Genomic DNA, 71,188 nt, shown 5'->3' on the forward strand with positions numbered 1-71,188 from the left:
AAGCAAGGCTAAAAATGATATACATGAGTCCTTAAGAGAGATAAGATAAAGAATGTTTTAAAGGCTATAGACAAAACAAAACACTCAATCGAGTGGTCGAGAATTTCACACTTAAACCCATAGAGGAACTGAGATGAGCGTCCTCTGAGCAGCTGTGGTCAGTTTAGATAAGGGGAAACTACACATACAGACACACTTAACTCTGCAAAGCCATGCTGACATTTCGCTGGTTTCCAGCAAGCCTGTGTTTAGTTATGGGTATGTTTCAGTACGGCTGCTGCTGATGATGTCAAGAGCAGCTGTGTGTTTCTGTCTGTAAAACATTCACGCTGGACCGGAGCCCACTGGGAGTCGAAGCCACCCACTCCAACTTCTGGATCAGATCACAGACTTCAGCAAATTCTCCCACATTAAAGGAAAATTCCAACCGTTCATCTGCTCATCACGCACATATTTTGTGAGAAAGGGTTTATAATTTATTAGACTTCCTCATCCTGCATTCACTTCTACTTGTAATTCATTCCCTCTTTCTTTTATTTTTTTTGCAGAATGCCTTTTGACAACCCCCCAGCTGAGAATTTTGTGCATTCATCTTTGGGTTTTCAGTGTAGGTGAAGGAAGCCGTAGAGGAAGCCGTGGAGGAAGCCGTGGAGACGGCGACAAGCAAAGCAAAAGCAAAAAAAGAGAGTGAGAGTGTTTCAGTTTCATCTGAGAAAAGTGAAACATGTCTTTAGGCTGTTCTGTATTCCTATCTGTTAAGACTAATGGGGATGGAGAGACCGAGCTGTTTCTCCCTGTGTAAGTCTTGAATGTCTCTGCAAATGTCTTGAAATAAACCCTTTGTCTTCAACTCTGAGGGACTGAAGGTCACAGTTCTAGATCTCTGACGTTGTTTGTCTCCTTGAAAACTGAAGCAACAGCAGAATTATCGTGGTGTTTTGTCTTCAGGTCTGTATGTTGAACAGGAGCGAGCAAAGAAATAACCAAAACAAAACAAAAAGAAAAAAGAAATGGATGAATAGTGCAGTCTTAATGTATACTAGCATTAAAAAGGACTTTACCACTTTACATGGCATCTGAATACACTCAGTGGCCACTTTATTAGGTACACTTGTACAATCTATTGCAATTAAATACAACTGTTCTGCCATAAAGTGTACTTTTAGCTCTGGATTAAACACCTCTAAACACAATGTAGTCTAGTAGCAAATCCACCTATATATGACCTCAGTGATACATGCATATACACACATACATACATAATGTGATTTACCAATTTCCGACAGTGTCACCAAAAACTGAACACCATAAAATTCGTAAGGATAGGTGTTGATGGCAGCGCTGTTGTTTTGGAGTTTAAGTAGTTTGTACATGTGAGCCTATAGAGTCCAGATTTCAATAGAAGTTAGAAACCGACAAAATTAGGCAACATAAACGTCTGTCTCTCACTTGAAACAACCACAAACCACTTTTTTTTTTTAAAAAAAGGTAGATCAATGTCCCAATTGTGCAATTAATTCAATTACAAGATCCCATACACATACTGAATCTGGGGCTTTACCTGCGGCTGGGGTTGGGGTTACAGGCCACGAGCTGCAACTATTTTTATTATAGGTTAATATTATAGAGCATTCACTTGATCAATAAACCACTTATTCAATTTACAAAGTGCCAACTGCTCCTTTGCAGAGAAATGAAGTTGTATGACAAAAAAAAGTAGCATGAAAAGACAAAGGAAGTATTAACTCTTGCCCTGCATGGCATCTTTGAAATAACCATCACATTTAAAAGAGCTCTTAGTTAACTTTACTAAGTCGATTACTCGACCGCCAAACCTGCAGTCGGTTCACTTGCATGCATTGTGTGCAACAGCGCAGTGCTGTGGGAAACGATGGCGATCATGAGAAGAAGAAGAAGAAGAATGTCCCACGTCAGGCCTGTTTCATCCCACAGACACAGACGGAGAGCTGGAGAGAGTCAAACACTGTGAAACAGCGCGGGCAGGCAGACAGACAGACAGAGAGTGAATGTAAACGTGTCAACATCTGCAACTCATCAATGTGATCCGCTGCTTTTTCTGAAATCGCAGCCGCACACACACACGCGCGCGCGCGCACACACATACACACACACACACACACACACACACACACACACACACACACACACACACACACACACACACACACACACACACACACACACACACACACACACACAGGCGTCCGGGCTGGCTGCACACCCACGCGCAGCTTTCTAATCATGAATATAGCATCGGAATCGTTCGAAAACACTGAGAGACGGCGAGCCTGTGCGGTCACCGACAAACAGCTCGGCTATGTATGAAGCGACGTCAGGGGAGGTGAGGCAGGGAGGAGAGGAGAGGAGAGGAGAGGGGGAGGAAGGAGAGAGGCTGAACCCAGCGCGCATCTGGACCGGGCGTTTATTCCTGCCCATCCAGATGCGCAAAGGCGCTGGAGGCTATTTTAGGACATGCTGCAAAGAAGGAGCAAAATAAGCGTCGCGTCTCACCCATTTATGTCTCCCGATGTGCTATTAGTGCTCCTGCAGGCTGGTTGGTAACGAGGGGAAAGGTGGTTGCCTCAGGTATATAGAGGGGGTTTGTACCGGACCGAGCTCCAGCCTCCTGCTCGTACTACAGATCCGCTACAGCAGCGCTGAAACGGGAGGAGCGTCAAATGAAACCATATTCCTTCCTCTTTTTTTTTTTGTCTCCGGTGACACGACAGAGGAGGCAGAGCGAGTGGCCAGAAAACGGAAAAAGCTCTGATGAACAAATCTCTCTCTCTCTCTCTCTCTCTCTCTCTCTCTCTCTCTCTCTGCTGCTGCCTTCAGGTGCACTGCGTAAAGTCAGACTTCCCAAATCGCATTTTCATCAGATGCAGATAGGGGAATGATGTGACGCAATTTGTTGCACCATGCATGATGCACAGATGGTGGTGACACAATTACTCTGTGTTAAGGGACAGCAGGGTTTAATACTGAAGATGAGCACTTTTATAATGGATAAATGTTATTTCTCCAAACAAATATTCTTTTTTATTTATCATTTTATTTAATTATTCAATGTAAAATTATTTCCAAGAAATTCATATTCAATTTTAATACTATAAAAACATGTTCTTCTCAAATAAAAAACATCTTTTTTTTCTTTTTTCACAATATTCTGTCAAATAAACTCCAGCACATTTTGCATTTTATGAACTTTACCACTGACTGCAAAACTTCACAACCTAATTCACTTTTGAGCCTTCTTCAGTGGTGCAGTGTTTTATTTTAGTGGGTGTACTGCAGGTTTATTACCTGTATTAACAGTGGGTGCTGCAGTCAGTGCAGGGTCTCATCTCCAGTTAGTGGACTTTCTGTTACTAATAGAGTTTATCATAACTTTGTATGAACCCAGGTAATGTTGTTGTTTTTTTTCATCACAGTGACCAACTAACTGCTGTACATTTCGACCCACTCTCTGTCGCTTTTAGCGGTTTTCACTCATTTCAACTCAACAGTTGTTTACATGCTATTCACCTAAGCTAGTCGCTAGCTTAACAGTTAGCGCTAGCTTCTCCCTCTCTCTCTCTTCAGCTCGGTGTGTCTTGGATCAACAGGTGAACTCATTCATTAGAGGGCGGTGTTGTTGTAACTTCAGTGTAGAGGATATGTTGATATTTATTAAAACTTCAGCAATGTCTGCCGTCTTACCTTCGACATATGGCTATGCTCTTACTGCTGTCTGTGACGCTCTGTGTAAACAGCACGCTTCCGCCTTGATAGGCTACTACTCGTGACGTGTAACCAATCAGATAGTGCTGTGGGACGGGACACCGCAATGCATGTTTGTTGAGTTTACTGTCAGACCTCCCGTCCCGTTTTTTTTACATAAAAAAAACTGAGGAATTGCAAGTTCTGTCACAAAACTATGTTGTTACGTATCAATTTGCATTTTTAAATGATTATAGAAAATTCTGGAGCTTTCTTAGTGGGTATACAGCGTATACCTGTGTATCGCGTAGACTACACCACTGGCCTATATAAAAAAGAAATAATGTGATTGTGATTATTTGCATGTCCAATCTCCGTTTTTGTCTTGGTTCCACTGGTTGTTATGAGAAATGATAGTGCCTGGTTATGTGCTACACACTGTGCTGCAAGTCTTCAGTACAAACTGTGTATTAGCCAAATATTACTAACTAACTTATGTAATGAATTCATATCAAAGTTGTGTGATTTTTTTTTGTATACATTGTTTCTTTTGGTCTCTGCCGTTAAGTAAATACGAAAATCTAGTATCACCAACTTCTGTCACTTTTTTCAGGTTTGTTCATGCTCGATTCATCAAGAATATCAAGATTTCCAACAGCCTCTGAAGGCAGCATGTGCCTGAGCTCAAAACCCTCGCACCTGTGCTGCCCAAATCTCGCGATAGCTAATTTTAATAAATGCAGGAGAATTACAGAAGCTTATATTGACATGATGTGAATTTGACTACCTGATATGTTTTACCTTGTTATCAGTGCCATTTGATGGTTTAATCGTTTAAATACTAAAGATTTAGATGTACAGAATTCATATATAAACACAAACAGAGACACACACACTCTCTCTGTCTCTCTCTCTCTCTCACACACACACACACACACACACACACACACACACACACACACACCATGCTAAGCCCTGCAGTGTTGCTGTCCCCTCTGGATAAAACCACATGCAGACGAGAATGTGCTGGTGGCAGCAGAAAGAGGACGATGAAATGATGCAGCGACAGGGCGGAGAAAGAGATGAGGAATTTAGATTTGTTTTCACAATCAGCTGTCACTTGGGTGGAGTACAGTGTCAGAACAAGCTCCTGTACAGGAAATAAAGAGGATATCTGATATGACACATTAGAGTACAAATGCAGCATTCACATGACCACAATGTCTATATTTTTAGACACTTATCAGGTATCTGTGAACTGAATGTGGAAATGATTTTCTGATTAGCACTTTGCAAGTCAATATCTCCATATCGTATGAATAAATGATTAATTAGTGTTTTTCATTGTTTAATAATATATTTCTTGCTTAAAAATTGTCAGTATTATGAAAAAAAAGCTCTCATCTGTGTGTGAAAGTGTGTAGAAAGCCTCAAATTACCCCTCAAATTCACTGTCAGCAGGGTGAAGTAACAACATCTCCTATCTCTCCCATCACCTATAACTATTATTGGTTGTGTTCCCAAAATCAAATTAAGTATGTAAATGTTTCAACCCCAAAAAATATTAGTAACAGCATTAACAGGGTGAGATCAGATAAGACAAGATAGATCTGCACTTCACACTTCCTGCATCTTTACGGTTTAACACATTTGAGTCTTGGGGCTCATATCGGGGAATAGTGTACCATGGCTTATTGAAACTGTTAGCAATACAGTAAAAGCCTGTCATGGGGGAAAACACTTCAAAAAAGAAAAAGCCTCTATTTATTGATTTGAGTCACTTTAACTTTGAGTGAATTAACAGAAATAAAAAAAATCGAACTTGGATTAACTCAAAGAATTTAAGCCTAACTCAAAAGAAGAAAGTTGAAATGAGGAAGTTCACACAAACTCACACTAAGTGTAAACTATAATGTAAAAAAAAAAAAGAAGAAAGAAGAAAAAGTGATATTATGGTGACTGATCACACATCTTCTCTTACATACCAAGTACCATCTGTGCTGCTGCCTGTGCGGTTTGCTTTAAGCGAGACAAATTGTTTTCTCATCCAGAGATGGAGGTTAATTCTCTCCTGAGATGAGAAGTAATTTTAACACAAAGCACTAAGGTGACACCGTCTGGGACAGTGTTGCTATTACAGGGTATGCTGAGTCTCTATTAAATCTCGCCATCTACTGTACATGTGGGAACACACCACAAACACACACACACACACACACACACACACACACAAAGTGAGGAGTCTCAATGGAGCAGATTCTATTTCCAGCACCTTCATCCCGCTCTTGCTCGCATTGGTTGCTTGATGGCATCTGCAATACTGCGTTCAAGTCAAGCTAAATTCATTTGCAGGTGTGTCTAGAAATTATTGCAGTGCAGCTGCAGCTTAAGATGCTCAAACAATAGTTTTTATTTGTTTAACTCAATAAGCAGATTTGATGCATTGAAAATTTAATTATATGTTTCAGGTGTCAAATGTAACGAGATAAGTACAACTTTGAATTTAGTTTTGAAATGTAAAGTGGTATAAAGTGGAAATAGTCAAGTAGAAATACCTCAGTATGAATTTTTTAGGTGGGGGGGTCAGTAATGTTCGTCTCGGGCCCTTAAATGACAAAGTCCGTCCATGCACGGGCACGTGACTGATTATGACATCACGGATAGGCGGATGTGCTTCAACCGTAAATGAAAAGAGCACACTAAATAACTGTGCACCAGACAGAGACCGGCTCTGCAAGAAAGGTGAGTAAACCGTCATTTACCACGCAGTTATTAATTTAAATCTTAGAATTATCAGCTTGTTGTTTCTCTTATTTGCCCTTCACGTTAGTTTTCCTTCCGGTCACAGCAGAGCAGACATGAAGGAGAAACGCTTTGTCCACTAGCTTAACCACTGATGATGCAGCTAACCAGCCGTATTCTGCTTCCCTGTAAGTTACAGGCTGTAACATGCACGTCCGCCTTTTTTCCGCTTATAAAAACCACATTATACTTAATTTAAAGACAGAATATTGGACTGTTTGTTCCAATGTGAAATTGCTGTTTATGCTTCGTCAGGTTTGGGTGAGCATGGAGGTTTATTCGCACCCAAAAATACGAAATTCTCAAGTAAAATTCAAAAGTAAAATCTGGTCAGAGAGGTAAAAGCTCTGTAAATGTCACTGGAGAAAGTCTCTTACCTGTGTTGTCATGCGGAGTTAGAACATTATGCAATGTCACGGAGGCCAACCACTCCCTAACGGTTTCCCTATTTATTTATATTTTAATTTAAACATTTGTAAGTGATGCTCATAAATAAATGATAGGTATTAAATAGGTCTACAGAGGTCTATAAATGTTATTTATTTGTTTTTCTAATGAATAATATGACTGGCCCACATGATAAATAATAAGATTAGTAACACAGCTTGACTGGTAAAGTTTTTTTTTTTTTAATGTAAGCTTAAAATAAATATTTTAATGAAGATTCCTTTTATGTGCTTAATAAAGAGCCGTGTCTGTTAACATGATTAGCTAATTTATCACTTAGTCTACTAGCAGCTATTGTGATAATCAAATAAATGTTTAAGATATTATTCTTTGCAAAATGCCAGAAGTTCACAGGTACCAGCTTCTCAAATGTGAATATTTGATAGTTTTTATAATGGTGAATTTTGGGTTTTTGACTGAGTAATTTGTTTATGCTATATTCAGCTATAGGAAATAGTGATAGGCATTTTTCAATATTTCCTAACATTTTATTTTAAAAATAAATTAATAAATATTTCGATCAATTGTTCAGCCCTAGTCGCATCCCTAAATTAGTCTAATAATTAACAGTTTAAGTCATTTCTTTAAATCACAGTCTCCAAACAGCCCCTGGTTTCAGCTTCTGAAATGTGAAAATATCGCCCCATAAATGAAATTTCTTGTTACTTGTAGACCAGGCACATCTGTCTGGCTGTAATTAGCAAAAACACGACAAGAGAGTTTTTGTATCCTGTGCAGCAAGACAAAAAACTCAAGAAAGGCATAGCATGACTGAGCTTTTCAGCCATGCTCAGTCAGAGCTGAGTTTCTTGTTCCAGAAATGGAGATCTCTTTTACTGAGACAACAGTCTCTGTAATTATCTTGAAATATTACACAGTCATCCTCAGCTCAGCATAAAATCTATACTCTGCCCGTCTTCATAACACTGCGACTCTGTGGAGATTCGGTGTCAGGTTCCCCTGCACGGAAACATTTACTATATTACTCACTGTAGATGAAGCTTTAGACATGTGAGACACAGATCTATGAATAATAATTTCTTATGTTGTGATTGGTCGAACTGATGGAACATACATGTCAGTTATCGTCTCGTATCCAAGATTATGTGGATATTTCTGAGTGGGGATGATTGTAGTGCAGCTGAAGAGACTTTTAAAAGGGTCGCACTGCTCGAATACTGGGTAGTTCCTCCCTTTACTGTCAAAACAGCCTCATTTCCTTGTGTCATAGATTCCACAAGATGTTTGAAACTTCCCTTTGAGCTCTTTGTTGACATAATTGCATCACATCGTCTCTACACATTTGTCAGCTGCACATTCATGCTGTCAGTCTCCTATTCTACTTCATCCCAAAGGTGTTCAACTGGATCCAGATCTGGTGACTGTGGAGGCCATTAAAGTACACGGAAACCAGTCTGAGCTCGGTGAGTGTTAAAATGTACTACTTGCTGAACTATAACATGATAAATAATATATAAAATATGCTGTTGAGGAAGATTTTTAAATGTAAAATAGACGTCTGAAAGTTCACTCAGTGTCGCACTGCAGGTTACAATCATGTCTATAAATAATTTTAATCTTGTGTTAACGAATCGGCTCTTTTCTCCAGTCCGACTCGAGTTCTTGTCACTGCAGCTGATGGTTTTTAAAGATAAATGTGTATTGTCGCATATTTTAAGCTCCACAGGATTAAAATGTGTAGGCTCTGCTCTTTATTTACCCGTTGCCATGGTGCAATCATAGTATCCGAGCTCCAGTTTCACGTCTCAGGTTTCGGGGCTTAAGTTCAGAGTTTGTTAAACCTGCTTTCTGGAACCCCCTGGTGTAATACTGCGAGTTTTGTTTTTGAATCACTGTTATCAGTTATAAGGGCAGAAACTGTCTGAAACTGAACCTCATGAGCTACAGTCAACACAGGACAAAAAAAACCCAAAAAACGTGCAATTTTCAGGATATTTTCATTAATAAATTATTGCATGAAATCTGAACACTCTGAATATTTATATTATCTCTTAGGGAAAGAGGAATCAATAGCTGTTTCCTGCTGATTGTCAGGAAAAAGGATGTGTTCTGATTAACGAGAAGGCTTAGTGTGCAGCTACATCAGTCACGTTAAGCACAAGGAAGAAGACGTACTGTACGATAGAGGAATGTAGGTTTTCAGTCGAAGCACACTTCCTCCTCAAGCTCTGAGGAGGAGTTTGCATTTGTGTTTATGAATTAAACAAAGTATTATCGGCAGGTGACAACAACACCTCAGGGTCATGTTTTCCAGGTTAACAAGGTGTGTTTCATCTTTAAATACTCACGGGCACAACTTAGTGATGATTCACTGTCGTTTATTGATTATTTAACCATACAAGCCTAAAAACAATATAGCCAGAATACAAAGCTTCCTGTTCTTCAACTCTTTTTGAAAGATACAGATGCACCAACATGGTAGAAGCTGTTGCAGGTACTGTATATGTGGCTCTGGCAAGGGTCCCCCCCCCTTCCCCCGGATATTACTCAGGGGTCAAGTCACTCAGATTATGACACATCTTATCCTTTTGATTGACTTAGTTGTCAAGAGATGCCCTTAACATATGTATGCTGAGTGCTGTTGGAAATACCCTGAACGTTGATGTGTGATTCCATTACACTCGCTTGCAAAAATATATTTAAATAGTTTCTTCTAGATGTTACACATAATACAACACAATAACACAATCTACTATGTATATGTCAAAAAAATTTATTTTTATTGTGACCGATTTTAATTTTCTTCTCTATTAATTGTTTGGTCTATAAAATGTAAAAGGTGCTTGGAAAATGATTAATCAATTATCAAAGACTTTCCTGATTATTTTTCTTCTCAAATCAATTTTGTCATACTCAGGGAATGTAATACCTCACAAATCAAAGTTCATTCATTAATGGAAGCAAAAAACGTATAATATAACTTATAATATCATCAACATCTCAGTCCTGTTACTTGTTGACATATAGTACAGTGTGTATAAAATAGAGATTTTAATGCCGTTGCTCCAGTTTAGGTTTCAGCCTCAGGAAATCGGCCTGTTTACAGAGAAAACAGTCTCCACCCTCAGTTTACAGAAAGCAGCTCTGTTCAAAACCTGAACCACCACACGTCACCACTCCTCCTCCTCCTCCTCCTCCTCCTCTTCCTCCTCTTCCTTCCCTCTCAAAGTTCAACATTGAAAGTTAACCTTATTATCTATGCTGCAACATTTCATGCAGGAAAAATGTGTGAATGAATAACAAACTAATTAACTCTGTTTCTCTTTCTCTTTCCTTTGCTCATCCGTAGATTGATAATTGCAGCAGCAATGGATCGACTGAGGTCTGCGTTTAACAACATGGTGAGTGTTTCTTGTTTACGTGGAGAGTGTACATGCTGTTTGTTTTATGATTGAGCAGCTGGAGAAGACAGTGTAATGTCTTGCTCCATTTCTCAGTGGCTGAAATTAAAAACTATCTTTTAAAGATAAACTGGTCCTCTGTGAGAACTTTACCGCCTCACGCTCTCCTGCAGCAGAGGCACATTGCTCTCATAGTTTTCTCCCTTATCTTTCCCTCTGTTTTTCCTCACTCCAGATTAAAAGCGAGCAGTACAGCCGCTTCACCCTGCAGCCGGCGGAGGACGGAGAAAGGCACGTTGAGGTCAAACTGTCCGACGACGCCACAGATGACACCACGGAGGTCGAGGGCCAGGCGGGAGGCTCCCCGAGCTTCAGGCCAGTTCCTCTGCGTCAGGACCGGCGTAACATTTGCTACCTGGCCCTGGGAGCCCTGCTGATATTTGTTACTGGTAGGTCACGCCTACTGTCGTCTTTTTAAGTGTGTTGCTATGCCAACCAAACATGATTTCGGGGCTGCAACTAACAATTATCTTTATTTTTGTGATCAATTTGTCAGTTATTTTCTTGGTTAAGTGATTTAATTGTTTAGTGGATGACGTCTTGTTTTGTTCAAATAGTCCAACCAACATTTAGAAATGGATGCCAGTGTTTTTTTTTTTATTTTTATCTATTTTGGCATTTTCACCTTTTAAAAAAATGACTTAAACAATGATTTACTTGATGAAATTGTTGCTGGGTAAATCAACAATTCATCAGATCAGCTGATGGACTCTCCATTACTTAAATCTCTTGTTACTTTTACCCTTTATGAGCACCAATAAGCTCGTATCTGCAATTAGCTTAAATCAGCTAATACAATTGGCCCACAGATGTATTGTGTACCTGCCCACACAGGTGTCCCGGCGCCCTCCCGTCATGTTGTCTCTCCTGGGAAACTCATGTAACTTTCACGGTTGTCTGACGTTATCCAAGTTGCCAGACACACGATCTACACACACACACACACACACACACACACACACACACGTACATCATCAACCCATCCGTTACCACAGCCTGGGAACCCACAATCCCATTCAAGTGGTGTGCGCTGCTGCAACCATATTTTGAAACTTAAATGTGTCGGCAGGTGCGGTATCGCTCAGGCTGTATTTTAAAACAGTGTCGGTGTGTCTTTAAGGTTACATGGTTGGTTTCATCAGCCACCGTAAACCTCGAGTGGAGCCTCCAGTGAACCAGGAACCTGAGATCGAGACGCCGCCGCCTGCTTCCGCACCAGCTCCAGACCCTCAGCTGGACTGGCAGGACCTTACCCAGCTCCTCACTCAGAAACTCACCAGCGAGGCCTTTGATAAGACTCTGAGGTAAAGTTTTAACGTGCACACCCTTAAACCACACTCAGCTTAATGTCATTATGCTGAAGGGTGAAGCCAGAAACTAACACACCTTACCAAGCAAACAGCCAACAATCAAACAAACCTGGAGCCGAATTCTCAACTAATAAGAAAATGATCCCAGGTTAAAAAACACAATTAAAATAGTCTCTCAAAGTAAATCTTCCTTTACCAGCCAGGTATAATTGAGTCTTAATAGCCTTCAGCTTCCTGTGAGAGCGAAGGGAATAATAAATGTGAATAAGCTGGATGAGAAGAACATTTTATTTTTAGAGTGTTACACTGCACAAAGGCAGAGAATACAAATGAGACAGAGGAAGGTTACAACAATGTGGATTATGTAAGGGATAACATCCGACAAGTTTCATGACTGTAATGGATGACCCTCAGGCAAAGAGCCAGCCAGCAGCTAATCTCTCCTCCTCCTCCTCTTTGTTGACTTGAACCTCCAGATTCACACAAATATCAAACACATTTGAAATGCTATTTATTTTAATGGGTTCATCAAATTAAAAACTAGCTCCAAGCTCTTCAGCAGGATCACAGGCTATTTACAGGATGTTCGTGTTTGTCTTCAGTTTTGACTTTTCACTTACATTTGCTGCTACAAATAAAAAGTAAATTTAAATACCACTAAATATACTAATTATGCGAACGCTGGTGCCACCCCTCAACAATAAATCCCAGCACAGTTCAATGTTGCAGACTGCTGGGTGAGAGGCTGTCATCCCAGTACAACAAACTGGTGATGTTGAATAGAAACGGTATTTCCTGAAGCCTTGAGAAACCGCTCGGCCTTGTCATTTTGAAAACACTTTCCTTCCAAACCGTGTAATGTGTCGCTCATTTCGAAACTCTTTTCTGATATTTAAAAGAAAGTATGTTGTGTCTTCTAAGAGCACATGAGGCAGCCTGTAGGCCTTCCTCTGGATGTGGTTAAATGTTAAATGAGTCATTTCAGGAGGCTGAAGTGAAACTAAATTTTAGATTTTGTTTCTCTTGCAGGGACTTTGATCGGCCCAGCCGTTCCGCAGGAAGTGCAGATGATATGCATCTGGCAAACCTCATCTTTGATGATTTCAAGAAACTGGAAATGGATCCATGGACTGATATTCACTTTGCTCAGCTGCAGATGCCAAACAGGTTGATACAACACCTTTTGATAAATAAACTAGTTCTGACCGGCCAGAGCAAAAAAAAAAAACAAAACAAAAACACAATAATAAAATTGTAACAAGCTTTTTCTGCTTCTTATTGCCAGCACGAAGCCAAACCGTGTCCTTTTTGAGTCGAATGTCTTCGAGCCCACAGGGTATCTGGCCTACAGTGCTACTGGGGAAGTTCAGGTGGGTCCATACAGTCGATCAAAAGTTTAAAAAGGTTAATACTTTATCAGAGTTCAGGTAGCATGATATCCTTATCTCGTCTCTTTAAAGGCCTGATCCTGTTGCTGGTTGTGTTTTTAAATGTGCAGGACTTGAAACTGCGCCTTAAATACTCATCATGAACCATCTTGGCCTTCGATCCTGTATTTATGTCTCTGTTCTTAACTTTTAAACTTCCTTTTAATAAATGTTCCCTTTCTTTTAATTTGCACTTAATGTTTTATATGCAGTTTTAATTGTCTTGTCCGTTGCTAGGATCATTTTTAGCTGTATGTTGAATGTATTGCTGTGTTTGACACGTGTGTGTGTGTGTGTGTGTGTGTGTGTGTACGCAGGGCAAGCTGGTGTATGGCAACTATGGTCGTCAGGAGGATCTGGACGTTCTGCAGAAGAAGAGCGTTGAGCTGAAAGGCAGCGTGCTGCTGCTCCGATGTGGAAAGATCACTTTTGCAGAGATGGTATGTGCTGATTTCATGCCCTTACATCAGTTGTATCGGTTTCTTGGTTTCTGGGGAGCTCGATTTCAGCTTCTCTGTGTGTTTCTATTGTTTCGTCAGGTGGATAATGCTGCGACAAAGGGGGCCGCTGCTGTTCTAATCTACCCTGACATTCAGGATTACAAGTATCTAGCAGACACAGCACTGTATGGACATGTAAGTTTGCACACACAAGTGTAGAAGCCAATAAACCAAGCAGCCAGTAAAGTCTCATTTAGCACAGAATACCATTGTGTGTTAAGTTTTGTTTTCATGTCGCCTTCAGGTCCATCTAGGTTCAGGCGACCCTTACACGCCGGGATTCCCCTCCTTCAACCACACCCAGTTCCCCCCAACTCAGTCGTCTGGTCTCCCCAAAATCCCAGCCCAGACCATCACCGCCAACATGGCCTCTACTCTCCTGAAGTAAGAGTACACACACCCGGAGTATAAGAGTCAACTTTGGTCACAGCGAGAATAACTTTTCTTAGTATTTCTTTACCATCTGAAAGTTGACTCATTCTGTAGATAAATTTGCTAAACCGGCTAATCATGAAACTGGAAAACCGGCCACAGCAGTAAACTGTTTCATTCACCTGCCTGTGTCTCTCTCCTCGTCTCTAGGTCAATCGACGGTCCTGAATCAGACATGAGCAGCGGTTTTAAAGGCGGCTTCACCTCGGTGTCTTACAGACTGGGAGGCAGCAAGAACATCACTGTGGAGGTGAACAACGTGCTGGTCAACAGGGAGCTCCACAATGTGTTTGGAGTCATCAAAGGATTCGCCGATCCTGGTAGGACTAAACATTTTTCACTCAGATTAACCACATTAGCATTTTTTATTCTATTTTTTTTTTTTTCATCGTACATCTAACGCGTGTTGTGTTGGCGTCTGCAGATCGTTATGTGGTCCTGGGAGCTCAGAGAGACGCCTGGGGTAAAGGTTACACCAGAGCTGCTGTTGGCACCTCCATACTGATGGAACTGGCCAAGACTTTTCACAATATGGTGGAGAACGGTAAGAAATATAATCCTTCTTCTTCTTCTTGTTCCACACGTCTTCTTTTGAATTTAGTTTAAACTGGATGTTGGATGAAGGGCAAACTGATTTCAGATGACGCCTGATGTTTGTTTGTTTGTTTGTCTTCTATTCATAATAGACCTCTTTTATATTGTCTGTGTGTTTTGTTTTCTTTCAGTTTTAAATTCATTACATCAATAATCCAATTCATGTGAATGTCTTTTTTGTTTTTTATTTTTTATTTGTAAAGATGGATTCAGGCCGAGGAGAAGCATTGTGTTTGCAAGTTGGTGTGCTGGAGAGTTTGGAAATGTTGGCGCCACCGAGTGGTTGGAGGTAAGAACTGCAAGGATGCTGCTTGGATGAAGACGCACAATAAAAGAAAATATTTTACTGTACTACAAATGTTCTTTCATATCTTTTTTTTAGGCTTATATGTCGTCTATTGACAGAAGTGTTTTCACCTACATAAACCTGGACGGAGCAGTTATGGGTATGTGCAGTTTACACTCACACAACTCAGACCTGAAATCTTTAAAGGTTTGTCAGTTAACTGAGGATATTTTTTTCACAAGGTCGAGGAAGCTTCATGGCCTCAGCCAGTCCGCTGCTCTACAGCCTCATCGAGCGCACGATGAAAGAGGTGACGGCACACCGCCTCGTGCTCGACACACTTCCTTTACAAACCAGTTGAGTTTTTTTATTGACCGTGATGCGTCTCGTCCACACAGGTGAGGAATCCGGTCGGTGCTGGCACTGTGTACGACATGGTGGGAAAGAGTAACTGGCGGGCCAATGTGTAAGTGGGAAACCAGTTTGTAAATCATCTTATTTTACAGATTTGTTTCTTTTTTTTCTTAGTTTTTTTCAGTGTCCGTTATTTCCATGATTTTTAAGGAAGATAGTTTTTATGTTTCTTTTAGTCTTTAGAGAAAAAACTCCTTAAATACTGTGATTAATCGGAAACTGAAACTGTAGAAATCTAGTGCTGGGTGTTTTTCCAATAATTCATCAATGCTTTCCGATACAGTTCTTGAGTTTCTGTAGCAAATACAGACACAACCTGTGTTTTCCATGAACAGAAAAAGTTTCATTCTAAAATATAACAGTTGTTTAAACACGGGAAACCACACCAGTACTTTGCCTAGCTGTCAAGTTTTTTGGACGATAACTTTACATTATCATGGTAACAGACTGAAGCCAATTAAGATGGACGACCCCGCCTATCCCTTCCTGGCCTCCTCTGGAATTCCCTCCATCTCTTTCCACTTCATCTCCCCCAATGTGAGTCTTAATGATATTAATATTATTCTCCATATTTACATTTATACGCTAAACATACGTTAAAATGTGGATGTTACCCTCCTCTTTGATGAAAGAATATGATTAGAAATCAAATTGACATTTTGATTAGATTATATTGGTGTGTATCTATGTGTGTTTGTGTCCACAGACCGAGTGCTACCCTTACTACGGCACCAGCCTGGACAACATGGATCACCTCGATTACCAAACCAACCATCGCACCGGAGAAATGACGGCGCTGGCGGCGCAGTTTGCCGGGCAGATGGCTCTGCGACTGGTCCACGACCACCTGCTCTTTCTGGACGTGAGCCGCTACAGCAACGTCATCATCCAGGCCGTGTCCAAGGTCAACAAACGCATCAACCAGCTCTCTAAGGTCGATCTCACTCTCTCTCTCTCTTTCTCACACAAGTTAGGAAATTTGCCCATGTTAATGTGTATTTGTTTTTTTGGGGTTTTTTTTTGTTCTGTAGTCTGGTGATCTGAAGGGCGTGAGTCCCAACTGGCTGAACCGAGCAGGAAACGCCTTCCGCCGAGCCGCTCAGAACATCAACACCTTCATCGACAACACCGACTGCAATGACAAGGAGGCCTGTCGCATCCTCAACGACAGGATCATGAGGGTAAGACTCTGAGGAACCCACAAGTCATTTTTACAAAGAACAGTAACACTAAAAGTATCAGAAATGTGTGTGTATGAACTGATAATAATCTAAAATACACTTTTAATCGATGCAAAGTAATAATTATGAAGTGAAGCCAAGGGACTTAATATACTTCTGCTTTACGACTCCTATTCATTGCATGTTTCTCTTTCCCCGCCGCTGTCTCCACAAGCTTTCATGAACTAGTTTCTCTCATCACCTCACAAATGCATCATGATCTTTGTTCCTTTTTGTCATTCCAGGTTGAGCACTCCCTCCTCTCTCCGTACGTGTCCCCCATTGAGGCTCCTTTCCGCCACCTCCTGCTGGGCCGGGGCTCCCACACGTTGGCGTCCATCGCCGAGACCGCCGACATGGAGCAGCTCCACACCCAGCTGGCCCTGGCCACCTGGACCCTGCAGGGGTCTGCCAACGCCTTGACGGGAGACATCTGGGACATCGACAATGAAATCTAAAAAAGAAAGAAAAAAGAAAAGATGCAAGTGTGGGTGTGACGTGTGTGTGTGTGTGTGTGTGTGTGTGTGTGTTGTCGAAACGAAGTTTTGAGGTTATGTAGGAGCTCCAGTATCGGCACTTAAGCACAAGCTGTCAATGAAACGTCTCGACCCTTTAAATACAGGCGTATATTCAAGTTTTATTTGTGGGGGAACAGAAACTCTGTCCCACAAAGATCCAGAAGGAGATAGAAAAGTAAAAAAAAAAAAAAAAAAAAAAAAAAAATTAACCAGCAACAAATACTTGAAGAAATGAAATGTTTCTGACAAATCGCCTCCTCCTGGCTCCACCCTAACACATCGCACCTGTCCGAGCTTTTTGCTGTGACCTCTTGCCATCAAAACACTGAGAGACCTTATTTATACTTAAGTTTTTTTTTTTTTTTTTTATCAGTGGCAATGCCCACTATAAAGCTATTGTTTGTCTTTTTATACGACGTTATCGGAAGCAGTGCCTTCCATAATTATGACGGTTATACTGTCTGATCCTACAGCAGCATCTGCTACACAAACGACTCCTCAACTGTTGCTGACAAAATGGAGCCCCTGGTAAAGTTAGATTTATTTTTTCTTTTTCTTTTCTGGCCTTTATTTCTTCCTTGCAGGTGCTGAGTGATTACAGTTGGGGATCAAAATAGTAATTTTGTTTTTAAATTACTTCTTGGGACACATCTGTGGTGCTTCACTCAGTCATCAGAACAGGTGGTAAAACGTAAAGAGGGAGAAATAAAGGGCAGAAAGAGGTTGTTTTTTTTTTTTTTTTTTTTTTTGATTTAGCGTCAGATACTATTTTGATTTGTTTAAACCAGGAGCAAAAAAAACAAAAATGGTTACAATACATTTTTATTTATATATCGCAAACCCAGAGATAAGTTAAGTGTTTAACTTGCAGGATAAATGCTAAATTTAAATATAAAAAATAAGCCATTGAAAATCTGACAATGATGTTAAAGGTAACACCCCCTCCTCCCCTCTTTTTAGTGAAATGAACAACTGAGCTGATCGGTTACATCATTTGCAAGAAAAGCCATTTATGTTGCACAGTCTACTTTGGAGCACTTAATAAGGTGATAAAGTTATCGGGAGCAGTGCCTTCCATAATTAAAACACATTATCGGAAGCAGTGTCTTCCATAATGACAAACAGTGATGGTAGTTTTTGCCTACCTGTGTGTGTGTGTGTGTGTGTGTGTGTGTGTGTGTGTGTGTGTTTTACAGTGCATGTGTATTTATCGGGAGCAGTGTCTCTCATATTTCACTTGAAGGGTGGAACAACTTATCGGGGACAGTGTTTCCCAGAGTTTTATACTTGACATATTTATTTGTTTTGTCTTTATTTCTGGATTGTGTGTATGTGTGTGTGTGTGTGTGTGTGTGTGTGTGTGCGCGTGTGTTTGTGTGTCAGTCCTCCTGACCTCCAGAGTGCGTTTCTTCTGAGTTTTTTTTTTTTCTTGTTTTTGCTTGTGCTTATATTTGTGATCCATACTACAGTCTTAACACAACAGAATCTGATCAGCCCCTTTCCCGCAGGATTAACATCACAGAGAGAGCTGGAAATATTCACTGTGCTCACTGTGTAATGTCACTCATTGTTCCTGATGGCAGTTTAACCAACTGAAAATAAAAAATATGGTCTGTAATAGACATGAACATACAGCAGGACAAATACAAAAGCCTCCACAGGGGGGCGCGGAAGAGCTGAAGGGGAGGCAAAGATACTCTGTAAATCAAAAATCATTCTCCTTGTGATTTTAACACACATTGACATCGTTCAGTGTGACCTCCAGTGTGCATCACCAATAAATGATCCATGAATGCTCTCGCAGCATCATAGAGGAAAGACGACTCAGAACTTGCTTGAAAATCATCACATTTAAAAAACATTTTTTATTAAGTATCAGTCATCCAGTGAGTAGCTGTCTGTGCATTCGCTGGTACATTTCAAACAGGAACATCTAATGGTTGATTTGGCATTCTTCTTTAACAGCACCAGTTTTCTAAAACCCAAAACAATATAAAACGGGGCTCAAAAGAGAAAAGCAGGACCTACTACACCAGGCCCTTCTCTCAGCTTGTTTGTTTTGTTTATATTAAGTCATTGGTTTCCAAATAGGCCTGTATGTTGGTGTTGGCATGTTTCCGATCATCAGATTACCAGAAAACATCTTTGATTTGGTCCATTTTTAAGACAAATTTCACATCACTTGACATCAGATGCACTCCAGATGGGGCTTTAGATTTCTGTTCTGTTTCGCAGTCAAGCAGCTCAATACACAAACACACAGAAAAATATTTACATGTAGGGTGCACATTATGGTTTAACCTGACACGTCAACCTAGTTACTTTCAAACCTACTTTGTGTTTCTTCGGATGAATGACCACAGATGCTGTTCTACATTATGAATTCACTCTAAAGTCACGACTCTCTCTGCATGTGTTTCAGTGCCATATTTCCACTTAACTGCATGTTACTTGTGTTGTTTTACTGAGGTGTAGCTCAACAGACCTGGACCATGTTACAAACATTTTAAATCTTCAAATTAAGGTTCAACCAATATGTTTTCGTTTTCACAGATACAAAACAATGTTCTTGCATCTTAAAAGTTTAGATAATGTGTGTTTTTCCCCCCCAGAATTGTATTGTCAGGCCTCTCAAAAGGCTTTAACAGGAACATAACAGCATAAATTAAACATAAAACCTATAACTGATATTCAAAAAAGGTCGATGTTACCACAGGTTTAACTTCAGCAAGGAACCTGGTATCTGTCATCAAACACATTGAAACACGAACTACATTTAAAAGCTGCTTTATTTTTAAAATGGTCATGTTTCATTAGTCGTTGCCCCGTGTCGGTTCTATTGAGCTTGTTTGTCTCACTTTCCTGAGTCTGTTACTGAAGTTTAAAAAAACATTTCTGAATCCTGAGTTGGAAATAGGGAACCTAGAAAAATGGATTTCCCACGCACTGTGTTGCTAAAACTGTAACTAGCGTATCAAAAGCTGTTCAGTGTGATTTCTGTACTTTAGAAGTTTTTTTGAAATAATGTTTCTGTGGTTTTCATGTTTGGCAGAAAAGAGTAATAAATCCTCTGGCTTAGCATCCAGTATGTGTCAGTTCTTAGTTTTTTTTTCTTTTTTTTTTTTTTTATTGTTTTATTGTTTTACAGCAGATGTCAAGGGCAAAACCAAGACGTTGTATCATTCGTCTTTTAAAATGATCAGACTTTCGATGGTGTGTTTTTCAGATTCAAAAGCACTATTTTCACCACCCGCTCTAAGCCATTTACCAAGTAAAAACAAACGGAAGTAAAACAGGTGAAATTTGTGGTTTTCATTTCTCTTAGTCTCAGTCCACAAATACTACTAATGCTGCTTTACTGATATCATACGTGCATATATGTTTAAAATGGGAAAAATGACAACATTAGGGCCTTAACATTAGAAACAAAAATATATTGTACAGCTCTTTTTGTATATCTTTTTGAATATCTTCGGATTTCTCACTATTGGTCAGACAAAATGTGATTCTATTTTTTTTCCTATTTGAATTTTGAAAATAATCTGAATATAATGTGGAAAATCTTTTGTTGTAGCATGAATATTGTATTTCTATTGCTAATTATTCCTTTAAATGAGATGGTATTCAATTAAAATATCTATATATTAAAAGAAAAAGAAAGCTTAAATAAAATGGAACTGCAAATTAAGAATTAGATTGAGATTAAAATTTAAAAGTAGAATTTTATTTACGGGCTACTTGTTGCTAATTAGACACTGATCGCCTTGAACCTACGCTTTTATTTTGAAGCCTGATTCTGCAAAACAGGAAGCGCCTTTATTTTGGTCAGTCCGAGCCAGCGTTAACCGAAGCGCTCTCCAGTGTTTGCGTGCTGAGATTACGCACAGTGACGCTCAGAAATTCCGGCGAGCGCACTGAGGAGCGTCCCGGAATTAACGGAGCGGAGAGAGAGAGAAAGAGAGAGAGAGAGAGAGAGATAACGGATCCGGTGAATTTACGTGATTCCAGGATAAACAGCGCGACTTCCCGCCGGGGTTCAACAGCTGAGAGCGGCGTAGGGAGCGAGGACCGACCGGAGGAAGGGAGTGTTTTTCTCCCACAAAGCCCGTCTTCATAGGTCGGTAAACCGGCGTTATCTTCTCTGGAGCCTCTTTTAATGCTTCTGTTTTTAAGATTCGACACGATACACACCGAAACACAATGTTATAAATAAGTAAAGTTTAAACTCTTGTAGGGAAAACAAAGCCGAAACGTGGAGATGTTTCCTGTGACGGACAGGCAGGTGTCCACCTAACGTGACTGAGGCAGGCTAATCAGCTTTAGACTGAGTGCGTGTGTGTGTGTGTGTGTGTGTGAAGCAGCAGCCTGATCAATTAAATCTGTTCAATCGAGAAACAGCATCTCTTTACATCCACCCTCCCTCGGTCCTCTCTCCCTCTGTGTCCCTCTGGTTCCCTCTCTCCCCCCGTCTGTCCTCATTTGACAGGAACTTAGTTTATATTCATCAACATTCAACATGTTAAACATCCCTGCAGATGCGCACGTGCACTGGCCTTTATTACACTGTATTTCAGTGCACTAATGTAAATGTATATCAACTATTTTAAACAAAAATAAATCAAGTTGTTATCTGTAATTTTCATTTTACAACATTAAGGCACTTCAGATTTAATGTCAAAGCTTTCTGCACATCAGCAGAAGAGAAACTGTAGTATGGATTTACTGAAGTTCTGAAGCAAAATATAAAAAGTTGTATGCACATGAATTAAAGAAATATCTGGTGATGTGTCTTCAATAATAAGTTGTTTTTTGACTTTGGTGAAGACACAGAGAAAAGATGCACATCAGTCTGTGCTCTCTGGTCACGCCACGTCAAATCAAGTCAATTTTATTAATATGTCCAAATGTCACAAATCATACATTTGCCTCAAGGGGTTTTACAATCTGTACAACACCCTCTATCCTTAAAGATGTGATTCAGAAAAGGACGAACTGCAGGAAGAGCAACAGACGAGAGATTCGAGGCTGCGAGAAAACAAAAGAAATGATTAGAAAACATCACGTCGCTTTGATTGATTGCTACTTATAATCACAGAGGGAGAAACATGCAACAGTTTGATGCTGGTGAGTTTGTTTCTGTCGGACATGGTTAACAGCAGAGTACAGGGAACAGTTTGAATGATGCTTTTGTTCAGCAACAATAGGAGGCGGAGGGGGAGACAGACAGCGCTCTGAGCTGCTGTATGACATGGAGTCGTTGCTGGCGTCAGTTATGGATAGCGGTTACGTGTTGATCATTAAGGGCGTTGATGAGGATTTTTTTTATGAGTGTTCCTCTTTCACATTTCCCACCCAGATTGAATCCTGCCAGTCCAGGGATTGACCCGGCGACCTTTAGGCCACCGCTGCCCTCTTTAACTTGAGGCGAGGTCTAATACAAATTACACAAGACAGCAAGTTGTATATTCACATTAGGCCTCAGCATGGAGAAAACTCTGTCTCATATACAGTATATTATCTCAGCTAAGACATGATGAAAAAATATCCAAATACTGTATCACCTCCGTGGTCGTTACTCAGACTCGAACCGTCTTGAAATAACTTGACTCGCTCTCAACGACTTGAGACTTTGGCATTTGTCTTGAACATCTGACAGCAGCTCAGTCTGAGCCTCCCCGCAGTGATAATATGGACACAGCCTGTTCTCGCCGGGTTGCCAGGTCTGCCCATGTGGTGGCCTGTTTCTTTTTGGCAAAGGCCGAGTCGGCTGAGTCTGTGTTCTCTGTCGCCGACTTCTCAGTTTTTTTTTTTTTTCTTCCCAGTCAGGTCACAGCTGTGAATTATTGTGCTGCTCTCTTTATAGTAACAGATGGAAGGCAACTTTCACTTTGAGGGTTTTGTTTTGGGTTATTCACAATTTGATTGGACAAGATTAAATTTGGGTTTCTGGGCCTCCCTGTCATTTTCTCTCTCTCTCTCTCTCTCTCTCTCTCGCTCTCTCAGTTCAGTGATACATGTCTTGTGCATGTTTCTGAAATGAAATGCTGACTCTCTCTTTCTCATTTCATTATGTGCGTGTGTAGATGAGGGGTCCCTCCATCCATGGCCTTCTCCAGGTGACCTCCAGTGACCTCAGTCACTCCTGACTGCAGCTTTAACCCCTGATCCACCAGAAGACAGGGTGAGACAAACACACTGTGGCCTCCACTGTGCATCCCCACTTCTTCTGTAAATGATAACTACCATCACTCTCTCACGCTTAAAGTACAAATTCACACTTTTATGCATGTTGTCAGTCTTAGGTGTCAGTATGAATAAAATAGCAACACCCTCACTCACCCAGATAGTGTCAGTTACAGTAAAAACACACTAATCTCAAGCCTTGATATAGGAATTACAATTCTGCAACATCCATATCTCAAAATACCAATCTCTATCTGTTCTGTATTTTCATTGGTTTATTAGCAAATTTGAAATTTCAAGTACCAAAGAATCTCTCTTTTTGTGTGTTAGATTAATGATGAGAAGAAAAATGTTTTTTTTAAACATGTGCACTAACAATTTTCTCCATGTTATAATTGCACTAATTTCTTACTCATGGCCAGATTGTATTAAAAAACTCCCTTTTTTGTAAAGTATTTTTCTATTGTAGGCCAGAGGCTGAAGAGCTGCAACAATTAGTCATTGAATCAATTTGTGGATGGACAGAAAATTATTCAGACACTATTTTGACAATCGATTATTTTTTTCAAGCAATAAGAAAAACTCCAAAGTTTCTCTGGTTCCAGCTTCTGAAATGACACAGTTTCTGTTTTCCTCATGTCATATATTAAATGTAAAAATGGCATTTCTTCTATATTTTCTAACATTTGCGGGTCAGCCACTGTTGAATCTTCCCTCTCCATTTTGCTTTGGTACCAAATTACAGGAACTCTGCTCTGAAGAAGTGCTGCATGTCTGTAATTAGCCAGTGGTCAAAGCAGATGACAGTGAGCCGGAAAACACAGAATAAATCCTCATCCACATCATACAGGGAAACATGAGTGTGTCTGAGAGTCTCAGGTATTGGATGCTGAGATGAGATGAGAGGAGAGTGAGGCAGCTCTGTTCACACCACTTCACTTTTCACGCCACTGAATGGAAGCTAAATTTAGTTTCTCTATTTTTAGAGCATCGCCCTCGATACAACACGTGCACGCTGAGATGAAAGCTCTGATTTTGTGCTCATTCAGGCCACACGAGCACACAGACACACACACACACACACACATATATATATATATATATGAAATGTACAGGCGTATATTTCATACACACACTGCAGTGGCTGCTGCAGTTCGTGCACCAGTTAGCCTGTCTTTGCTGTCATGTGTATCTCTCTCTTGTCATTATTTCATTTGATCACAATCTACAATATCTGCACAATTAATGATGTAGTGTCTCTGACATCTACTACATTCAGTCAAGGCCACATCTGTACCAGCTGTTACTAACAGAGCTGTGCAGTCAGTACCCAAACATGGTCCTGATATCCAGGGCCAGACCCTTCATTTTAGAAATAATACTGAGGTCATGAGTCTAAATGTCCTCAGCTGGAGTCCTTGGTCCTAAGAAATGTTTAAGAAGCTACCGTCCAAACTGTGAAACCCTGGTAATTTTGGCTCTGTGATGGGAGCAGGAATGCCACAAATCAAAGCAACATGGATGTCTGTACAAAAATTCATGGCACTAAAATTGTCAATTTAATTGTTCTTGAGAAATTTATGTCAAAGGGTGGCGCCAGATGAAGAGTCAGTACATCACCAAAGTCAGTGCAATTCATCCTCTGGGGACCAGGAATGTGTGTGGAAAATTTCATGGCAATCCATCCAGTAGTTGTTGAGAAAACGGTGGATCAACTGAGTCTGACATTACCGTCCACTATCATGGATAAAAAAAAGGGCTTCATGTAATGACTGCTTTAATTATTGTTTCACCTCTGAATTATCGTTTTGATTAATTGATCAATGATTTAGTTCATAAAATTGAATAAAGTTGCCAGACGCAACTTCCCAGAGCCCACTGCGGCATCTTTAAATCTCTTGTTTTGTCCAATCAGCAGCTGAAAACCCGAACAACATTTAATTTACAACAGAAGGAGCGAATCCTCACATTTGAAAAGCTAAAACCAGCAGCTGTTTTACCTTTCTGCTTGATAAAGGCCATAAATGATGGATTTAGTGCTGCAACTAATGAGTATTTTCATCATACACTAATTTGTTGCAAATTTTTTCCAATTACTGGATTAATTTTTTATTCTATTAAATGTCAGAAAATATTTAAAAAATGACAATTACAAACATCCCAAAACACAAACACTATAAATTTACAATGATACAAATGAGAGAAAAGCTGAGAAGCTGGAACCAGTGGGTGTTCACACTTAATTAATAAATGACTTAAGTAATTAAACAATTAACAATCTAATCTGCTATTCTATTAATTAATGCAATCGTTTCTTTAAAGATCCTGATCCTGAAATCAGTTCAGATCAGCCATACATAGCATATCATTATCCTCCCATCCCTTCATAAATATTATGCTTTATTTGGGTTGATGTCAAGCACGACAACCATCTGCATCGTTCAAACGCATGCTGGGAACTATCTTTTTTTTTTATTATTATTATTTTGGCTTGACCATCCATCCATTTACCAATCCATCTGTCCACCTATTTGCATCTACATTTTCTCCCCTCCCTCCTCCAGCATCTCCCTCTCCCTCTCCCTCTCATCCTCTTGTTAGAGCTGCTGAATTATTTAACATTAGACCGTGTGGGCTCGGCTGCTGAGCCAGGATGGAGATGGAGAGAGAGAGCTAGAGAGGGGATGAAAAGATGGAGAGAGAGGGGGAAGTATGGAGGTGTCCGACGCTGCAGGAAGTCGTGAGTCAGCAGGGAGAGAGAGAAACCAGTGGGAGGGAAGACGGAGACGGTTTATAGATAGCTTTAGGTGATACGACTGGAGAGAGTGGCGTCAAATGCCTCCCGGTGTGTTTGTGTGTGCATGCGCGTATCGATTGAGCAGAGAAGGTCATGGAGCCGAGAGGAGATTAGCAAAACTAGACTCGGAGCCCGGGGAGCACGGCGTTCTCGCTAACACCTCCTCTGAATAGCAGCTAGACAGAGAAAGGAGAGCCAAAAAAAAAAAAGAGAGATAGAGACAGAGACAAGGCGAAGGACAAGAGGAGCTGTTACAGTATGGGGGAGAGCTATATGTACCAGCGACTCCCCTACACCAGAGGAGAGGAGGAGGGGGAGGATGAGGACGAAGAGGAGAGAGACAGGAGGATCAGGGAAAGTGTCGGGGGACAAATGGTAAAGTCTGAAGTTGTGGGTGAACACGCACTCGTTTGTTCTGTACATGTTTGTGTTTGTGTGTTGATGCCGAGTGTGTGTGTGTGTGTGTGTGTCTGCGCAGTCGGGAGTCTGGGGGTTCAGTTTTGTAGCCAGGATGGAGATTTTCTATTGGGTGTGTGTGTGTGCATTGATGCGGTTTATTGTTGGGTGGCAACTGCAGACAAAATCTGATCTGATTTCAGTTTGGATGAAGTTTTTAGTGCGGCGGTTTCCAGCCTTTTTTAATTCTTTATCTTTAAAACAAAGCGATGTCTACCTGTGATACTGTTTGTTTACCAGTTTAGACCGAGGACTGTTTATCTCCTCCAAGGTTACATAGTAGTTACATAGTTCGTCCACCAGGGAGCAATGACATGTTAATTATTTTGTGGTAAAACGTCCTGCTCACTACATACGATACCTTCGTTAGTGTTTGTTTGTGGCAGGTGTTTATGTGAGAAACGACCCTAAGGCGACAAATTAAATTTGACATTTTGGAAATGAGGTTATCTGCTTTCTTTCTGAGAGAGAGATGAGAAGGTTGATACCACTCTCATGTCTGTACGCGAAATATATAAAGCAAGAACCAGCAGCCGATTAGCTAAAATTAGCATAGCATAAAAGACTGGAAACAGGGGGGAACTGCTAGCCTGGCTCTAACCAAAGCTAACAACACCCACCTACCAGCATCTCTAAAGCTCATTAAGCAGCACGTTAAAAATTCCCGTTTGCAGCCTGTATGCTAAGCTAATTAAGCTAAGCTAACCCACTGCTAGCTGTAAAAGTGTCAGAGGCTGAACTTTCCTGTATTTAGGCAAGAAATAAAATGTAGTGTGTGTGTCCATGAACATCCCACTGAGTAACCGCACTAAACACTGATGCTTTTAATCCAACTCGTGTTCATAAATCCTCCGGCTAGAGCTGCAACGATTGGTCAGTTAATTAATTAGTCGATCGTTGCAACTATCGACTGATAATCATGAATCTTTTAAGTCGTTCTTTTAAAGATAAAAGTCCCTAAATTCTTCCAGCTTGTCAGATGTGAGCATTTGTTGTTTTTCTCAGTTTTAGATCATTATAATTTGTATATCTTTGGATATCAACAAGAGGATTAATCACTTAATCGAGAAAATGCTTGGTAGATTAATCGATAATGAAAGTAATCATTAGTTGCAGCCCTGCAGGAAATGATGCACAGCAACAAGACGCTAGCTTCTCCATTTCCCCTGCACATTACAGTGTGTCCATTAGCAGTGTCCATTAGCATCAGATGCTAAATATTTAAAACGAGGTTAGAATTGTGTCTTGTAAACAACTAAGGCTCAGGAAACAAACACTGAACGTGTCCTAACGTGCAGTAACACAGGTGAAATGTGTGTGTGTGTGTGTGTGTGTGTGTGTGTGTGCGTGCAGATGCAGAGTGAGGAGGGGACAGAGTGGCTGCTGGAGCTGCTGACAGACGTCCAGCTGCAGCAGTACTTCCTGCGGATCCGCGATGAGCTCAACGTCACGCGACTCTCCCACTTCGACTACGTCAAGAACGAAGACCTGGAGAAGATCGGCATGGGGCGCCCGGGTAGGTCATGTTACCTTACACCTGGCACGAAGCCCAGTGTTGGGGGAAAATATATAAATATACACAGAGAAGTTCAAGTTTATTTGAGCCTTTTGTAAATCCCCAGCATGAATCCACTAGAATATATAAGGTGTTTTCAACGTTTGTGCTTGTGATTGTTCAGGTCAACGGAGGCTGTGGGAGGCGGTCAAGAGGAGAAGAGCCCTTTATAAACGCAAGTCCTGGATGAGCAAGGTGCAAACACACACTCACACGTCACAAATATTTCGCATTGCACAGGCAGCGTTACAACCAGTGCTGATCCTGCGTTCTGAGAGGGAAAATTTCCTCACATGGATCCAAAAAATATCAAATTGTTTTCTTTTTTTCACACACACACACATCTGTTCTCTGACTCCCTAACCTCAATATCTCACCACCAGCTGAGCTAATTCTCTAGATATTTCAAGGCTGACAATGTGTCGCTCACACGGTTACAGGGTGTGGATAGAAGAGAGATGTGGAAGAATTACAGCCATATACAGCCTTTATTTCTTTCAAAAACTATCTTTTAAAATCAGAATATTTACTCACACACGGATGCTTTTGTCAGTCGCAAACCTAAACCGTAAATTTGACAGTCAGAGTAAGGTGGCGTGGTATTAATGAAAACCTGTAACCTGTATTTCCCTGGCAGGTGTTCCCGGTGAAACGATCCGACGCCGACCCCCAGCAGCCCCTCCCCCAGGCGGCGTCATCCACCCAGGCCCCGGCCACTAGCGAGCCGGGAGCCTCCCTCACCTGCCTGATCAGAGAGTCGGAGCTGCAGCTGTTCGAGCGCCTGGGGGACGGCACGTTCGGAGTGGTGCGCAGAGGAGAGTGGACCGGTCCCAACGGCATAGTGGTGAGATGCAGAGACACGGCAGAGAGGATTATGGGAAGAAGAATAAAAAGAAAACCCCACTGGTTCTGTGTTTTCAGCTTTGTGTTGAGCTGATGTGACCTCTCCCTCTGCGTCCCTCCAGCTGTCCGTGGCAGTGAAGTGTCTGAAGGCAGGCGTGTTAGACTCAGACGGTCTGGATGATTTCATCAGAGAGGTGAACGCCATGCATTCACTGAGCCACCAGAACCTGATCCGGCTGTACGGCGTCGTCCTCACACAGCCCATGAAGATGGTGAAACACACACACACTAATTCTCAAACATGTACATGTATAAACACACACAGAATGACTTTCTTACATATTTCAACTTCCTGTATTTAGTGTCCTCCTCATTAAGGACACACAAACCCGTACAGCGTTTAGATTAGTTCTGTATGGGTTAGTCTCACTTTATATGAATATACTGAGCTCTGTGCATGTGTTGGTGTGTGTTTGTGTGTAGTTGACGGAGCTGGCCCCTCTGGGCTCCCTGTTGGATCGTCTCAGGAAGCGTCAGGGTCACATCCTCATCTCCTCCCTCTGTAACTACGCCGTGCAGGTCCGTTCACACTCACAAAGGAAAAGAGAAAAACAAAGACGGGAGAAAGTTGAAGTGAAAACCCACAAGTTCCTCTTTTTCTTTAATTTCATCACATCTTTGGTTCAGTGCCCAGATGTTTGTGAAACAGTTTGGACCAGAGCCCTGATGTTTTCATCCTCAGATTTTCGGTTGAAGTTTGAGTTTCTTTTAATTTTCTGCTCATGACAAAAAACACAATTCCAAAGTAAAGAAACAAACAGAAATAGAGCTGCAGTGATGGTTTGATTAATCGATTAGTTGATTGAATTTAAAAGTAATTGGCAACTATTTTGATAATCACATTTTTGATGGAAGAATGACCAAACGATGTTGTTTTCAGTCTTTCGAATATATATATATATATTTTCCTTTTTTATATCACGTTAAACTAAATATTTTTGGGTTTTATTCTGTTGGTCGGACAAAACAAAACATTTCAAGACGTCATCTTGGACTTTAATGGATATTCTTCAGTATTTACTGATATTTTACAAACTAAAGATCGATAATGAAAATAATTTAGTTGCAGTCCTATACTGTACATAATCAAGACAAAGTTAATATATAATGTATGAAAATGTCTGACATTATTATTTTGACCCATTTTCTTTAGAACAATATCACTTCAGATATGTATTTGTTCTTTAAATTTATAACATCAACCCGCCTGACACATTTACATCTTACTGATGTTAATAAATTCATGTTGTCCCTGATCAAATTAAGTAAAGAAAGTAAAGAAAGTAAAGAATATTGTCGAAGACTGAAAACAAACGTAAGAAATCTATTTCTATCTTTCTATCTACTTTATTTTTAGCTGATTTCATATTGGAAATTTTCTTCACTGTCACATAATCTGTCACCATCTGACACAAGTCACATGAACTAGTAATGAACCGTCTGTATCATTAGCGTGTTGTGTGTGCGTATATGTACGTGTGTTTGGTTAACTTCCTGTCTGTGTGTGTATACGCATGTGTAGGTGGCCTGTGGCATGGCCTACCTGGAGCAGAAGCGTTTCCTCCACAGAGACCTGGCTGCCCGCAACGTGCTGCTCTCCACCAATGAGACGGTGAAGATCGGAGACTTCGGCCTGATGAGGGCGCTGCCAACACACACCGACCAATACATCATGGAGGAGGGCCACAAAATCCCCTTCCCATGGTGAGGAGATGCGTCTGCTCCCACAGAATAATTTGTAGTTTTTAAGCTGTAATTTGCTCACCTGGTTCTGTGACTCATTCCGAAATCTCGCCGCAGCTTTAAAAGCTTTGACATTCACATCGTCTCTCTTCGTCCTTGTTTCCCTGCAGGTGTGCTCCAGAGTCTCTCAAGTCTCGTACTTTCTCTCACGCGTCTGATACCTGGATGTTCGGGGTCACTCTGTGGGAGATGTTCACCCACGGACAGGAGCCGTGGCTGGGCCTTAATGGGAGCCAGGTACATGCATTTGCACACAAAATCATTAAAACTTACATAGTAAAAGCTTTAATCCATTTTTCAGCATGTTATTATTTTTTATGCATGTGTGTGTGTGTGTGTGTGTGTGTGTGTGTATGTGTGTGTGTTTGCAGATCCTCCACAAGGTGGACGTGGAGGCCGAGAGGCTGTGCAAACCAGACGACTGTCCTCAGGACGTCTACAACGTCATGCTGCAGTGCTGGAGCCCCAAACCCGAGGACAGACCGACCTTCATCGCCCTCAGAGACTTCCTGCTGGAGGTGGCACGCAAGCTTCACTCAAAACTAAACCTGATAAAAGCTTTTGCATCTTAAATCTTAAAAGTTTTTTTGGGTTGTTACATAAGAAGCATCAGCAAGCTCACTGTACCAGCTCAAACTGTAGGTTTTGAAATTTTGTTAGTTTGCAATTTATCATGTATTCGTGCAGTTTAGCATGTATTTAAATGAGTCTGAGTGTAACAGGAGGGTAAGGGTCAGTGAATGAGGCCGTGCAAGTCAAATATAAGTAATAATGAGTTTTGAGACCTAAAAAGCAAAGAATTTAATCACATCTGCTAAATTTTATTGATATTCTGAACAAGGCAACCAGTTCATCATTTTCACCAAACAGAACAAATCAGCAGTTTGTAAGAAAGATTTTTTTTTTTTTGCCATTATCAGAGACGTGACACTAGAGAAATGTCAGGAAGCGAGTCCCCGACCCGGACTCCAAACAGGACCGGTTCCAGGTCCAGGACTTAATCCTCCAGACTCCCAAATTTGGACACAATTTAATTTTAATTAAATCGACCACTCCAAATAATTGTGTTTTAGCAGCTCAGAAAGAAAACAAAGTCACGCCCTGGACGAATAAAGGACAATAAAGTGGAAACGGATAAATCACCATTATACAAAATGACATGAAGGGTTTTTAGTTTTTTTCTTTCTCTTTGTCTCTGTGATGCCGCTGGTGATCAGTCATTATTCATGTGTGTGTGTGTGTGTGTGTGTGTGTCCCTGTGCTCTGCAGACGATGCCCACGGACATGAGGGCCCTGCAGGACTTTGAGGAGGAAGACAAGCTGGAGATTAAAATGAACGACGTCATCACCATCATAGAGGGGAGGTCAGTGTGTGTGTGACGGGTTTGCGAGCGAACGCATGCAGCTTCCCTGGAGGAATGTCACGGCGTCGCTTCAGCCTCATTCTTGTACATTTATACAGAACAACTGGGTTTGTAAGGCAGTGTGTGTGTGTGTGTGTGTGCGTGTGTGTGTGTGTTTGTCAGTGCAAAGCGAAGGTCATTCCTGCAGCACAACAAATGCATCAGTTGTTGACACTGGATTCTTTGCATTGTGGAGAATTACTGTAATTACTGTCTCGTTACTGCTCATTATAAAAATATTGTGGCTCCTGCTGATGGAACAGACACACATCTGTTTAGCCTGAATTAAAGCGCACAACTTAACAAGATGTTATCAGATTTCCACTGTCATTTATATAAGTGTATTCATGTGACAGTTTGTTATAGTCAGGAAAATCCTATTATCGTTGAATTTAATCTGCACTAGTAGAATATGATGATACATATTATAGGAATTACTGCAGCAGTCTGAGATGTTAGGTGGTAAACAAAGAAGTGTCCTCACTGTTGTGTTGTTTTTATGTCTATGTATCTGTGTGTGTGTGTGTGTGTGTGTGTGTGTTCAGGGCAGAGCATTACTGGTGGCGAGGTCAGAGCAGGCGGACGCTGCGTGTCGGTCAGTTTCCCCGTCACGTGGTGACGTCGGTCGCCGGGTTGTCCGCCCACGACATCAGCCGACCGCTCAAACACTCGTTCATCCACACGGGACACGGAGACACGGACCCTCACAGGAGCTGGGGACACGCAGACCGCATAGACAGGTTGATACTACGCAGTCATCAACATCGCCACCGCGGCTTCATCCCTGTAGCTTCAATTAAAACGGCTGATCGAAGTTTTTATTCTCGGGTTCAATTTAAGCTGCTTGTTATATTCCACTACAACACTGTGTTAACTCTGCAAGTCTGACTGTTTTCCTCCATGAGGTACGATCCCTTTAACTAAAGCGATGTCTGCTTGACTTTAAGAGGAGCAAGTAAATCCAGTGTTTCAGGAAGAATAAGGCAAAAACAATCAGAATACATGAAGACATTATTCTGTAGAAATAGCAGATGATTCCTTTAATCATCTTGTGACCCTCTCAGATATATCTTAAACAACTGATCTACATTATCTAAATCTAGTTTTCCCTTTAATAAAGTGGCGACTAACAATATAAAAACAGTTCATTATAAGCAACAAACTCGATTATACCACTAAATGCTGTGTAATTAAGCTTGAACCATGTGTGTGTGCTTTTGTAACATTTCCTGTGCTATAACTCCCCACTGGAGCGCAGCAGAGCACCACCTGTTGTTCTTAAGCATACGTATATATTTTATTTATTTTTTAATTTTTAATTTTTTTAAATAAACTCACATCCAGAGCTTCCTGTGACGTCTGCAAGCCCAGAAAAAAAGCCTGAAATGACATTAGCAAGAGTATATTTATAGGTCAGTAACAAACAGTATTTATTGGCTGCAGTCATCTGGTCTATGGCTTGGCCCGCTTTGTAGCCTTCATGGAAGTGAGTGTGTTGAATGAATTTACTGCCACATTAATCCATTAAATCTGCTTTTATTTTCCAGTCTGTATTTGGGGAACCCCATGGACCCCCCGGATGTGCTTGGAATGGACTCGGGTATTGCGAGACCGACCAAACTTCCCAACCGTGCCAAGAGTAAATATATCCGAGGTTTTTTTTTTTTCTTCTTAAAGTTTTTGTAAATTTGCTTTTTTTTTTTGTTTGTTTTTGTTTAAAATGTTGATGAAATAGAAAACTGTGCTCACTTTCCTGTTGGACTCATTCGTTAAATCGGAGTGTAACATCATATTTCTGTCTATCAGAGCAACCTCCCCCTCGTCCACCTCAGCCTGCTGTTCTGCTGAAGAGTAAGTTTTTCACACCAGGTGTTTTCCTGACCTCTAAATACATGCTGCTGTTATTTTCTGACTCTGGTGTGTGTGTGTGTGTGTGTGTGTGTGTGTGTGTGTGTGTGTGCGTGTAGAGCCATTCTACGACTCGGTGATGGACGATTACGACGACGATGACGACACCGGCGCGTCGTCGGGGCTGAAGAGGCTGGGAGTGTCCCTGGGTCTGAAGCTCCGGCCCTGGGAGGCGTCCGGTGTGCGCTCGGCCAAAAGCGAGGTGTCGCTCATCGACTTCACCGACGACAGCTTCAGCTCCACCACGCCCTCGCCGCTCACTGAGACGCAGCAGCCGGATGAGGACACACTGAAGGTATAATTAGACATTTACTCAGCTACAAACAGTGTCAAGGCTGCACTGTTGTCTCTCAGCAGTTGTGATATCACTATTTTCTGAATTTTTACAAACCGAAATCATTTAATTGAGAGAATAGTCAGGAGATTAATATTAATTGATAGTGAAAATAATCATTACTTGCAGGTTTATACAACATACTTAAAAATTAGCTTCTCCTCAAGCAGCTACAGCAGTAAAATGCTGCTTACAGACTAAAACATGAGTACTAATAATTTACTGATACAGCATATAGAAGTACTCACCAACAGCTGTCTCCAGCTGTGGAAAGCCAACACCAGTCTTGTCTCGATCACTTCTTTCCTTAAACTGAAGTTAGCACGCTAGCCAGCTAGCCACGGCCCGTCTCGTCACTTTCCGATAGCGACTCACTGTAGCCTCCAATCTGCCCTGAAGACGTAGCGCTGCGAGGGGCATATTGCTCATCATTTTGTGAACGCGACGGCCGAAGCTCTTTTCAAGGGACAATCGCCACCACCTGCTCCCAGCAAGAAACCACGACCAGCAGCAGAGGAAACGTACATGTTGCCCCATTAAGCACATCTTCCTTATTATACTTATATATGTTTACTCAAATGAGATTTTCAGTGCAGAACTTCTTCTTGTAATGGAGTGTGGTATTACTTGAGTACTGTTACTCACATTAAGTATCTGCGTGCTTCCTCCTCCAGTTAAAAATAAATACACTTTCAATTGCCAGGGGTGACTTGATTAACAATCACACCAGGCGTCTGACTTTGACGACAGGCTGATAGGAGGGATGATTTTTTTCCTATTCAATGTGGCTGTGCAGCAACTGCAAGGGGGGGGGGCTTTTATATTCACTTTTTCAAACTTGATTTTTCCAGATGTTGACCACAGCCGACTCCCGCACGAAGCAATCGTGCAGCATTTCAAAGGTCTTTAAGACCTCTCACACTATCCGATCAAACATCTTTCTCAATCACATTAACTCAAGAAGGCGTGAAAAGAGCGTGAAAAGAGCATGAAATGCGCGACACCAGTCAACAACAATGGATTCACGCGTTCTGTGAAGGCGGTGGTCGAGCCTTTGGCCTAGAAATGTCATAAATAACCTCTTTCTCCTTGGATGCACACAAGACCCGTGCAGCGTGATGGATTGGCGCATCACTGATTGATCATGTGCACGCTCCTGCTTTAGTGGTTTACTTTGTGGTTTCACATTAATTCCACCACAGAGCCTCAGTCTCCCTTCGATCTTCTCTGCCGAGCTGTGGCTGAATGATTTAGTGTTTTGGTGGAGTTTGACCAAACTGTCGAAACATCACCATTCGTTCCAATATGTCCCGTATCGTCTTTGTAACTTCTCCTCCTCAGGACACTCCCTCCATCCTGGACTGGCCTCTGCCTCAGCCGGCGTACGACGAGGTCGCTGCAGAGCTCGAGGAGGACCAGGAGGTGCGATCTATCAACAGGGGACTGACAGAGGAAACCGCGGTCACGCCCGGTGGTGGTATTGCGGGCAGGAGCGAGTCGCAATCAGCTGACCTCTTTCAAGAACTGCAGAGAGAGGTAGAGGAAGTCGTGCACTCAATCACAGTGATCATAAAGTAAATGTCGCTCCAGACTGATTTTGTCTTTTAGCGCAGACAGACACGTTTTTCATTCTGAGCTAATATTTCTGTCTGTCTCTGTTGATGTAGGTGATGGTGAAGCTGCAGGTTCCCATGGCAACCGGTCGCTCCCTCCCTTCTTCCCCCCTCCCGATGCCTCTGGCTCCCTTGGCCCCACACCGACAGATCTGCCTGCCTCCTCCCTCCCCCTCCTCCACCTACTCCTCCTCCTTCACCTCCTGCTTCGAGGACCGCCCTGTGCTGCCTCCCCGCAGCCCCGTCCCCCCGCTGCGTCCCTCCAAACACGGCGTCTCCAGCCGCAACCCCCACCCGCAGGCGCGCTCCAGCTCCATATCTCTGGGGGACGAGGAGGACACGCCCCCCCAGATCCCACCCAGAGACCACGCCTTCTCTCAGCCAGGCTCCCGCTCCTCCTCTCCCCTCCCGCTGGTGCCGCCGCTCTCCTCCTCGCCCGTGGTGCTGCCTCCTCCTCCCCTCTCCGTCTCCCCTCGCCGGGCGTCTGGGCTCCTGGGTCCCCTCCTGTCCTCCAGTTCCCCTTCCTCCTCCTCTTCCCTGCCTCAAGCCACATCCCATCCTTCACGCCTCGCAGCTCCCAGGTCCTCCTCCTCCTACTCCTCCGGCTCTTTACTGGAACCTCTCGCCTTTCGTGAGGGACGTGGCCTGTCCTCGTTGATTGACAGCCCCCAGAGCTCTGCTCCCGCCCCGCTGCCCGAGAGACCAGCTTTTCTGGAAAGGTTTGTTTTATATTCGTTTAGAATTACAGACAAGCTTTTCAAATGGTCGATGTAAAATTTGTATTTATTTGGACAACAACATAGGCAGCAATAATTCAGAATTAGCATTGTGCATTAGCGAGAATGGCTACAATACTGAGAGTAAAAACATTTCAATTAAAGTTGTCCTTTAGCTTCTCTTGTTTTAAAAACTTGAGCCAAAGTGAGTCTTGAAGTATTTGCCACAATAAAGGAGCTATTTGTAAGTTTAGCTATTGCTACATAGCTAACATTAGCATTAACAGCTGGTTACTCATCAGTCTAGAAGAAATGTTCAGCATCAAACTTCAATCCTTTACTCACCAACAGCTGTCTCCAGCTGTGGAAAGCAATGGCAACTTTTCTTCTTCTTCTGAAGTTAGCATGCTAACCAGCTAGCCCCAGCCGTCTCCTCACTTTCCGAAAGCGACTCACTGTCGCCTCCAATACGCCCTGAAGAAGTAGCACTCCTCAGGAGGCGTTTTATAACCTCTTGTATTATAAAGACAACAGTGGCTGAAGCTCTTCAATTTAGAAATTCCACCCACATCCGGCAAGACACGACGTGCAGCAGCACAGAAAACTTAGAAATAGCCCCTTTTAAAAACTTCCACTAACGTCACTCAGTTCAAGCAAGGTGAGACGGCATCGTTTCGTTGGCAATGGGAAATCTTCATATTCAACTCCTGCATGTTATATAATGAAACACCTTCGCCAGCTCACTCTAATTGGTCCGAAAATACGAGAAACACCAGACAAACGCTCACGTAACACCTGGAGAACAAGCATCACTCAATAAAAAGACTGACTGAGCTGGATTCCTCTCCTTGTGAAGTGTTGTTCACTCAGGCAATAAGAACACCTTTTATTCTTTACAAAGGTTTAATCCACCTCCGTTACTGAGTTGGTTTCATGACAATGTGACTGTGACGTCACCTCGTGGAGATATTTTCAGCGCATTGTCTTCGCTGCTCAGTCTGCAGGGCACAATAAGCAGCACGGTTTGTTTACTTGGACTCCAGCTCAACACAGTGAATAATTAAATTCTTCAATCTTATTAGACAATTATAAAACACACAATAATAAATAAATTATAAGTAACTGGGAACAACATGAAAACGATAACATAAAAATATTATAATTAGAGAAAAACAAACTACAATGTATAATCAAGTTTGTTTTTGTAACCACAGTATAAAACACCGGACTCAAACTGTGACCAATTACATATATCTGAGTCTAATCAGTTATAAATCATTAAATGTCATTAACACTTGTTTTAAAACCTTTTTGATTTTTCACCAAGATAACAAACTTTTAAACTGAGTTTCAATCTTGAAAATCTCTTCTTAAGGACCATTTACTAGCTATTTCCTTCATATCATCAATCTTCATTAGCTAATTGACCTTGACAGTCAATAAATATAAATAAAAAATACACGTATACATAATTAATGTGTTTATAAAACGTGAAATATTTATTATTATCATGTTGTACGGACTTTACAAAACACAAATGAAAGAGCAGTTTTATTCCCAGAATAACACTGTTATCTATTTAAATATTTATTCACGCTTGAGTATAAAAACCACATCACTATATTTTGTATCTGTGGTTTTTATGCTAATCAGATACGGAGCAGCCAACATGGCGGCTGTCAAACCGATGGTGCACCAGCAGCAGCCCGGCGGGGCCAAGCCAAATTCCTCCTACAACAACAACAACGGGCGAACTGCGGCTCCCAGCATGCAACAGGATCAAAGCATCACACAGGTAAGGGAGAGTGAGAGGAAATGCACAGCGTGTTGCATATTTCTCCTTTTTGCTCCTTATTTGAATAACATCACGTTACAAAAGATTACAATTACAACAATAATTTTACATTTGATTCATCTTCAATCATGATTCCTGCCGTCATCGCCAGCCAGGAAGATATTTTTATGAATGCTGAGCACATAGCATTCTAATACTTTTATTTTTTTTCCTCATATGAGCAGTTATATTTGTTTAAATGAAAATACAAGAAATCCAGTGGTCATAGTCATGTTTCTTTAAACTTTAATATGGTATGATTGGCAGGTGCAAGGAGCAGTACATGGTGTCACACTGGAAGAGGGTCAGGCCGCTCTGCAGACTCACAACTGGAGCATCCCTCAGGCCATAAACCATTTGAAGGTACACATATATGTCAGTCTGGCTGCGTACTTTTTCATTTTTGGATTAGGTAATATAATCCATCTGTTGTGTCCTTGAGTAGATGTTGTCAACAGGTGGAAAAATAAAACAAAAAGTGAAGAAAAAAACAAAAACATTTGCTACAAAGTAAACACATGAAATGGAGAAGACGTTTCTTCTGTGATTTTTCTGGAAATAAGGAACTATTTTACAAGAAAAAAATAATTTCCCACCACAAGTTTAATTTTACTAAAGACTGTAATGAATGAATTATTTACATGTTGATCATTATAATTTTTGGTTTTATGCAAACTCTCAGACACACAAGCACACAAATTTGTGTGTGCCCCAGAAAAGAGAGTTGAATTCTCCAGAAATACCACAGTCTTGTTTTACATAATCACAGAAGCACAGAAATGGGAAATACCACGGCGCCTTTCTCTATTTTCCCTCCGGGTAAAACGAGTCTTCGGTAAGAATTCCCAGGAAAGAGAGTTCACACATACAAACTCTTTACAGTACACACGTTACAAAAACAGATGATACTGCAGATGATACTATAATTCATGTGCAGTAAAAAAGTAAAGGGTCCAGAGCAGGGGTGACAACATCTGGTCTGCTGTCACTGTCCAGATGTTTTGCCCAGTGAAACCTAACAAAATCCATCCATCCTGCTCCTACGCACCTGCCTCACTAAATAGATGAGCAAAGTGTTCTTCTTTTCTTTCCTTTTCTGGCCAGATGTTCACAACATACGTTGAAGTAAAATAATATCAGTTACAACATGGACAGGACAATTAAAAATACATATAAACACAGTGCAAATGAGCAAGATCATACAACAGTAAAATACACAGCAGCCCACAATCAACAACTTGCCTTCCTCCCTGATAAAAAATACTCTCCTCGCTGTCTGTATTGTAGGTGGAGCAGCTGTTTCGGCTGGGACTGCGGTCCAGAGCCGAGTGTGAGGAGCTTCTGAAGCGCTGCCAGTGGAACCTGGAACAGGCCAGCACAGTCATGCTGGACACATACGGACCACATCAAAACAGGTAAGTAAAACTACACGAGTAAAACTTTATAATACACTTTTTAAAGCCTTGGTTATTATGTGCTTCAGTTAGGAATCAAATAATAAAAGAACATACCAGAAAAGAAAAGAAAACATCCAGGTTTTGTCCATTTTTTTTTTTTTTTGGGTTCGTATGTAAGTCTTCTGAACTGTAGGTGTGGACAATTACCAGTATGGCAGTCAGCACTGTACAGTTTATCACAGCTGTTTTCTCTCCCATGTGTATGTGTTGCTGAGTTTCAAAACATAATGATGCAGCAATAGTTCTCTCCCGAGTTCCTCTAACAACGCAGCCACATATGGGATGATGATGTCACTCCATCTGCTCTTCTTCCTCCACCTGCCTGTCGTTCTGTTGCTCCTGTCACTGCGAACACACTCATTTTGAGTGCCGACATGCCGCCTGAGCTTCTCTCACACATTAAATTTCCTTGAACTCAGTACTAATTGTCACATTTTGTTTTACTTTGAAACTTAATTTCACGAGTAAGTTACAAATTTTTCATTTTCAGTTTGCGAAGTCTGATACGGTGTCCCTCAGGGGTCAATTTCAGGACCACTTATTTAACTTTTGTTCCTTGTATTTAAAATTATCTTAATTTTACATATTTATTTGCTTTCTAACTGAGAAGTACATGAGAAGAACCATGCCACTCTCCTTTGTAGCTTTGTCTGCTGTTTGTTTGTTTTTTATGCATCTGCGACGGCGACAGTCAGAGACGGAGGCATAATGTTTTCAGGTTGACCGTCTGTCCGTCCCATTCTAGTGGACACGATATCTCAGTAACGCCTTGAGGTAACTTCCTCAAATTTGGCACAAACGTCCACTTGGACTCAAGGATGCACTGACTAGATTTTGGTGGCTAAAAGTCAAAGGTCAAGATCACGGTGACCTCACAAAACACTTTTTTGCCATAACCCAAGACTTTACACAGCAATTATGACAAAATCTCAAACATATGGTTCATATTTTACATGATCCTGTATAAACAGGGATGTAATCTGAAACTAATCTGAGTGGCAGAGGCAGACAACATCCAATGTGAGGCGGTAATTCTAGTTTTTATTAGTGCAGCTTTAAAAGTTCTCTCTTTTTTACACTTTTCAGTAGAGAATTTGCAGTTACATCGTAGCTGTTGCTAATAACCACGTACCTGATACCGTCTCACTCTCTCTGTCTGTCTCTCAGGAAGTGACAGCAGGATGACACACTGAGCAACAATCAACAACTGAACCTGATGCCACTTGGATTGAAACTGAAATGTTCGGATGACTCATCGACGCAAGGATTCAAGACGCAGTCGTGCTTTTTAATGAATGAAGGAAAAATAAGGCAGTATATGTGCCTCACTTAATGTACTGTGAATACCCGCTACTACCTGTGTCATACAGACGCATGCTCATCGTTAGCTAACAGAGCAGCTTGTTGAATGAGTCACACTATTTACTTGAACTGTTGCTATTTATGTCTTTTTTTTTTTATTTTTTTTTTTATTACACGATTAATGAGAATTTATGTTTCCGCCGATCGCTACCGCAAACTTTAAGTGGGTGTGAGTATTGCATCCGCTCTGAATGCATGCGTGTTCAGGTGTGTGTATGTGTATGTGCAGGCTGTAGATGCCCATGCCATTTTGCTGTTAACAAAACAATATAAAATCAGGGAAATGTCAGATAACGATATAGTTGTACTCGTTTGTTTTATGTATGCTGTATTGTATATCGCACTTTACTGAGTGTGTCGACACACAAGTGGATATTTTTGTTAACTGCTGGTCAGAAGATGATGAGCAGTTTATCTAATTAGTGCAATTGATAAGAATACTGATATTAACTGATAGCATAACTGCATCATTTGTGTCTTAAAGCTCTCTAGGCTTTAAATAGACGTGAATTGCGAGAGGACTCGTGGGTATCCTTGTCAAATGAAAGATCTTATTGCAAGCAATAAGATGCCAAATGGCAATGTGCCAATGTCTACCATCTCCTCGTGAATACAGGGTATTGAGCACTTAGTTAAACCTCTATAAATTAGATATGTAACGCAACTTAAAGATGATGTTTAGTAGAAAATGATTGCTGTATGATAATCATAAACACATGCTGAAGAGCTTGATTGCCATCCATCTGAATAAGTAGGCAACTGCTGCGTATGAGTGTGTGCATGTGTGCTTAGCGCTGGTCTGGAGGCTAGTAGCCAGCGATGACCAGACATTGATGTTAAGTGTGATCATTCATGGAGATTTTATCAGCAGCTAAACAAAAATAATGAATAAGAAATCGTTCATTCTTGCAGCTATCGTGGCTTTAAACAGGCCGTCAGTCACATTATTATTATCCTCTTTTCCAAAATGCAGTGTAGGGAGTGAAAATTAGAAAAGTAAGTGAATTTCAGAACACCCACTCAAGTGTGGCAAATCTAATTCTTACTCATGTTTTCTGTGTGTTTGTGTGTGTGTGTGTGTGTGTGTGTGTGTGTGTGTGTAAGCTGTAAGCTCTTTCAGTCACAATGTTTTATGTGACTCCGACTGCATTATACTGTATAATCAGAGCAGCTTATAAATGCAAATATGGCCTCCACTGTTTTATAATAAATTGAAATTTGAGTCATTTTCTTTTCAGAACTCCATGTCTCTTTGTTTATTTCATCAATGTCTTGAGCAAACAGCTGATATTAAAGAAACAGAGCTGGACAGGTAGGAGATAAAGTAAAAAGAAAAATCAATACACCTGTGGCAAGTCTTGCCACAAGTGTATGGAAGATCCTATAATGGAGTTTTGCTTTTTTTTGCTTTTTTTCAACATTTTAATTTACATCAGGCGATATGTAATTTATGTTTTTATTTCAGTAAGTAAGTTTTGATCTTCCATACATGTTCGGTATTTAATATTTTCTAAAGGAAGTAAGTTCCAGAGTTCAAGTTAACTGGTCTGAGCATGTTTGACTAATACTTGCTGCTGTCACTAACCATCCCCCGAACACTGCAGGAGTCCTGTGTCTAATGGAAGTCTTGTCTTTGCTTCCTCCGGGGATCAAACCTGTGACCTTTCCATAATGGGACCGTCGGGCCACCACACCTCCACGACCACCCTTACCCCTTGTCTCCCTCACTCACTCACCCAGTCGCTCGCATACTGCCTCTCTCCTAAATTGATGGCAGCTGCAGTGCATTGTGGTGCGACTGCTCTGTGTGATCCCTGGGCAGCACGGTTCAGCGGGCTCTCCCCCGGACGCTCGCTCTGCACTTCTCTGCTACAGCAGTAAGCACTCTGTCACATTCAACCGACACACACATATTTCCTGTGTACCGACACACACACACACGCACACGCACTTTTTGTGTCTCACACACACACAAACAACAAGAAAATGGCTTTTCATGGATAGATATTTTCTTGTTTTGGTGGAAGCTTACAGGTGTCACAGTCACACTCTTCTGTGTTTGTGTGAGTTTGAACTATTTTCTCACAAAATACTGTACTAACTAAATATTTTACTGAATGCTTTTTCCCTTTTTCTCTTAAGTATATTTAAGATTGGACTTCCAGTGTCCATTTTTACTGAGATACAACATCCCATCTGTCACATGGAACAGGATTCACAGAAAATTCAGATTGGCTATTTCATAGCATCAACCCAGCAAATTAGATTTTCACCAGGAGCTCCTGAATGTTGGTGGGACTATGGAGAAACTCTTACCCATATCCTCTGGCTGTATGTGTATATATATATACATACATACATATATACATACATTTATATTTTTAATTTTTACATTTTTCCTTTAGACGAGAGACCTGGCCATTATAGCAGCCATACAAACACACACAAGTTTGCTACATGTCTCATTTACCACACATTCTTTATGATGCCCTTAAAGATTTCAATGGATATAAGTTCATATATATTTATATATATATGGATGAGACATGAATTAAGACTATAGAACTTCAAGCTTAAGCAACAGTGTATTTGGAAGTGTATGTATTAAAATCTTTGTGTTGATGCTGGATGGAGCGTGCATTGATTCCAACAGGCCTTTCCGCTCAACATCAGACTTGCGCAACCAATCGACAGTCAGCTGGAGGCCGGACCTGTGATTGCTGAATGATTGCCCAGGACTCATCTGCCTCAGTTCCACCTGGAGCAGTGATCAAAAGGATGCTGAGTCAATACACGAGTCAATACTATGGATTGACTAACTGGACAATTGACCCGCTGATAACTCTCCCTATCCCCCGTACAAACCTCCTGGATTGCTGTGGCTCCGCACGGACTCTCAGGACAAAAGAGTCCATTTTTAGAGACAGGTCTTTTCATCACTGCTCGCCGAAGTGCTCTGCTTCTTGAATGCTTTTTTTCCCCCCTCCTTCCTTCTCTCCCTGTCTGTTTGATTGCTTCACATGTGACCTTGAGTGACGTGACACAACTTTATTTAAAATCTTATTCTCAAGTCTGTTAGTGAAGATGCATTCATTTCCTCAACCACGGACAAGCACCTTGGGAAAAGTGTTTTCATTATGTTGTCTGCTCTGTACAGTACATCATGTCCTATATTTGCTGTCTGCGCTTGCATACACAGTAAATGCAGATGCTAAAATATTTTGGCAGCTTTGTGCAAGTCTGTGTGTTGGGGGTCTGCAAATGGCTGCAAAAGACTTCTGGCAAGGTCCTTTTAGGTTTCTGCAATATCTGGGACTCGCCACATTTGGAAAAGCAGCTGCCGTTTGTACATTTGTAAAAGTTTTTGCTTCGCTTTATGTTCAGTTTCTCCTGAGCTTGACAACGCGTTCACACACACTGATGCAAACTCTTTGGCTGGTATCTGGTATCTCACAAACCTGTGGTTCTGGTGGTGTGTCGTGTTGAGCACAGAACCAACATACTCTGTTCTGACTGGACAATTGTTTTCTGACATATCTGCCACCACCAGAGGTGATTTGTTTCACAGGTACTTGTTAAAGACATGTCGCAGAGACCTGGGGAGTGTGTGACGATAAGCTTTTCTTTCATTTTGTGAAAAGTTCCTCGGAGCGGATGTAGTAAACAACCCTGCTTTATGTTTTATATTGGACTCAAGATTGTGATCGACTCTCACCTGTGTTGTTTCACACTGTGTCAAAGGATATTTACATAAAGCTGAGCCTTTCTCATCTTTCCCCTGCGGTGTATCTGAGTGCTCACTGAGTCTGTCGAGCTCAGCGGGAGTGCAGGACTGCAGAGTCACGTCTCATTCACCGCGAATAGCAGCCGTCGCTGTTCCTGATTATAGTCCGTATGTGCGAAATGTACTGTTCCTTCCAAAGTTCTTCTGAGTCACAAAGTCTTAAAGGTTCCCAAAGTCCTTACGTTTTAAATTTTCATTCCAAGTGCGGCAAAAATGTTTCGCCTTTATTTCTCCAGAGTTAAGCTAGTTTTTAGTTTCCAGTAAATTAGCTGGAAAACGTGGGAACTGTCCGACACTGTCAAAGTCGCTTTGTACGCATCTCTAACATCACCACGGCCGTTTCCCGAGCCAATCAGAGACCTGGGATGCTGTTCTTTGAATCTCATGGCTTTATTTCATCATCACCAGCATCTAGATTCCTGAGGACCCTGTCCTGTCTCCTGGATTCATATGGGCCAATGCTTAATGACGGTACTTCACAACAATCAACCGATCTTTCCTTACTGAAATAATCTTTATGATCTTCCTGATTAAACAGATAGATCCCCGTACACAGTCCCTTTGTTGATCTATTCCAGCTGTAGGTAATCTAACCATCGTTATTATGGGTATGTGCATTTATGCTGCTTTCACTTGCTGTAGCTTTGCATTGTTTTTTGCATCGCTAAGAGTACGACTCTGTGATCCACAGTTGACGTACTCTCGACTTGGTGAACTGAAACTCTTTAGCTCAGAGCGAACTTGCCGTTGTAGTGTTTCTGAGAACGCAGAGGAAGTTGGCCACATTTTCTTTCTTCTTTGGCTTTGAAATGCAACACAAAACACACACAAAATCGGAGCGAGAGGCTGTTCTTGAAATAAGAACAAGGAATGCTATTAACATCCCCATTCGCTGTCAGCCTTCGTGGCTGTTTTGTTTACAGAGGTGAAACCACCAGAACACAAAGCGTATAGCGCTGAAAACACTAAACCAAAGAGTTCCAATTGAAGGCAACTTCAGTCTCAGACTTCAATTTACACTTTGCTATATTGTCTAGTTTGTTTCTATCAGCCTCCTGTCTCAGGGACAACACAGGTTAATCCTGTTGCTTCACAGCAGGAGTGTGAACCCCTCTATGTCTGACTGCAGCCTGTATTTGTTGAGTTGGCATTTTTGATCTGAGTACTCGCACAATACTCCTGCCATTGCCCTTGACTTTTGACTGTAAATAGTTTGGATGAGTCTCACGAAGAGGGCAGATTTCCGCAGGTGGGATCAATAACTCTTCAGAACCTCTGTATTCTGTTCATCTGTTCCCATGTGAAAGCGTCAACTGACTCCGTTTGAACGTCCTTTATTTGCACTTTGGTCCAGTCCAGTCAATCACACAAATGCGAGGCCAGCACTCATTAAGCTGAAATTACAAGCCTCAGTGACGCAGACCCGGACCTGAAACCATGTCGTCCTCTTGTTGTTCTTTGGGCCGGTTGCTGTTGTTGTCGTTGTTGTTGTTGTTTTTGAACTGTGACTTACAGGGCAGATAATTTGGAGACAAACAAGGCCTCCAGTCTTTTTGTGCTCCTGCCAAAGCTGACCAAACTGCCAGCCAACCATGCCTGACTGGAGCTCTAATGAGTGTACTTGAAAGGGTCGACATCTTAGAGAAAACAAATGAGTCGGACACAAACCACACACACACACACTCACGCTTTTATAAGTTCAATTAAAAACGGAATAATTGCACGTTTTTGGGGACGGAGAGACTCATGCACCATCAAGTGATAGCCAGAAGTCATTGAGTGTGAGAGGCCCTCTGTGGCCTGAAAGGGGGTTTGTTTGCTTCTTCAAGGGGATCAAAGGCAGATGTGTTCATTATAAAAATTGATATATATATACAGTGTGTATATATATATATATATATATATATATATATATCATCTACATAGAAACCTCTATTATTAGTATTCCACTTCTCCATGATTAATGTTTCAAACTGTTATGCATTTATTATTAAAATGGCAAAATGCACAGCTTCTGTCTTAGGCTAGAATTATAGTCTTTGGTCCCCTTACACAACCTTACTGAACTCACTGAGTGCAATGTTTGTGTTGGTTTTTATGCACCTTGGAGGTCGGGGGTCCCACACACTAAGGAGCTAATTGTCAACAAGGAGACTGCAGGTCGCAACATTTCAAAAGGCACGTGCCAGGTCCGTGCACCGCTCTGCGATGCCATCACATGAAACTTTCTCTCCTGAGAGAACGATGGTGACAGTAGGTATGTTTCCGCTAACCCGCTTAATGAATGCTTAATTTGAAATTGCGAACTCAAAAAACAAAAACAAAAAAACAACAAAACAAAAACAGCAGAGCAATATTTCGCAAAATTGAAGTGGAAACACTTTTTTTCGAATTCGAGTGGAGGCGCCTGCTGTAGCATCACCCAGCTGGAGACAGCTACAACCGAGACGCAGACCGCTGGAAATCCATCCTTACAGTTCATTGGAGCTTTATTCACACAACATCACACAATAGAAACACAGACCATTGGCTATTGTGATTTCTCTGCTTTTCTAAAAACCAAAAAAACTGCAATGGAAACCCGGCTGGTGTTGTGTTGTACAGACCCTAACAGCCCTTATGATTTTGGGCTGTATGAATAAAACAGACTTGGCAAATAGAGGAAAGTTTTCTACCTGACAACTCTCTCTCTCGCGCTCTCTCTCTCTCCCTCCTTCTCTGCCACCTGCTTCGTTTTAGTGTTATTAGCAACATCATGTTGCAACCAGCGTCAACCCTTTCATTTTAATTTGCCTCATGTAGATGTCTCCTTTTGTTTGATGCCAACAATGAATGTGTGCAGGACATCGGCATTTGATTTAATTTGATCTGACTGGATTGATTGAAAGAAGGATGTAATTGGATAATTGCATGAATATTTATAGAGAGAGAGCGATGGAGAGAAGTAGAGGGAGAGAGAGAAAGAGAGAGAGAGAGAGAGAGCGAAAATGACTCATCCTTGAACTGGGTTTGAAATCGATTGTGTCAAACTGAGAGGAAAATGTGTTCTCCCTGTGGAGAGGTAAAAGGAGTAAAGGACAGCGAGGAGGCCTGAGGTGCAAGAAGAAGAAAGTGAAAGGGTTCTCCCAAAAAGAAAAACAAAAGAAAAATCACACAGGAGCTCGTTTTAAGACCTCCATTTTCTTTTTCTTATTAGACCTATTTGTCCACTTATTTCTCAGATCAACAATTCTAGAAGACTTAAAAGGTGAAGCACGGGCTGGCCTGAGAAGTCAAACACCCAATGCCACTGTCGCCCTAACACGTACTTTGAAATGCAATCCCGACAGGACTTTGAAGGCTTTGGGGGGCGATCTCGCTGTGAAATCAGCGGGTGCTTGAGTGCTCTGTGACAGATTTTCTGAGCCTTTACCACATGGTTTCTGTTTTCTGTTAGATTGCAATTATTCAGACTTTGTTTGAGGGAATTACGTATGTTCTCTGTTAAAAACAAAGCTTGGATTCAATCATCAACAAAAAAAAAAGAAGAAAAATCTGGCAAAAACACGTTTACATGCACTGCAGTGAGTCTGTTTAAGTGAGGAACAACCATGACTCGTCTTCATCCAAAACTTGGTCAAACAACATTCCTGGTTACACAGTATGACCAGGTTTTGATTAAGAAAGTGATCAGTTTTACTACGTGAGCTTCAATCGCACTTAGCTGGCCGCAGAAAAGCCTCAGCCGGGAAACGTGATTTCACAAAGTGATGTCCCTTTCCTCGTACAGCAGGAGAGCCGCTGGCCTCTGCTGCGGTCAGCTACTTACGCTGATCACACAGGTGACATCAGTTAAGATATGAAATTGTTCAGTACTTAAGAAAAAAAAGGCTGGGTTATATCAGGAAGAAAAGTGGTTTGTACGACGTGTTGTCGGCACGCAGGTCTTTATACTCGATCTGCACGGACAAAATCTAATCCCTCACTCCTAACTGACCTGAGAAAAACTGTTGATCCTCATTTGCCCTCTGGCTGCTGCTGCTGAGTTTTCTACTCCTGAGGAGCACTTGACCAATCACCTGCCTGCCCAGCTGCTCCCTATATATTGTTGGCCACAGTGCACAAATAGACTGTGGTCCATTTGGCCATGATTGATGCACAATCTTTATCGGCAGATAATCGAACAGCAGCAGATGGTGAAGATGCTAAACTTTAAATTCGGCATTTAAAGGTTAGAAGTGTATCACAATTTGGCTTCAACAAGGAAAACCCATTTAAAGTATGAGTTTAATAGTCTGTATTGTTCACAGTTCTGCTGGTACATGTGGTATTTCGTTATCAATTCTCGTTAAAATAAGCAGCGTTTCCCATTCTGCACTTCATGCCAAATCGAAATGGATTAGGGCTGCAACTAAGGAGCTAGCTGGTTAGCATGCTAACTTCAGTAGAAGAAAAGAAGCAATAGAGACAAGAGTTAACATTGATGGTGCTTACCACCTCTGGACTCAGCTGTTGGTAGTGAAGGAATGAAGTTTGATGATGAACTTGCAACGTTTTCTTCTAGACTCGCAAGTAATCAGCTGTTAATGCTAATGTTAGCTATGTAGCAGTGGAAACAAATAGCTGCCTTAACAGCCCTTTAACTTTCCCTCTCAATCCTTCATGTTGCCCGTGTTCTGACTACCTAAAAACTGCTTTACCACACTAACCCTACCCAGAGTCTGCACTTGAGTCCAGCTTTCTGAGCCAATTTTAAGAACTATTATTATTCTTTTGTTGCGGTTGCCTGCGTTTGTTTGCTCATGGAGTGAGGTTACCTCAGTCCCATGGACTAAAAAAACTTTAGCTTTAGGCCTTGCAGAGGTCAAAGCTGTGACGTTTCACTCATGGATGGTTGTCTCCTGACACAGCTTCCCTGCTGCAATAACCTCAAAGTGCAGTCAGTGGTGGAGCTATAAAGAGAAATAACTTTGGGCCCGGTGTTATTGATTGGCAGAGCGAGCATCTGGCTAATGCTTCTTTGCCAGGTTCTGTTCTTCCCTTCAGGTGGAAGAGGACAGTGAAATTGTCTGCCTGCTCCACATCCTCAGGGAGGTCTCAGGCTTTATTTATCCCCTGTTCAGCCTTTAGCTGATGCTCCCCTCTCTTTGCTTATTCACACGAAGATCCTCATGACCCAGTCAGCGGTTAGCAGGACTGCCCGTACTATTCATCCACGGCAGGGCAGGGAGGTGTGACTGGTCTTATATTGTAATGATCCCCCTATAGGTAATATGGATCAAGTCAAGGGTCAAGTGGGAAATCTCAGTTAAGTCTTAGTGTCTTAAGTGGGGAAAAAAATAAATAAAATTAAGGCGGCTGGAAAAACACGACTTAATATAGAAGAGGAGATTTCCATTAATATGCATTAAATCAAAGATGGCTCAAGATTAATTCCACATTTACCAGATCGAGTGTTGTCATCATTTCAGGTCTCTGACTAAGATGTTTAAGCATGAATTAACAGAATGTAATGTAAATCAATATTTCAGTGTTGTTTAACAGGCAGATCCAGTTAGCTTCAGGTATCACCAACCAAAATAAAACAAAGATTGTTCTTGGTGTGAAATCTTACACCGGTTATTTTGCAACGCATTCCAGAAACAGCTATATTTTTTAGCAATAGGGTGTGTATTAACATTTGAGATGTGAAGTCATCTGATGGATTCCACCGTCTCTTTTGTTCCAATGCTTGATGCTCATTGGCCGTTACAGATTTCCTTGACACAATGAGATGCTGGCTAAAAAGGTTCTGTCATTTTCATTTCTATGATTTTCAAGATCAGGGCTGAAATGTAAAGTTATGCGACTACTGTGCATTGATCAGCTAAATGCCCTGTTATTGTCGATGGCTGTTGATGGTTCTTCAACAGCATGCAAGACAAAGGTTATTCATATATGAATACAATAGTGAACAGAGTGCACCTGTACGCAGCTGATCTGGAATCCATATAGCTTCAGTTGTTGCTTATTCCACAAGGTCACATCGGGGATGAATGGGTTCAGGGTGGCGTTTCAGCGCTGGATACAGCAGAAGCTGATTTGCATCTCTTTGGACTGGAAATTGAAAAAGCCACAAGAAAAAACAGAATTTTTTTTTTTTTTAATACATGTATTTCCCTAAAAAAATATCCACAGCAGTGTTGATTGTAAGTTGTTTGTTTTTTTTTCTTCTATTTCTCTCACCCAGAATGAATGGAGGGAGGTTCAGCCGGTCACAAACACCCCATGACTCAGGTTTGATGGCCCTCAGGGGAACGGAAGTCACATTCATGCATGAATACATGACAAGTCCTCTAAAAAAAATGTGAACGTGGTGAAATTTGGAAAAGAAAAGAAGGGACTTTCCCCAGCTCATTATTACTTTCAGGCCATGGGGGGAAAAAAAATGCCCCATGCCCCTATTAATTTCTGACCCTGATATTGACCCCTACTAAAAATTTAATTGCCTGTGAGATGAAGAGCCTGCAGATTCTCTCTGGACAAAGTTGAAATGGTTTGAAGGTTTTCACATCACAACCTCTAAAATGAAGAATAGTGCCATTACTCTGAAGAACTAGAATTAGCGCCGTATCCCTCCGCCAACCAGCTAAGTTGCAGGAAATATGGTCACAATCTCTCCTTCCTGAGTTACAGTATGAGTGTTTTTGCAGAACATTATGATGTCACAGTGAAGTTGACCTTTGACCTTTTTGATATAAACTGTCATCACTGCATCGATTTGTCCTCTTAGACATTTGTGTTGAATTGTGTCATAATTAGCGTATGAATTTGTGAGTTATGGCCAAAAACGTGTTTTGTGAGATCACAGTGACCTTTGACCTTTGGCCATTAAATTCTAATCAGTTCATCTTGTGGTTTGTAGTGTTATTAGTTATGAACTATCATATTTTATGTCTTTAAAATTCAAAAAATTGCGTTTTGCAATATGATTTTTCTAGCTAAGCCGACATTTTAATCTCTCCAAATCCATATTTGATCCATGCTGAACTTAATAAGAGATTTTTTAAAACTCAATAACTCAATAAAATTCTACACATCTTGGATTTATTAAACTGTTTCAAGGTTATGCTGAAATGTCCATAACTGTTTGTCTCTCCTAAAAGTTACAGTTCATTTCCCCCCAAAACAACAATGGAGTGTGACTCTACTTCCTCCTCTGGTCCTCTGTAATCACATGCCAGCACTTGTCAGAGGTCAAAGTGACTGAACTCTGTGTGCGTGTGGCGGTGCTAGATGTGGGTAATGGTGTGGATAAATGGATACTGATGCTTTTCCCAACTCACTCGCTCGCTCGCTCACGGCCAAACGGGTCCCCTGGCAGAGCGGGAGAAAGAACCTGAGAAGGACAGAAAAGAAAGAGCCGAATAAACACAACTCCCTTTCATCCCCTTCTATCAATTCCGCCCATTTTCTTCAATGAGAATTAATCAAAAAAAAAACTTTTGATTGAGGGATATTTAGTTCTCCCTCGTCTCATTTTCCTTTCCCTTGGCTACCCTGCCTTTGCTCTCCTTTTCAATCATCAATTCATTGGCCTGACAGCAAGAAAATCATCCAAATGGAACACCAAAAGCATTTCATTTTGATCTCCTTGATGAAAAACGTCTTTGGTCATTCTCGGTTTGATGCCGGGTAGGTTTGATGAAGGGGTTTGTGAGACGATATCTACACCCTAGGGAAGTGCCTCGATTGTTGAATTTTCCATTAGTGAGCTAAATTCTATAAATATGAAAACATAACATTTACGCTGATATTAGACTTCTGCAGAGTCTGAGGACTTTTTATTAAAGCGGCAGCTTTGTTTACGTGCCCTGCAATGACCTCCATAACATTCGTTTACATGCAGCTGGACAGACTTACCGCCCACCCCAATTTTGCTATTGCCCAATAGCTAACGTTAGCTGTTAACAGCTGTTTACTTACCACTTTCTGTTAGCGACTCACTGTAGCCTCCAATCTGCCCTGAGGACGTAGCGCTGCTCAGAGGGCGTATTATAACCTCTTGTCTCGTAAAACACAGCGATGGCCAAAGCTCTTGTCAAGTGACAATCACCCCCACCCGCTCCCGGCAGCAAACCACGTTCGCTGGCAGAGAAAACTTACAAAGAGCCCCTTTAAGTTAAGATCTTATCTCAGATTAGGAAATCCTAAATACTCAATCCAACATCAGTTATCAACTTTTATGTCTGTTACCTAGCAACCAATGCTGCAAAACACAAGCTAATTCAGAAAGCATCATCATCATTGTGGTTGTGTTGTGAGTATTTGCAGCGCACGTGTTGTCAAATTGATGATGTTTTCTGCATTTGCAGCTAAGTACTGCTAAAAACTTCTAACATATTGTTTGTATTTCCCAACCCGTGTTTTGTTCTTTTCTTTAAACATTGCATATCCCGAAATTCACAGTAGTAAATGACAAGAAAAATACAATCCTGTAAGTGAAACTTAAGTGGTTTAAAATAAGTCGAACTGGCAGGAGGCACAGGCTGCATTTTACAACACACCTGCTTGCTTCACATTTTATGAAAGACAAGTGCATTCAAGTAATTTAATACATTTGACAACCTCTGCTGGCGATAAAGGATGTGGCTAACACATCTCAGCTGGAGGCTGCAACAGACAAAAGCGCTAAATTTGCTTTTCACAACAGGGCAGTCAGTCTAAGTGATTGCAGCAAATATTTAACTGAGACATCAGCTGTAACTCTTTCTGTCATGAAATGATGATAAAACTGTGTTGTTGCACAATTTACTAGAATCAGTCAACGACCCTATTAAGAATTATTACAAAAGGAAGGAAGAAGCGAATAAAGATTTTACTGTAATCACCCTCAGGTAAAAAAAAATGAAAGTAGAAAAGGGGTAAAAATATATTTTCCATCCTTGTCCTCTAATTGATCAAAGCAACCTTTTCACCTTGAGGCAGGAAGTGTTTTTTTTTTATCCTGCCTTCTCGACCCAACACTTTTTTCTCATCTTGATGTACATGAGACGACGTCCTGCCTGAGCCTGAGGTGATCCGCAGACATGAAGGCTCGGCAGCAGCAGAAGCAGGGCGGAGCAGATGGTGAGAATTACTACATCTGCAGTACAACGTTGACTCCTGATTTTAATTGGGCGCTATCTGTTGCATATTTAGTTTGCATTGTTCGGGTCCTCCTGCTGTCAGCTGTGCATTGCCAAAGAATGACACAAGGTAGATGAAGTACCCAGATGTAGACTTGAACAAAAGATACTGATCACTGTCAGAGCAAAAACAAAACAGAAGTTACTAAACATCTGAAACTGAAAATACTCAAATCACAACTGTCACAGTTTCATACAATAAGTGAACTCTTTGGAGTCACCAGGTTTTCTGCATTAACTGGTCATAAAATGTGATCTGCTCTTCATCTTAACACAATGTGCTTGAGCTAATAACCCACAGACAACTACAACCTTTTTGTGTCTTTTACTGGACACACTCATTAAATATTCACAGTGCTGGTGGAAAAATAAGCAAACCCCTTGGTTGTAATAGCTGGCCGAACCTCTTTGGCACCAATAACCTCAAAGCGTTTTCTGTAGCTGCTCAATGTTCAGGAGGAATTTTGTGATGTCCAGCTGTCCAGTCAAGGTTTTCATGTTGGTCTGCAGAGCCACTTTTTACACCGTACATCGAGCCGCGTGCTCTTCCCAAACAACTCAACCTTTGTTTCATCAGTCCATGAAACATTTTCCCAGCGGCGTTTTGGAGTGTCAAGCTTCAGGGGCGCACTGACAGGACCTCCTGCTCCACGCACCGTGATTTGTCGTGTGGTAGACTCGTGAACAGAGATGTTAAGCCTTATGTTTAAGCCTTAATCCGTCACACTGATGCCCTTTGTTATGTTACTGATCACTCTGCTTTGTTGCTTTTGGAGTCATCTTAGCTGGACGCCCACTTCTATGGAGAGCAGCCACAGAACTAAATCGTCTCCATTTATAGACAGTTTGTCCAACTGTGAACTGATGAATATGTAAGCTCTTTGAAATGACTTTGTAACCCCTTCAGCTTTATGCAAATTTACAAATCATGATCGCATGTCTGCTGAGATCTCTTTTGTGCCGGGCACGGTTCATTTTAACACATGCTTCTTGTGAACAGCAATCTCAAAAGTCACAGTAGCTCGAACCCACGCCTGCAATCTGGTTTCCATTGCTTAGACAGCTCTTTTGTTGATGCCATTAGCCGCGAGGTTCACATACTTTTTTCCAACCTACACTGTGAATATTTTAGTGCATTTGATGAATTCAATATGGACAAGAACAATACAATGATTACAACGTGTTTTATTCATTATTGTAACTTAGATGAAGATCTGACGGTATCCATCCTCCATCCATTGGGGCACACACTGAACAGGTTTACCAGTCTGTCACAAGACTGACACACAACCATTCACACTCACATTCACACATACGGGCAATATGAGGCGCCAATTAACCTAAAGTGCATACTACAACTTAAATAACCACTAATGAGGACCCTCCACAGGTGTGTTCTCAGCAGGACTCCACTGACGAGATTGCATGCAGGTGTGTTCCTCCTCACATGGAGAGCAGTCAACTAGAGAGAGAGAGAAAGAGAAGCTGTGCTCAAAGTGTTTTTGCTCAGGAAGGTTCCTAAGTGAGTGAAGTGAAGTATTTAAGCGGCAGCCATGATAAGAGCTGGTCAAATTCGGTGAATGCTAAGCTAGGGTGCATCAGTGCTTCAGGATATGCTGGAACATCCTTTACGAAGGGAAAGGAGATAATGCCGTCCCACAATTCCTTGTGTCGCATAATTACCTCGTTGAGTCTAAGCGCAGTTGGATTTTCTTCGTTCCTCGTGTAATTTCCTTCACATCTGTCCTTGACCTCATTACATTTTCAATAGCGGTCAAGGTGAAGTGGTTAGGAAAGGAGATTTTTTTTTTCTTTGACTATATGACTGCAGCCAGAGAGAGAGAGAGTGGGAGGGAGGGAGAACCAAAACACACCACTCACACAGCATTTATACTAAAAAATAAATAGAACACACCCTCACACGGGGCTCATAGCGCTCACGGGGGTGGGATCATGACAAACGCACGCTCCTCCATGTTGGCTACACACACATTGTATACTTCTCGTAGTGCAGAGAACATCAAAGAAATGTGAATTAATTTGTCCACATGCACCTACCACCCTATAATAAATCTCATTTATATATTATTTATGTGAAAGAAGCTGCATATTAGGGCTTTGATTTGAGAATAATTAATGCTACAGTGAATCCACATAACTTTTTGTTTTCTCACATTGGCTCTTCGTGTGTCTCCCACACACACACACACAAACACACACACACGCACACACACACACTGAAAGCTGCTCTTTATACTGTACCTGAACTCATGCTAGGGGGCAACCAGTGAAAACAAAAGCCCATCTCCCGCATTCCTGTCGGTCCTCTCTGTCAAGAAACAACAGCTCCTTGCCTCCTGCGGCCTTTTCGCTGGCTGTTCACCTATACACACCTTTTCAAGCCCATACCTGACATACCCGCCACTGGCCGTAGAAACCGACGAGCCGCTCACAGCTTTAAATAGCCGCATCGTTGTCTTAGCTTTTCAGTTAGCGTGCAAAGATGGGAAAGCTTTCACAGGACGCACTTATTAACAACATGGTGGCTGGATGCATCCTGTCCAGGGCGGCCTCCTACATCGCCACACTCGCCTCTATTCACTCTATTCAATCTGCAATCCTGTAATTAGTTTTTGTGAGACTGTCCTCCAGTGAACAATGACCCCATAGGTCATCTGTGCAAGCAGCTTATTACGCCCTGTAGCTGTGTTTTATTGTTAGCTGACCTAATGGCTGTACAAAGGCTGACAAAGGCTGACACAGTCCGCGTTAGGAGGAGGTCGTGGTGGACGGAAGCGCAGCCAACGTTGTTTCTTTTCTCCGAGACCAACCTTGACATGTTTATCATTGTAACCATGACGAAGAAGGTCATCTAACCTTAAGGAAGTACGTATTCAAGCTCAAACCATGATCTTGTCCTGGACGTAATCAAGTAGTTTTTGTGCCTCAACCTATTAAACCAAACGAACTTGACCTTGTGTTTATTATTGTAACCATGACAACGAAGGTTGTATCAGAGGGTAGGGAAAAATGGTGTATAAGGTTGATCAGGTTGGACGATTTGTTGGCTTTTCTTCTCTGACTTGTTGTCGTCTTGCACGTCTCACTGTCCGTCTGAAGCTCGAGTCGAGACACTTTAGTGAAACGGCTCTTACTGGTAATGGACACTATGCAACATGTTCAAATGCTACTAACCAGACCATTAACTGAACAGATGAATAAATATATAACTAAACAGATAAATAAAATCTTGCTCTTCCTCCAGTTGTATTTAAGAATGTGTCAAAACTGTAGATAAAACAGTATTTCCTCAACAGATACGATGGAACTACTGTGATCCACATGTGTGTGAAACTTGCAGTGTTTTTTGAATTCATCTCATGACCTTCATCTGTCAAAACTACTTTGATGTGTTGCACTCCATGTTGAGGTAATACTTGATAAGTGATGCAGGAGATCAGATTTAATGAATCCACACCACTTCATGCCCCCCACTCGACCCAGAAATGCCAGGAGCGGGCCTCCTGTGGCTGCAGTCAGGTTTTACCCTCCGTTTCCATCTGTTTGAATTTCCCATGTTTGCTTGTATGCACTCCGTAGGCAACTTCCTGAATTATGATGATTAGATGCTGTAGACCTGACCAAGCCCATTTGTGGTTTTAACCATCCATTTGCAATGTAAAGTGCATTGATATTGATTTTGGTCTGTTTTGTTTCGCCTGTGTTTTGTCCCACTGGTAGAGCACGAGATAACCATTAAACAAGCTAACAAGGGCGGGAAAGAGAAGAAAAAGAAACCCTTTGATCATCATACATTGTTGCATATCATCAAAAGTATTAATTTGCATTAATTACATGCATCAGTCAGTCAGTCAGTCAGTTAGTCAGTCAGTCAACCAACCAGTTTATCAGCAGCGAACAAGTCAGTGAGTTAATCAGTCAATCAACCAATGACTCAGTCAACCAATCAGTGGGTTGATTTATCAGCCAAACAATCAACAATTGAATCAGTCAGTCAACCAGTTCAATAACCAGTCCAATCAATAACCGACTCAGTCAATCAGTCGATTAAAAATTAAATACATCTGTAAATTTTGTCTGCCAATCAGTGACAGTCATTTAACCTGCCAATAGGTTGGTCGGCCTGCCAGTCAGGAACCTGAAGCAGTGAACCAGTCAGTCAGTTATTTGGCCTTTAAATCTGTCAATAAGTGAGTCAGTGAACAAATCAACTAACCCTCCAATCATCCCTCAATCAGCCAGATAGAGGGTCGGTCAGTTGATACTAGTTCATCGCCACGCACTGTATAGATTCGACCTAGCAGCAAGGCAGTTACAGTTCATCATGAAATATGGGCTAATGTGTGTGTGTGTGTGTGTGTGTGTGTGTGTGTGTGTGTGTGTGTGTGTGTACATAAATCCACATTTCAGATCCCAAAGGAGGAGAGGGTGAGAATCAATTTATGTGTGAGCTGCTGGGGTTGAGCTTTGTTTAGGTAAAACAGTCAGGCTGGGAGGTGAAAGAGTTTTGGTTGTCACACTGCGGTTCCTTTGAATCTAAATCGCAAGATGAAGCTTTGAAGATTTTGGTTGAATGTCAACAAACCCCATGCTAACAGAGTTCCTCCTCACACACACAGGCACATACACACATGCAAACCTTTCGCTCACAAGAAGAAATGCTTTTCCTGATATGTATATATGTGTTTGCACTGCAGGAAATTATTTCTACTGCTGTGGTGCTGTGTGTCCTGCGATGACTTGACCAACAGTAATCATCTCTTAGTGTTATTGAAGACAGTTATAAGCCATTGTTTATGCCTCTAACCATGATAAAAGTACAAAAACTTTAAAGGAGCTATTTGTTTTGCTAATGCTACATAGCAAGCGTTAGCATCAACAGCTGTTTACTTACAAGTCTAGAAGAAACGTTGCGAGGTCACTTTCCGATACTGAGTCACAGTCTGTCCTGAAGAAGTAGCGCTGCTCACAGTGCAAATTATAACCTCTTGTAAATGCAACAATAGCTGAAGCTCTTGCCAGAACCAATTGGTAAACTGCAGTTAATGCTAACGCTAGCTAATGCTAGTTGTGTCACAATTACAAAACTTACAAATAGCTCCTTTTGCATTCTTTAGTCTTTCTTATGGAAGAACATGGAACATGTTGAATTATTTGTGACATTATGTCCCAAGTAATATAATATCCCACTATGTCTTTAATAATTAATGAATGTCCGCTAAGTTCCAAACTCCAGGACGTGTGAAATATCCACGTCAAGCTCAGACGTTCTACTCATTTATTAATTTCTGTCTGACTCCACACGATGGTAAACAGTAGGAAAACCTATTAGTACAACATTTTAAAGAAAACCCCAAGTGCACTCGCTCTGTGCACAAAACACAGTGAGAAAATGACACACTCTTTAATGATAGGGAAATTAACACACGCATAAGTGCAGGAAAATGTGTCCTATACTTACGTTTTTATGAACACTGCTACATTTTTGATGAAGCAAATTTCATTAAATTAACTCATTTTGGTTAATTAATAATTCATTTCTCACTGGAGGTGCAAGAGTGCATCTCCCGGCAAGGTTACATTTGAAATCAAAGGAATAGTAAAAGAGACATCAGAGAGTGGGTGAGCAACACGTGTGAAGTGTGTGCGTTTCATTGCATTACCTGCATAATAAGTATGCAAGGCTGATCATTTTATCTGGCTGCTCTCATTTCACAGACAAGTGACATAAATCGATCCTTTGTTTAAAGCTCAAAAAAAACCCATCCGTTAATGCTTTTCCGATGAGTGAGTCCTTAATGTGCGAATAATGAAGCCTTTGTGTCCATGGTGAACAATTTCACACTTTACGATTCACATCCAACATGGCAATCTAAGTTGCCTCATGTGCCCTTGAGGTGGAAAGTAAAGCTGGGCAGATACTGTGGATCTTTATTATCATTATTATTATAAAGAAAATAATCAGCTACAACTTAATATTTTAACCTATAACCTTAAAGATGCCTTGTGAACAAACGAACAAAAGTTGTGTTTCCTTAAGTGTTACTCCTTGTGACACATTGTGTGTGTGTGTGTGTGTGTGTGTGTGTGTGTATACCCCTGAGGTTTAACAAACATGTCAAATGCATTTCCTCCCCCGGCAGCAGAAATATGTATCACATCACCCACATCGACTCGCAGATTAAAAGTCTGACCAGGGATTGAATTCAAGGCCGTTTCAGACTTTCAGGGACCAGAACTTCACTGTTCCACTGAGCCCTGCTGATGCACCATGTCTTTCAGAAGTCAATTCACATTCACATTTAGCCGAAAACATGCAGATGCTGAAATTTGTTTCCATCCCAGAGCTCTTGACGTCCATTTATTGCTGCCTTTTTAAAATGTAGCCTACACTCTCACCTGTGTATACAGCAGGTGTAATTTTATGGGTAGACAGGGAGACATATTTTATTATACAAGGACTCGCAATATCTAACGTTCAGTCTTTCCTATTCCATGAAAGCCTGAAAAACAGCCCCTGGCTCCCTTTCAAATGGCCAAACGTGCCTATATCTGAGTTCCTGTCAAAGATGGAGAGAGAAAAAAATGAGATGTGCAACAAGTGAGAATAAGGAAGAGCAGCAGGAGCAACACAAGGACTCACACAGGGAGAGAGAGGAGAGGCTGGAACCAGCGAATACCATTGATTCCCATGCCAGTTAATTACACTTCCCCACCTCTGACATCCAGCTGTGACACAATCAGCTAATAAATCACTCTAAAAACTACCAAATAAATATCTATCCATCTGTCTATTTGAAATAATGATCTATTATAATTACTAGACTATTTCATGAGCTCGGAGGAAATCAGTCTTTGTCCCTGAGGCTATAAAATACTGATCAGGCAGCTCGTGGATTCTCTCCTGCATTTCTTTTAATTAAATGCGTGTAGACGAGTTGTTAGATCGATCACGAAGGTTTTCACAGACTTGAGTGAAAGAAGTAAAGTGTCTCTCTGTGCATGTACCTGTCACACAGCTTTTAATCTGTGTCTCTTAATTTGCTGCTTGTTTTATCCAACAACAACAACAACAACAAAAAAGAGAAAAAAATAAATACGGTTACGCAACGCTTCCATCGACAAGTGCTGATCTGACGGTGGTTTGAGACACACGTACACACCCCACCCCGGCGCCTCATGTTGAGGGCTTCTGTCCCCCAGCGTTAAAAGGCGCTGTGGGTGATAAAAGCTCAGGCGCATATAGTGCTGAACCGGTGGTCGCGCATGAAAAAGGAGCGCACCTCTCCGGACCCGGAGCGCACGGCGGAGAGGGGCGGACCCAACGTGACACCGGCATCTGCTGTCTGACTCTTCACTCACTCGCCAACTAGCTCTCTAGGGCTGGATAGCTAAGCGTTGACAAATTCCCCCTCTCTTCAATAAAAGGTGCCACATGCGCGCACGGTGCGGCACAGGACTCCTCCGTGCGCCTTCGCTTCTCCAGATGGGTTGAGCGAGTGAAAAAGCACCGAGACCGGACGGTTCCGTCCCGCGGTGCAAACTTCGGGCTGGTCCAAACTTCGCGGCTCAGCCCGGCATGATCGTTCCCAACGTGAGCCTAAGCTGCGCGCACTGTCCCGTGGGAGGAGCCGGCGCCACGGCGGCGACGGTGACGGCGACGGATGCGTACGAAGAGGTGTCCGGCGCTCTGCCTCCTCCGTCCCTGAGCCCGACGGGGCACCTGGTGGTGGCGGTGTGCCTCGGCTTCATCGGAACCTTCGGGTTCCTCAGTAACTTCCTGGTTCTCATGCTGTTCTGCCGGTACCGGGCTCTGCGCACGCCCATGAACCTCCTGCTAGTGAGCATCTCTCTCAGCGACCTGCTGGTCAGCGTGCTGGGCACCCCGTTCAGCTTCGCGGCCAGCACCCAGGGGCGGTGGCTGATCGGACGCGCTGGGTGCGTTTGGTACGGGTTCGTGAACGCATTTTTGGGTAAGCAGGTGTTTGTTTTTCATTTTCTTTGGCATGTGTCACCGGAGACTGAATGAACCAAAGCAGTCTCTTCCAGGTCATTTAATCAAGAATGTAATCTTTAAATCTTATCCTTCTCCAGCTTGTTGTGATTTCTTCACCCTCACAAGAGAGAAATAGAGATGAAATATTGATTTTCTTTTCACTTATTGCTCCTGCCAGTCAGATAGTGACTGTGTGTAATTATTGGACACTGTCTTGTCTTCAGGATGCCATTTTTCACTTTGACCTGTCAGGAAAATTGACTGAATTGAAGCTCGTCAGTTCTGATATTTGTTTTGCTGCTCAACATACTGTATTTACCTCGTTTTCTTTCTGTAGCTGCTTGCCAGAAGAAGACGCTGATCCCTTGCCTGCAGCAAAACTCACTCAAAACGTTAACATGATTAAAATCCTGTAAACCCATTTAATTCTGCGTTTAATTTCAATTAAAATCCTATTAAGTTGTGAAGGTGTAATGTGCTGCTCACTGCTGATTAAGTTCAGCTTTGCAAAGCTTGCAAACTGAATTTCCTTCAGGGACATAAATCCTAATAGGATCTGGTAATGTGTCATAATTCAGATTTAGTCCCAGATGTGACAATACATTTTGGGGGGAGGAGTGTAGCTGCAGAGGAGATGAACAAAATCACAGAAGAGGCATTTCTGATCGTGTTATATAATAGATCTGCCCTCGTTGGGCTCTTGACTTGATCATCAGAGGGTGTGTGTGGTGTTCGGATCTGACTGTTGAATCTACCTTTGACCTTTTCAGTTTCAGGGCAATCACTTTATTGACTGTCCAGGGTTGATTAATGTCACCCCTCTGCTCAGAGACCATGGCATCCTAATTTCCTGAGGCAAAAAAGCGAACAGAGATGTTGATTGGGTTGGTCTTGCTGTGTTTGTTAGTGTTTTCATGGCTCTTGTCAGATGTTTTGTCATTGCACTGTGATTGAGAGCAATTGTAAGTGACTAATCAGCCTGTTAAGTACATCTCTATCTTTCTAGTTACTTTCAGTGCCGTCTGGAGAGGTCTTGTTACTCTTAAAGCTGCTGTTTTTCTCTCTGGAGTCTAGACTTGCAATAATTTGAAGTAAATGGTTGTTGCTCTTAAATCTGTTTTCTGTTCGTACCACTTCCAGTCAGGATGCAGTTTTCTCATCTTTCCCCCATCAGAACTGAAGAATCACGACGAAATTCCCTCCATAACTCCGCCATTCAGCTAATGACAGGCCCAGCAGCTTCCCAATACAACCCTGAAAGCTACAAGCTGTAATGAGACATGCGCAATTTATGTCCACAATTTATCCATGACCTGAGAACTTGCACGATTAATTTTGCACACCGTTTCTCTGTGGTGTGTTTTTTTTAAGAGCAGCTGCAGAATAAACAAGCAACAACCAATAGCTGGAAAATTGGAGTCCATTCAGTTCTGGACTGGTCTGGTCACTGGCTTTGTAAGACAACCGCAATGGAGAGATAAGTCACCCAGCATGAAAGATTTATGTGAGCAGTGAGTGACTGATGACAGTTTGGTGAGAACTGATCGGATTGTGGAGAAATAAAAAGAAAGAAAGTGTGAATCTGTTCGAAAAAAAAAAAAAGGGCCAGAAATAACCTTTAGGGTCAAATTGGAAAGCTTGTAAACAATGGCAGAAATATAGTGCAGCAGAAGTAATAGTTTATTAAAAAAAAAGAAAATTGTGGTAGTGGAAAAAAGTATTATCTGTTGTGTGAGGGAGTTACTTCTTAGAAGAGAGAGCATTGTTGGATTTGATCCTTACAAGAATGAGGTTGAACTCTACCGAGTTCACAGCAGATTGTGTTTTAAGTGGAAAAAATATCAGCCTGAGGAGGAGATGTAGCTTGGATTGCATCGCCTCTTTAGAATGCATGTTTAGCTACGTTATCTTTGTGTGAAGTGCTTTAAATTTGTGCAATTCTCAGCAATTTTTTTTTTTTTTTTAACATGCGAGTGGCTTCCCAGTGTCTCTTTGTTGATATGCAAGTGCACAGTAAGTAAAAAAATTCTGCAACTGCTCAATTAGCTCAAATTACGGCGTCTACGCGAAGCCGCAGACACTTATACAGTCCAACCGTGCTGAAGTGCACCGCTTATGTTCAGACTTAACTTATGTAAAAACTGGAATTACAGAATTCAAAAAATACCCCAAAAAGTACAAGTGTAGGAAAACACATTATTCTGTTGAGTCAGTCTGATTTTAAAAAAAAAAAAGACACACAATCACACTCAGGACCAGAAAAATAAATAAAATAAATAAATAAAAGGGATCCACTGAGTTGGGCAGGACTGGAGGGAAAACCCTCCGACTGTAAGAGCTGAGACGGAACCGGCTCTGTTTGTTAATGAGACACTGTCCGCCCCGCTGCGATTACCCAGAATACATCAGAGCTACTGTACCATGCACTCAGGGGCTGTTAGGAAGCTTGTAATCAAGCCTCATCGGGTCACTCTCGCTGGAATAAGATCTTGTTCAAGAAGTCAGAGGGCTGTTCTCTTTCCTCTCCTGCTCCCTCTTTCTCATTTCTCTCTCTCTCTCTCTCTCTCTCTCTCTCTCTCTCTCTGTTATCCTCTCTTTCACGCAGTCTGCAATCACAACACTGCAGAGGGCAACAGGTGCAGGATTTGGGAAACTGTTCACTATCGTTGTGACGTTTTATGGACTAACAATCAATGTAGTAAGTACTCATAAAAAATAATCGGCAGACTGTTTCCTGCAGCCATATGTTCTTTTATCCAGCGATTCTTTCCTTTGTTTGAAGTTTTCATCATTCACACACATAAAACGTCAGTTGGAAACCTGGTTACGCTTGACACGGTCAAGACATTTAAAGTGACTGAAATTTAGGTTACTCCAGAAAGCTGTCAGTAAAAGAATTACTTATAGTAAATGCATGTAAACACACTGACAGTGTGTAGGAAGTTGTGCTGAGTGGTCAGCATTCGAGAAATGGTCTGATTTGGCACAAGTGCTTTTGCTTTGCCATCAGTTGGATCTGGAACAAGAGTGAAGATAAAGGGGGGAACAAGAGGGAGGCAGAGGTGAGATGGAAAGTAACAGAGAGTGAGAGGGGAGCAGCGGGAAAGAGCAAGAGGCTAATACAGACTGAGGAAGAGAGAAGGAGAAAGAGGAGACAAAGAAAACAACTTGGATGAGGTGAAGAGAGAGGGAGAAGCAGAGAAGCAGAGAAATGGTGAAAGATGATTAGCTCCTGTGCTGACTCAGGACCCTGGGACGCCGGGTCATTTATTTTACCTTAAATCTATTCCACACCGCTCCGGAGTTGAGTTAAGAAGAATCGGGCCTCGGAGGAGAAACCCTTTAAAATGCATGCTGGGGAATCAAAGCGGGCCATGTTTGAATCAAAGCCAATGTTAGGGAGTGATTTGCTCCCCAAATCCCCACCAGGCTCAGGAGACTGTGCAATCATTACAAGACAGGATTGGAGAAATGGTTGCTCGGGAAGAGAGGCTGCCTTTGTTGCTGAGGTAGCAGAGCGCTCATATTAAAAGAATCCACTACAACCGGCCAGAGAGGCAATGGCTGTTTTTTATATTTCATATTTGTTTACCCGTGATCACATAAGTATTTAATAATCTCACCACAATTCCTTGTCTTGTCGTTGTAATCCCTCCGTAATAAACCTGCATGTGATCAATGTGTGCCTTCGGTCATCAGCAGCTAATTTAAAATAAACAACTTCAGATTGGACGGGCGATCAGGCGCCGTCCGTCAGCGCGGTCAGTGACGTTCACCAGATGTTTGCTTTTCTCAAAGCATTGGCAGATATTAACTTATTCATTATAGAAGACAAGAAAACAAAACATTGAAGCTCGACTAATCAATATTTGTTGTATTAATAATAGATCAAATGACTCCCATGTGAGGGATGTAGCTTGTTGTTTTCATGAACCTCCAGAAGCTGCAGTCCTCCTCCTCTTTTAGCGTCTTTCAGCTCGTTGTTTTGTTTTGTTTTTGGTTCTCATCGAGTGAATGATGCTGTTGCTCCATGTCTGCGGTCTGGAGGTGTAAATACACAACTGCCATCAACTTCATAAGGTGATCACAAGGTCATGTTGGATATTCAGCTCGTTCCATTGTCCCCCCCACCCCACCCCCCCAAAGCGCCAAAAAAAAAAAAAAAACTACTGAATGCAGCTTCACAATTAATTAACACCCATAACTTCTCTATAGCGTTGACTTTTATTGCTTTGGCCCACTGGATCCCAACCTTTTTGGCTAGTGGACCATCAGTCTGTACCAATCAATACATTCTGACATGGCAATGATCCGACTGGGATCGACCCTTTAAATAAATTTAAGGTTCGGAGTCGCCGTGCAGACGTTACTCTTTTCATCGGTGCTGGCCTCAGATAGCCTTGCGCCAGTGTGTATAATTTATATGACACACTTTTTTTTTTAAGTGTCCCTTTATGGCCGAGCAATCTCCACTTTCTTGGCTATAAAGCCCTCTTCACTGGTTTCTTATGTCCATGAGCTGAAAGCAGTTTAACAAAGGAGTTATGTTCACGTCATAGATTGTTTTGTTTTGGTCGTTTTTAGAGACATATAGAGGCAATTTTCACAACAAAACACACAGGTGACAGCCGAGTAAAACAACATGTCAACTTATTCAACCAGAATAAGTTCAGATATTGTAACTATATAAAAAATACACTGTTTTTTATCTATTTTTTCTTTATTTTTGTTTTAATTCTTTGTCATATTATCTGTGTAACCCATAAAGCCAAACCTGTGGAGTCCACGTGCTTTATCTACCCAGAGTGCATCAGTAATGAATAGAGAGAGCCCTCTTCAACCGAAAACACACACACACACACACACACACACACACACACACACACACACACACACACACAGTTTTCACATTAATGTCCAGCCTGAACAGACCATCACACAAACACAAAATCATTTCCATTCCATCCCTCACTCGTCGCTGTTGCTCTCAACACGACACATCGTGCAGCCATTCCCCCAGCCAGCTGTCCAAACCCGCCATCGCCGCCACCGCCGCGGAAAAGCCTTCATTATGCATCGAGCTGCCGTGATTGTGTGTAATCAAAGTCTCTGTCCCTGGTAGACTCGGTGTGATGGAGGTAAAGTGCCCCTGGCCCCGCCACTTTAGCTCGCATGTGCTGATTAGCGCTGATTTAAGACTTGAGCAACAATTCACTCCAGCGGCACATGCTCATCAATTAGCGATTAGCATGTAGAAGACGGCGGCCTCCGTCTCTGTGCGTGTTTCTTCAGTGTGAACAGGTTATAATGATAATTAACCTGAGCACTGAGGATGGAGTGACACAGTGAGCTAATGATTTTAGACTGCGTCACAATACAGAGGTTCCTGGTTCGATCCTCTCACGGCACTGAAAATAAAGTCTGACTGGAAAATAAACTAGAGGAAGAAGAAGTAGCTGTGTAAAACAGAGAAACTGATTTGTATTCAACAAGTCAAATCAAAGAGCTTTACATAAGACGTACGAGGCATTGAGCCAATATATAGAACAAACATAAGGTAATATAAAAGACACATATACACAGGTTTTCAGAGCGTATTTGATGAATGATGCCGTTATTTTCTAAATCTAAAGGGACGCCTGGAGGCACTTTTATTGCAAACGAAGAATAAAAGATACAAATAAAGACAAAAATAAGCAGATTTGCTGCAAACTGAGGCCTGAGTTGAGGATGTTTTCAAAAGCGAGTGAAAACACATGGTTTATGAGTCGACACGGTCACTGACAGAAGCAGAAAGAAGAAGGTCTGAAGGGAAAGAAGGAGTTAGGAAATCTGGCTGTTGACCTGTTGCACGTAAGCAATGGTGGCTTGTTAGCTTGACGAAGATCAGTCGGACTCGATGAACTCTTCTGTTGTCGATCGGGTGTCTGAGAAACTGTCCCTGTGATCTAAACAAGCAGAACATTTATTTTAGATGCAGCTTGCTCATTATTTCGGAGTGAGCGAGAACACAGATGCTCCAATTCTGAAAAATCGGTGCCCCGCTCACTTTCAGATTTTTAAAAACCTTTAATTTATTTATGAAACCAAATAAGTAAATAAATAAAAAATTGCACTGCTGCACTACACCATGTCCATCTTAAAAAACCTACTTATTTAAACATATCAAACCAGAGCCTTTTTGACAAGCGTAATAAAGGTTTCACAGGTCTTTAAACGGCCCCTGTTAATCAAGACAAGGCTAGATTAATCCAGCTGGTTTTTGATCTCGATCTGGTCTGGTGTGGTCTAAATGGAGGAAGAACAGTAGTGACATTGCCCCGTTTTTGTGTTTTCATGAATCTGTGTTTCAAGCTAAGCAGTGCCTGGAGTCTACCCGTTAATCAAGTCCAGGTTCGATCAGTATAACTTTAAGGGTTTTGAAGCCAGACCTGGTCTATTGCAGTCTGGATGGAGATAATTATTTTTTGCTTTCATTAATAAAGTAAAGGTTTCACAAATCTGAAAGTGGGTTTTAAAAGAGTGTTAAGGCTTTAATTACAATGTCTAGCACCCTTTTACAACAATGAGTGGCTCAGTATTATTATTATTATTATTATTATTATAACTTCAGTTTCCATTAACTTTCTCCTCAACAGCTCCTTCTTGTGTTTTGCCACGTTAATGCCACTGACCACTTGTCCTGTCCTCCCCCTCCCTCAGGCATCGTGTCCCTCATAACCCTGGCCGTTCTCTCCTACGAGCGCTACTCCACCATGATGGCGCCCACTATAGCCGACGGTAGAGACTACCGCCCGGCGCTGGGGGGGATCTGCTTCTCCTGGCTTTACTCTGTGGCCTGGACTGTTCCTCCGCTGCTGGGCTGGAGCAAATACGGGCCCGAGGGCCCCGGCACCACCTGCTCGGTCGACTGGAAGACCCAGACGCCGAACAATATCTCCTACATCATCTGCCTGTTCACCTTCTGCCTGGTCCTGCCGTTCGGCGTCATCGTCTACTCCTATGGGAAGCTGCTGCTCGCCATCAGACAGGTGCGATTCTGCAAATATGAATGTTATATTTGAGATGTAAATCGCAGAGCAGGGCTTTTAGTGTTAAAACAACTTCCAGCTGGCTGGGTGTGAGCCAGGAGATCTGAGATACGATACCAGGAAGAAACGTGTGTTCATAAGTGCATTCAAATGCACACCAGCAGTGCGCCCTCTAATCTGTGACCTTAACCGATCCCTGACTGTTTCAAACTCCTCCAGGCAGTCCCAACGTTCAATCTGGGGCTGCAAGAGCTGACGAGAGGAAAGAATATGAGTTCATACATTTCAAAGACTCGAGTTTCAAAGCTGAGAAATGAAGCCATGCATCAGCTGATCTCAGCCATCTCCAATCAGGTTTGACATCTCAACAATGTAGTCTATTAAAGCTGCCAACACCAATTTATTCTCTTGCCCGCTGCTTCACTGCTGAGGATGCTCAGGCCAAACAATCACAATGGGATTTTTCGGAAGCCATCTCCTCTATGCAAGGACATAATTTACACCTTGATGCAGGGACGTTAGAGCCTGAGACACGACCTGATTTCTGAATGACGGCAGTAATTTGCATCCAGATGTTGCTGCTGAACTGTGTCAGCTGTTGTCATGGTTTCCTGAAAGTAAAACTAAAAGTAAATTGTTTCCTCACTGAAGCTGAGTTTTCAGAGAACAAAGGGCATTTTCAACTTTGTAGGGTGTACGTTTTGAAGATGTGTATCGCATTTCAAGATGCACACGTTTGCTTGGAAATAATGTATGTTCGGGAGAGATCTTTCCATTTCTCCTCTTTCCTGACTCATAAATGAAATGCCAACTAGCTAAATTAGTTTTACTTTTTGGTTGTCAGAGAGACAAAGAGACAGGAAACTAAAGTAAACAGAAACTGGTACACAAATGAAGTATATTAGGGAGAAAAAGGGCTGTAATCATTGCTACAAAGTTAGTTTATATTAGGATTCATGGCAGCCTTATTTAAAATCCAGCAAGTACAAAAAAAAAAGAGAGAATTCACACTAAGGTTGCAATTTATGAAAATTTAATAGTCAGTTGAACTGCTGATTACTTTCTCAATTAACTGATTAATTGTTTGGCTTACAAAATGTCAAAAGATAGTGAAAAATGCCATCACAAGCAGCAACATTTGAGCAGCTGGAGCGAGGAAATGTCAGGCGTCTTTTTTTTTTTTTTTGTTGCTTAAAACTGACAAAATAGTCAAAATAGCTCTAGTTCACAAACCTAAATTTATCAAGATGCTCTTTACATTTGATTCAGCATAGACGGGTAAATGTTCAGCTGCACATCAATAGAAACGGATCAACTGAATTAAAAGAATTTCCTGATAGATAGATTTGGGTGAGTGATATCTCCTTCTTTCTGACTGTGGGTTACACATGCAAACTCTCTTTTTGTCTTTCCTTAAAGTGTAGTGTTTCCTTCTAGCTTAATTTGAAATGCAACCCTGCCACCTTGCTCCCATGGAGGCTAACGATATTAGCCTGGGAACATGTTGTTGTTGCAGGCGCATCGCTGAAGTTCACACATGCATTAGCTGATTGGCATCAGCTGCTTCATGCATGCTGCACCATCACTGGCTCATTCACCTTTGCTTGTCTACCAGCTGGTAATGGAGCCGACAAGGACGTGCTAAAACCTGCAGTTCTTCAAATGTCCACTTGAGGCTGGCCCCAAAAGTGAGTCAATCCCCATAGACTCCCATGCTAAAAGGCACGTATTTACAGCAAAAATAAACAGGTACAAAAAACAGTATAGCTAATTTCCTCCGTCATGACAACAGTAGGGGATTAGCCGGGAGTTTGGTGGAGTCAGGCACTGCCAAGATGGCGACGGTGAAGCAGC

General features: G+C 41.7%; 4 protein-coding genes across 11 annotated transcripts in view; 3 read left to right on the forward strand and 1 right to left on the reverse strand.

The window, feature by feature from the left end:
- sh3kbp1 (SH3-domain kinase binding protein 1) overlaps nucleotides 1-2,788 on the reverse strand; it is a 30,260-nt gene extending 27,472 nt beyond the window's left edge. Inside the window, exon 1 of one of the 2 annotated variants that reach the window (XM_056363835.1) lies at nucleotides 2,533-2,788. In XM_056363835.1, the coding sequence (XP_056219810.1) occupies nucleotides 2,533-2,536 (4 nt within the window). In that variant the 5' untranslated portion in view covers nucleotides 2,537-2,788. The remainder of the gene's footprint in view (nucleotides 1-2,532) is intronic. The other variant, XM_056363834.1, reaches the window with a different exon arrangement.
- Nucleotides 2,789-6,373: 3,585 nt separating this feature from the next.
- Nucleotides 6,374-20,177, forward strand: tfr1b (transferrin receptor 1b). Of its 2 annotated transcripts, none has more exons than XM_056364748.1 (20): nucleotides 6,374-6,462; nucleotides 8,325-8,393; nucleotides 10,280-10,331; nucleotides 10,567-10,780; nucleotides 11,512-11,695; nucleotides 12,731-12,868; nucleotides 12,987-13,071; nucleotides 13,446-13,568; nucleotides 13,668-13,763; nucleotides 13,873-14,012; nucleotides 14,211-14,380; nucleotides 14,485-14,604; nucleotides 14,858-14,943; nucleotides 15,037-15,100; nucleotides 15,183-15,250; nucleotides 15,339-15,406; nucleotides 15,801-15,891; nucleotides 16,061-16,288; nucleotides 16,386-16,535; nucleotides 16,820-20,177. In XM_056364748.1, the coding sequence occupies exons 3-20, from the start codon at nucleotides 10,299-10,301 to the stop codon at nucleotides 17,030-17,032; spliced, it is 2,271 nt and encodes a 756-aa protein (XP_056220723.1). In that variant the 5' UTR covers nucleotides 6,374-6,462; nucleotides 8,325-8,393; nucleotides 10,280-10,298; the 3' UTR covers nucleotides 17,033-20,177. The 2 variants fall into 2 exon arrangements, with proteins under 2 accessions (XP_056220723.1, XP_056220724.1); XM_056364749.1 differs by lacking the exon at nucleotides 6,374-6,462 and adding an exon at nucleotides 6,578-6,650.
- Nucleotides 20,178-20,969: 792 nt separating this feature from the next.
- Nucleotides 20,970-42,596, forward strand: tnk2a (tyrosine kinase, non-receptor, 2a). 4 transcript variants are annotated; one of them, XM_056365005.1, is made up of 21 exons: nucleotides 20,970-21,209; nucleotides 23,176-23,273; nucleotides 27,882-28,044; nucleotides 28,208-28,278; nucleotides 28,721-28,927; nucleotides 29,049-29,198; nucleotides 29,410-29,505; nucleotides 30,509-30,690; nucleotides 30,840-30,966; nucleotides 31,101-31,247; nucleotides 31,999-32,093; nucleotides 32,678-32,872; nucleotides 33,680-33,786; nucleotides 33,939-33,983; nucleotides 34,100-34,335; nucleotides 35,716-35,910; nucleotides 36,042-36,706; nucleotides 38,357-38,498; nucleotides 38,805-38,900; nucleotides 39,825-39,952; nucleotides 41,162-42,596. In XM_056365005.1, the coding sequence occupies exons 3-21, from the start codon at nucleotides 27,882-27,884 to the stop codon at nucleotides 41,166-41,168; spliced, it is 3,054 nt and encodes a 1,017-aa protein (XP_056220980.1). In that variant the 5' UTR covers nucleotides 20,970-21,209; nucleotides 23,176-23,273; the 3' UTR covers nucleotides 41,169-42,596. The 4 variants fall into 4 exon arrangements, with proteins under 4 accessions (XP_056220980.1, XP_056220979.1, XP_056220977.1 ...); XM_056365002.1 differs by lacking the exons at nucleotides 20,970-21,209; nucleotides 23,176-23,273 and adding an exon at nucleotides 25,877-26,447; XM_056365003.1 differs by lacking the exons at nucleotides 20,970-21,209; nucleotides 23,176-23,273 and adding an exon at nucleotides 25,878-26,447 and having other exon boundaries at nucleotides 33,680-33,771.
- Nucleotides 42,597-61,295: 18,699 nt separating this feature from the next.
- The window catches only part of tmtopsb (teleost multiple tissue opsin b), a 24,985-nt gene continuing 15,092 nt past the window's right edge, over nucleotides 61,296-71,188 (forward strand). For 2 of the 3 annotated variants that reach the window (XM_056363727.1, XM_056363726.1), the window contains exons 1-2: nucleotides 61,296-62,280; nucleotides 69,006-69,334. In XM_056363727.1, the coding sequence (XP_056219702.1) occupies nucleotides 61,887-62,280; nucleotides 69,006-69,334 (723 nt within the window). In that variant the 5' untranslated portion in view covers nucleotides 61,296-61,886. The remainder of the gene's footprint in view (nucleotides 62,281-69,005; nucleotides 69,335-71,188) is intronic. The other variant, XM_056363725.1, reaches the window with a different exon arrangement.

Source organism: Seriola aureovittata, chromosome 20, assembly GCF_021018895.1.
Source record: "Seriola aureovittata isolate HTS-2021-v1 ecotype China chromosome 20, ASM2101889v1, whole genome shotgun sequence".
Classification (NCBI taxonomy): domain Eukaryota; kingdom Metazoa; phylum Chordata; class Actinopteri; order Carangiformes; family Carangidae; genus Seriola; species Seriola aureovittata.

Coding starts and splice junctions, on each gene's coding strand:
- tfr1b (XM_056364748.1), top strand. CDS start 10,299: ATGGATCGACTGAGGTCTGCGTTTAACAACATG. Junction 10,332..10,566: donor GGTCTGCGTTTAACAACATG/GTGAGTGTTTCT, acceptor TCCTCACTCCAG/ATTAAAAGCGAGCAGTACAG. Junction 11,696..12,730: donor GCCTTTGATAAGACTCTGAG/GTAAAGTTTTAA, acceptor TTTCTCTTGCAG/GGACTTTGATCGGCCCAGCC.
- tnk2a (XM_056365002.1), top strand. CDS start 26,331: ATGGGGGAGAGCTATATGTACCAGCGACTCCCCTACACCAGAGGAGAG. Junction 28,045..28,207: donor GATCGGCATGGGGCGCCCGG/GTAGGTCATGTT, acceptor GTGATTGTTCAG/GTCAACGGAGGCTGTGGGAG. Junction 38,499..38,804: donor AGGATCAAAGCATCACACAG/GTAAGGGAGAGT, acceptor TATGATTGGCAG/GTGCAAGGAGCAGTACATGG.